At 40.4% G+C, this 72,089-nt stretch overlaps 1 protein-coding gene across 5 annotated transcripts; it reads left to right on the forward strand.

Moving 5' to 3' along the window:
• The first annotated feature begins 3,082 nt into the window (after positions 1-3,082).
• On the forward strand, positions 3,083-29,727 carry SINHCAF (SIN3-HDAC complex associated factor). 5 transcript variants are annotated; one of them, XM_046639715.1, is made up of 7 exons: positions 14,071-14,131; positions 14,780-14,887; positions 16,858-17,005; positions 17,860-17,959; positions 19,567-19,693; positions 24,863-25,013; positions 28,457-29,727. In XM_046639715.1, the coding sequence occupies exons 1-7, from the start codon at positions 14,086-14,088 to the stop codon at positions 28,614-28,616; spliced, it is 840 nt and encodes a 279-aa protein (XP_046495671.1). In that variant the 5' UTR covers positions 14,071-14,085; the 3' UTR covers positions 28,617-29,727. The 5 variants fall into 5 exon arrangements, with proteins under 5 accessions (XP_046495696.1, XP_046495707.1, XP_046495678.1 ...); XM_046639740.1 differs by lacking the exons at positions 14,071-14,131; positions 14,780-14,887 and adding an exon at positions 3,083-3,231; XM_046639751.1 differs by lacking the exons at positions 14,071-14,131; positions 14,780-14,887 and adding an exon at positions 3,415-3,435.
• The last annotated feature ends 42,362 nt before the right edge of the window (positions 29,728-72,089 follow it).

Here is a 72,089-nt window from a genome sequence, read left to right on the forward strand (position 1 = left end):
GATGTGGTTGGTACCAGTGTCTGATGAGGGAATCAGCCTTTATTTAAAAAACAATCATTAGTTTGAGTTGTCATTACAAACACTCCTAAATTACTGATAATATTCCTTATTACCAGGCAAGAATTGTCCTTTTCAATCCTTTATATGTAATTTATCCTCCAATCCAAAAATATTATAATAAATTGTATAGTTGCTGACAATAAAGTCTCAAAAGTAGGAAACAAGTGCTACAGAAGAAAAGGTAGCAAATAAAATACAATTATATAGAAATAAACTAGAAGAGGTGAGGGGACTTGAGCCTCGCCATTTCCGAAATGGTTTTACTCTCTAGCACATAGGTATGATCATTAAATGTTTGCCAAACGAATGAAAACATTCAAGCATTATGGATAATTCTACAGTGAGGACAATACATTATAAGCAAGGCAGTTGGCTTAACCAGAGTATCTGCTAACTTATTGTCAATTTCAATTTTTACTATATTTTCAATTTCAATATTTTTGAGAACTCAGTATGAGTTCAACATACCACTATAGTCATTAAAAAAAACTCCAACATCTTCCTAACATGGTGTAATTCAATCTCCTATAATGCAAATTTATACACTATAAGTTACTTCTTTTCTTTCTTTCTTCCTTCCATGTTTTCCTTCTTTTTTTATGGTGAAAAATTCACCTGGGCTATTTAGGTAATAGTGTTTTACAGTAGCCCATAAATGAGCTATTGGCCCTGGAGAGAGACAGCCATAACAACATGTTCAAGCAATGAAATGAACAAAAGAACCTTTGGAATGCACCCGGTTGTTCACAAATAGCAGGGTTTTTTTTAAAGACGCTAAAGAACTCCAATTTCTCTTTAAGGATTTTGTTGCTACCTTTCCTACAAAAATTACCCGCATTACTTCTGGACCTCTACTTTGAGAGCAGAGGAAGTCTCGCTGTATGGTACTAGCTCAGTAGCTCTAAAGCTTCCAGGTGCTTTCTTATCTGGACAGTATATCCTACCTACTGTAATTCCTGCATTGCTTGCACATTTGAACACATTCCATCCCTGGATTACAATATATATACAACATATATTCTTTACATAAACATTCAAGTGAAAAGGCATTCAAGGTCCACTTTTATATTTTATATAAATATATATTTTTATGTATTAAAAATATAAATATATCCTCTAAGCAATAATTGAAGTTTGAAAAATATCATATTTGCAATTTTCATACTTTCCAAAGCATATACTAATTTAAAATTATTTTTGGAGGATCTGTTAGAGACCAAATAAGTACTTAGGATAACTTTTTAAAATTCTCTTCAAAAAGAAGAAGGTAGGCGTTTTTGCTTAGGGTTTTGTTTGCCACCAATGAAAGCCCAGAAATAGTTACTAAGCCTATTCCGCTTTATTTATTACAATAAGGACAGGGTGATCATATCAATCCAGGTATCATTATAACTTCCAAACTCATTTTAGGTTCAAATCAAAAATTCTAAAGTAAAGCTGTTTTGATTTGAGATAAATCTAATACATTTGAAAATATCCATCGATTTATGTTTTTACAAGCAATTATTCAGAGTCCATTATCTGCTGTGCCCTGTTTTAGGCGCTGGAGTACAAAAATGAATACAATATAAAATTCTTACCTTTAGGAAGCTCACATTTTAGTGAGAGGTGTCAGTTTTTTTCTCCTTTGCAGGTTCTTAGTATATGGTTTTCATATACAGTTACAGAAATAGTATGTTACAGAACCTAAAGAAAAAAAGAAAGCATTCGTTGAAGACTTCAGAAGTGGGTTTGTCTTGTGTGTACTAGAAATTGGCTGTTGAATTAAATTAGCGTTTCAGAAATATCTATTTAAATCCATATTATTGACACTACAGTGAAAGCAGTGAAACTTGTCAGCAGATGATTAAGTTTTATGGCTGATGTTCACACTTTTGTAGCTTGGGACCAATATCAAGTTTCTGGGAAAAACATCCTTCCTCTCTCCCCACCCTCCCTCTATTATTAATTCAGGGTCTCAGCCTAGTGGTGTTAGGTGTGTTGTCGGAATAAAGGCGTATCACAATCATTCTTTTTTTTCATTTTTCATTTACCAATCTGAGAAGAGTTACCTGAGTTTTTCATTTTTTTTCCTCTCCTGGGACATGAAGCGTTTAGATTGTTGGCTTATTACATATTTCATAAGGGAAAGTCTGCACTTCACTGGCTACTTTTTCAGTTCCCAAGACCACCAGTGAGTGATATTATTTCTGGGTGAGTGGAACACCCTTTACAAGCAGCTGGAGGAGGTACGCACGTCCCTAGATTACTGGCTTTCCACTGACTGGTCTTTTAGGAACGCGACACTGTTCCCACGGAAATTAACCACCATTCAACTCGACAGGCTTGTAATCCTAAGGCCGAAGTGGAGGAAAAAGATTGGATTGTTATGGGTTGGGTTACTGCTCCAGGAGGCCAGGCGGGAGTTCGTGAATGGCTAGAGTGTCAAAATGGGACTTTATTAAACGACTCATTAAAGCGGCACGAAAAATAAACCTCTGCTGGCCCCAGAGGATTTAAGAAAAAAAGCTTCAAAAGCAAAATTTAGGAAACGTGGCACACGTATAAATTCAGTCTGGGTGCTTGCAAGACTACCTCGCCTGTCACCTCAGGCCAGAAACTGGGCACAGGTGTGAGAATTTTGCAGAAAACAGCTTTCAAAAGTGTGTTCTCAACGCGAAAGGGTGCGCCCTGAGAACTTCAGGGTGGACAGCACGCCACGCAGCCCAGCGTTCTGGCTCGGCGGCTAACCTTTCCGTCTTTCGCATCCCGCCACTCCCTCTCCGCCGCGGCCTCCAGCCAGGGGGCGTTTGTTTACGTGACGTCAGCCGTAGTAAGCAGTCCCCGCCCCCGTTTCCCTGTGGCCGCCGCGTTTCCCGCGCCGCGGCGCTTCTCCCCTTAAAAGGACAATAGAGGCCCCGGGAGCGCGCGCGGCCGCCGGGCCTTCTCCCCTCCCAGCCCTCGACGCGCGCGCGCCCGTATGCAAATAAGTTCGATTCACGAGAATTTTGTACCGGGAGCCGCGCGTGCGCAGAGGGAAAGCGGAATCTACACCTTCCCGGCCAGCGGTAGCAACTGCAGAACTGCAGGAGACAATCTTTCTAGACAAGGCAGTTGAGGAGGAGGGAGCGATTGGAGGGGGGGGGTTGGCCTCGGGAACGTTCTTGCGCGTGGGACGGCTGCTTTGGGAAGGTGAGTGACTCTAACCATGACTCTGGTGCAAAACTGTCTCCCGAGGCTTTGATTGGAGTGGGGTTTTTTTTTCTCTTTTCACCTCACCCACCTCCCCCAGTGCTTCCACACACATACACACACAGGAAGTTTTGTCTTGGAGGTGGCATTGCCGGGAGCGCTGTTTTCGTGATCCTCAGACCCCGGATTCTTTTGTATACGCAGGTTTAGCGTGTCTTTTTTAATTGGGGAGGGTCGTGGAGGCAAACCGAAAGTCTCGGGTGGGGGAAGTGAGTGGCGCCTGGAAATGAGTGAGGAGTCGCTGGAGTTGAGGGATCCACGTTGAAGGTGACAATGACTTTTCTCAGCCGCAGTGTTCTCTGGCGAAAAGGAGCCCGGTGGCCGAAAGGCCCGGGAGAAAAGGACTTGCTGGCAATTGCGGAGGGGCCCCGGGTCGGTGCATCCGCGTGGGCGCGCGCCCCGGGAGTGGTCGGCGCCGTTGTTGCACCTCGTGGTGGAGTTTCTTGCAGCCCCTGCGCGTTTGGATACGGGTGGACAATAAACGCCATTCGCTCGAAAACTAAGTTGCCGTCTACTTGCGAGCTGGCGGGCGGGCGGGGGTTTAAATCGGCCTCGGGGGTCCGCACCGGGCTTTGCCGGAGTGCACGCGGCGTGGCGTTGTCTGCCCAACTCCGGGGGGGATGCGGATGCGACAATGAGAGCAACACGCGGCCGCTCGGAAACGGCCCCGGCTCGCAGACGCCTCTTCCCCCTGGACCGCGCCCAACAGCGTTGGGGGCCGAGGTGTCTGCGGAGCCTCAAGTTTTGCTCGCAATTTCTTCACCTGTAGCGTAGATGTGGGCGCCGCGGTCGGGGATTTCTAGGGCGAGCGTGTGCGGCTTAAGATGGCCAGTCGGAGCCAAGTTGACTCGGGGATGGAGGCAGCGGCGTTGTCTGCGCGGAAGGAGTGAGACAACTCCGCAGGGCACTGCTTTTTGTGCGGAACATGACAGACCACGTGCTTGGGGCTGCGACCCTGCTGCTCGTCGGAGGGCTGTCTGGGCGTCCGGGTCTGGGGCAGCCGTGCGCTGCGGCCGCTGTCGGGGCGGCCGGCCGGCAGGACAATGTGATTTGCCGATGATGGCGTCTTGCCAGTTTAAAAAGCAGAGTGAAAGTCGCCAACTCTCCGCTGGTGCGGGGCGGGTCATCGGGGCGTTTCTCATCAAGGACATTGCAAAACTTGGATGAATTGGGCCTGCCGCGGAGGGGAGGACGGGAGGACGGGCTCCCGGGGCGCGGGGGCCGAACCCTTCCCCGGGGTGGGGGGGACCGCCCAGGGTCTCGCCCCTGAGAAACGATCCGACATCCCTGATGCTGCACGTAGGCAGCGCCCGGCTGGACAGAAAACAAAGAGCCGCATGTGCCCGTGCGGGCCCCGCCGGCGCTCGGGGCGGAGGGCCGGGCGGCTGGGCCCCCCGAAGTTCGGGCGAGTTTCGGGAGGGGCTTTTGTCCCTCGGCCCCTCGCGGGGAAACTTTGGCGGCGCTCCTGGGTGAGGTGCCATGCTGCGGCGCGGGGCGGCGGCGTGCTTCCGCGCTCCGGGCGGCCGGCCGGGCGGCCGAGGGGGCGGCGGGCTGGGGGCCCCGGCGATGCTGCTCGAGCGCCGGCGGCCGCGATTGCCGAGGGCCCGGGCGAGCGTGGCCCCGAGTTCGCGGCCCGTTAGCCGCGGCCCGGAGCCTGCGTCTGGGAGGTCTGTGGCTTCGCCTTTGAAGTCGAACTGTTGCCATGTTTGAATTACGTCAGGGCAAAGCCATGAGGAGGAACAAGCCCCGGCAGCGCGGCGTGCGGGAGGCGCGGCCTGCGGGAGGCGCCGGGCGGGCGGGCGCGGGGCCCGTTGTTCCGGCGCAGGTGAGGGAGGCGGCGCCGGGGCCGCGGCTCAGCGCCCGCGCCCCGCCAGCGGCCCTCCGCCGCAACTTTCTCCCCGATCCAAGTTATTTTCTTTACCAACACACGCCCCGGGAGCATTCCGAGCTGCTGCCTCCTTGCCTCCCTTCTCGGCCGTCACCGCGTGCCCCGGGGGGAAGCGCAGCTCGGGGGGCCCCGAGGGCCGTGCGAGGCCGGGGGAGGCATTTTGCTGCTTTCGGGGAAACCGGCGAGGACGGCGATCCCCCTTGTCCCCCCGCCGCCGAGCCGTGGCCCGGACGTTCAGGGGACTCAGCCCCGACGACACCCGAGAAACCACGCTGGGGAAGTTTCGGGGCTCCCTGTTGTCCTACAAAGGGAAGCGAGGACTGTGGCCGAATTGTGCGTGCTGCTGTTTTCTTTGTGTTGACGTGTGGGAGGGGGGATCGGGAGGGGCAAGGTTTGTTTTGGTTGGGGGGGGGTGGTTTCTGGGGGTGGTAGGGCGGTGCAGAGTTGGTGCTGGCAACTATGACCCTCGTAGGTTTCTTTGTTTTTATTTTCTCGCTCTAACCTTCGCTGACTGCAGGCACTGTAAGGCTGGGAATTACTGTTTAGCCAAACGTGGACCCTAGGCAAGACAGTTTCACCCCAGCAGTCCTTTCCCCCCGCTCCTCACGTTGTCCTGAGGAAGGTTAAGAAAACTTTACCCCCTCTTTTTCTTTTAGTAATTAAAAAAAATGAATTTGACCTTGTCATTAAAAGTACCCTTAAAGCACCTGTTTTTCAACTGGAGTTTGCCAGGCTTGAAAAGCCTTTTAATAATTTATGTTGCAAAACCGAACACGTTTATTAGTTGCTCCATCTAAATTAAGTTAAAGTCTGGAGTTTGGTTCTGGTGGAGTTGGAGAAAAGCCCGATGGCATTTAAAGTATTTATATAATGATTTGGGGAAGGGGGGGTCTTTCTTGGCCCTAAAGGTACGCCTGGCTCAGTGTTTGGTGATTGTTCGCTACGTTATCTTGGGATGACCTTGAAGAAGCTAGCGCAAAGGGAGTTGGGCCTTTCTTTGAGATTTCTCTGGGGGCTGGGAGGAAGCTGCTGGAAGGGATGACACAGGTAATGGCTAGCTATCCTTGCTAGCTTCTTCTTAGTTCCTGTGAACTGGGCTTGACCTTCTGATTACCCCTCTTAGAGTTTTTCAAGCTAACTTTTTTTTTTTTTTTGGTATGTGGCCCCAGGCATAGCTCAAAAATTATGCTGGTTTGACACATGGATGCTTCTTTGGTATTTGGGGTTTGCCTGCAGTCTAGACATCCGATAAGCGGCACTGTGTCTGTTGCTGCTTTCTCGATTTCTCCTGCGTTTGGATCATGTTTAAGGGTTAGAATCTAAAAGTGGTCATTACAGAAAAATAATATCCCTAGATGCCGAGCCCACACACACGAAAAAATTCATGCAAATTGAAATGTTTTGTGCTTTTCATTGTTTTGTTGTTAAACACATTTCTGTCAAATTTTGGTCGACCAAATTACAAATACCTAAAGGCAACCAATATTAGTAACAGTACATTTCTGAAGTGAATAGAAACAACGTGTCAAGAAAATGGAAAACTTTGGATTTAATAACTTTATGGCTTCCCTTTGGACACTTGTTTCCCTCTCTGGGTCGTGTGTTTAAAATGCATATGAGGTGCTTTGCAAGTATACCGTGAGGTTCTTTGATTTGTTTTTCTTAATTAGCATTTTATAGTCAAGTTATGGCTGGAATTTCAATATCCTGGGAAAATTCAAATTTCATATATAGGGCTTAATGGTTTTTGTTTGAAATATCCGGTGATCTGTGCCACGGAGGTGTGGTTTATCAAGGGGAGTTGAGAGTGGGAGAGAGGCAAACAAGTTCTCTGCTGCCTTCCCTTTTTGCATTGCTTTTGAGGGAGGTTGGAGATGAAAAGTTCAATAGGTAGTATATTCTAGAACCTTGGTGGGCAGCAGCCTTCCAGGCTGCTGCTGCTGTTGCAGTCTATTCTTAATTCTGTAGATCTGGAACGTAGATGGTCCATTTTTTCCCAGAGTTGTAATCAGGCCCTGGGAAAACCTGGCTCGTGGCGCTCAAACTCAGGCAGATTTATGTCAGGAAAGCAATCTGAGAATGATTTTCCATGTAAAATAAGTTTTTCACTGGGGAAAGCTTAGGCTTATTTGAAATCTAAACCAACTTCCCAAGCTGTTATGAGGACAAATTAATTTACCATGCCAGGCACAGAGTAGGTTGCTTTAAAAATAAAACATTTTCTTTTCTCCTTAAAGATGCAAGGAATAGAATTGGCTAAGAAGGAAGGGAACTCATTTGTGGAGGCACGAGGTTAGTTCAGAAATCTCTGGGGTTAAAATGCCTAAGTTCAAAGCTGGGATCATCTTAAGTCACTTTGGGGGCTCGTTTTCTCATTTGCAAAAGAGCAATAATAATACCCAGTTCATAGGGTTGTAAATAATTAAGCAAGTAATGTGCTTGGTAAATATTGGCTGCTGTTGTCCTCACAACCTTGGGAAGTAGACATTTTACAGAAGACAAAACTGAGGCCTGGATCAGTTGCCTTGCTGGAGGAAATATTCAGTGAATGTTGAATGGAAAGAATGAGTGTCTTTGCCCTCCCCCACCTTCAGAAACTGGTTCTGGGAAGACACTGTCTTCAACTCTGGTTACCTATCCAATTCTGATTCAGCAATTTTACACCAAAAAGTCCTGTGGAAATCTAGAAAATGCCATTTTCTTTCTTCCTGATTTCTTTGTCCACAAGAGCATCCAGGATTTTCCACATTTAGTTTTGACTCTGGGCGTTATAAATTGAAAATACTTTGTTGTCTTTCGGTTCTCCAATTTCTGTTTTAATTGCATCTGCAACGAAGGTTTCCTGTATTATGGAGATGATCTGGAAATGCATCTAGTTCATAAGAAGGGGGTTTGTTTCCAGCAAGGGAGTTTTTCTTTTTGCAACAGAAATATAGAAGTCACAGGCACATTTGCTATTACATATTCAAATACAAAAGTTGCAATTGAACTAAAATAGTTTGTTTCTAGCTTTATATTTAGTTGTTTCTACCTATTATAAAGTTTGATTTAGCTTACTGTTATTTTAATTTGGTGATGTTAATGTATGCTGAGTTTAAATAGCTCTCATTTGAGATTCATTTCTCCCCACACTGCTCTCCTAATCTCCCCTTCCTCCCCACAGGCCTGCTTGAAATAAGCAAGAAATATTTTTCCTAGCAATTGTTATGAAAGCATTGAATTGTTCACTATTAATCTTCTCTAATTAAAACCACTCATTTGGTTTACATTTCCTGGAAATCTTTAAACCTCACAATTTTTTTCCTACAGAAGTCTATAGACTAAATTTTAAAGGAAATGACTCCATTCAAAACATCAGTTTTTTAATACACATCTTTATTGTCGAGACCGTTTCCCATTCCATGCCCTTAAATACACTCTTCAGATCTGTTTTGGCTACCCCACTCTTTGGGTAGTTAGCAAATTCCACCTGTTGCTCTGCCCCATGTACAGTCAGCACCTGGTTGTAGTATAAGATTTAGTTCCTGCCCTGCAGCAGTTTACCACTGAGTAGAAGAGATAGGACAGTGAACAAGTATGTGAAATCCTGTATGTTAGGGGTTCTAATAAAGGTATGGAACGGTTTTGTAAAAAGAAATAATACTTAAAGAATTTCCCAGGTTCAGGAAATGGAGGAGAAACCATCTCAGAAATGGCAGCCTGAGTAGAGATGTGGCTAGTTATTAAAGTTAGTTTGACACTCCTGGAATATCAGAATTCCAAGTTGGGAGCAGCTGGTAGGCAGGACCAGATCTTGAAAAGCTTTGAATTTCTTGCCAAGGAGTTTAGATATTATCCTGAAGCCAGTATTGGTACCTTGGAAGAGATAATTAATATTTGAACTGTAGGAAGATAGTACCTGTTGAAGGATGCAGGGACGCCAGTTATGAGGCCCCAACAGGGGTTCCAGAACCATGATGAGGGACCACCAGACAGCAGGGGTGGAAGGGCCGTGAACCAGAGAAGTGAAGGAAGAAGCAGAATCTCTAAGGACTTCATCATGGACGTGGTGGGGACCATGTGGAGGATGAGAAAGGAGAGCCCAGTTGACTTCCAGACTCTTTATGTGATTGTATGGATGATAACCAAAGATAGGTGAATACAGGAAAAGCATGTTTGGAAGAGAAGATTATATAATCATTTTAGGGCATTTAAATGTTAGGACTGCCAGTCCTTGTGTTGGCGCTTTACTGATATTCAGGAGAGTTGAGATTTATCCTTATTTTATAGATGAGAACATGGAAGGGTCAGAGATCTTAAGGAACTTTGCTGAGGTTTGGCTTAGACCAGGTGTCTGCTCCCATACTCCCTTTTGGAACATTGTTGTCAAGCTTGAAAATGGGAGAACATTTCCACAGAAAGGAATGTGGCCCAGTTTCATGACCTTAAAGTCTCCCTGAAAAGGTTAAGTTCCCTCTTTCACACAGACCCAAGCTTAAAAGAAAACTTTCCGAAATCAGGATTCTACCCTCATTTTCATTTGTTGGACATGCCCTGAGACAGATGGAGTTTATGTTTCTATATTGTGCAAGTCTTATAAATTCAAGGAAATAAATGGTGTACATACACTGATATTTTCATACTCTTGCTTCACAGCATCCCTGGAAAGTAGAAGTGAGATTTTACCCTAATGTTACAGAGGGGCAAATAAAATTAGAAGTGACTTCCCTATTCAGTTGTAAAGACAGAAGCAGAAATAGACTCCAATTTGACTCATTACAGTGTCTTTTTCACCAGACTCTCAGTAGTTACATTTCCTAACTGCTAATAATCCCTTAAAAGCAAATAAATACTATCTCCCCAACCTTTACGACTTTGTTATCCACTGGAATCTGGAATTGGCATACCCAGTATTTTTTTTCACTATGTAAAACTCAGAGACCTGGGTTTGTGATAGTTATTTTTAACCTGTGCTATTTCAGCTGAAGACTTATTACGTTTTTTATATGAAATCATGTTTATTACCTCACATTACCTTCAGAAATAGGAAACTGAGGCTCAGCTTACATTTTTAAGAATTGCGTAACAAAGTAAATTCTTGTGTTCTTAAATTATATACAAATGGAAACATGCAATATGTACTCTTAATTTTTGTATAGTTCCTTGAGTTCATCAAATTGTATACTTTATGTAGTTCTATGTAATTATATCCCAATAATTAAATGGGAAATGAAAACTTATTTCTGAGTTTGATCCCTTTCCTGTAGGATGAGTTCCAGCCTCTTCTGCTAAGTGTGGACTCATTCCATAGGCAGCCGCAGTTATAAATACTTTACCATATAATTTCTCAGCATATTTGGAGAAGCTATTGGCAAACAAGTAGGATCCACCACCCCTTTCTCAGTTTTCCTCCAGGCAAGTTTAAATTTGTCCCTTAAAAAGAGACTAAGTAGAGTCAATTCAGAACCTTATGTGCTGGGATGTGGGCTGGTATCTAGAAGCAGGTAAGAGGAAATAATACTGTCTAACTGCTCCATGGCTTTCCTTAAGCGCTGATAAAACACGTTTCATTGTTGGGGAATACTGCAACCAAGTGGCCTAGCAGCGGGAGAACACAAAACACTGCTGTCCTATTTGACCCTTTGTGAAGAGCGTTGCTCCAGTTACGCCGTTACTGTGTGCTGGATCCTGTACTTATATGTGATTAAAGATAGCATACCGTGGACTGAAATGGTGTCAAGGGTGGCATTACCAATTACAGCAACTCAGGGTTGCTCACTGCTCTTGATCACAAGTGTTTTTTCATGTTTATTTCTCTTCCTTTCCTATCATCCTGTCATTTAAAGTTCAGCTCTAAAGAAATGCATCTCCTTCATTTCAGAGTTGTCTCTGGTTGCCTGGTTCCTTTTGTCATTGTTCACCGATGCTTCCTTCCCACTTTAGAAATCTTTTGCTTCTCTCCTCTGCAGTTTCCTTCCCATTCTGCTCTCTGTCTGTTCTGATCTTGCTAGTGTGTTCCGTACTCTCTCCTGTGAGTATATTTCCTACTGTATATCTCTCCATCTGTATGTCTTTGAGGCAGTTTGTTTAAACTCTCTGGGTTTTTTCAGATTCTCTTTAGGTAAGTCAAGGTGTGTGATGGTAAGTAAGGTTTTGGGGCGTGGTGCTCTTGGTTAAAAAAAAAAGATATAAAAGGGAGGAAAGTGAAAGTTAAGCTTCCTTCATTCTTGCACCCCTCTAGTTACTAGCGGCAACCATAAGTTACTAGTTTTTAAAAATCTTTTAAAAGCCAGTTTCTGTATTTAAGTTCTCATTTTAAAAACATACTATGGGATTATACTGTATAACTATTATTCAGCTTGCTTATTTCACAAAACAAGGTAGATATCTTGAATAGTTCCCTCTCTGCACATGTTGCAGATCTACTGCATTCTTTTTAAGGGCTGAGACGGTAATTCTGTAGTGTAAAGGCACTGCAGTTTAACCAGCCTGAGAATCCATGGGCATGCAGGTTACTTCCAATATCTTGTGTACTTTTTTTAAAGGTCTAGGTCAGTTGATTTTTAGAGAGAAAAAGTGATGATTAGAAGCTGTAGGGTTTTCATCTGTTGAAAACTAAGAACACTTTAATTTAGGAATGCTTTAATTTGGGAGGTTATACCCCTAATTTGTGCATATCCGAATTTTCGCTCCCAGGATGGTGTGGACAAGTCATGAAGTTAACTATAAAGTTGATTTATCACCCTTGGCATACTTACTTCTCTCCCAGTTGTCCTCTATCTAGTCCATCCAGTGGCATTTTGAGTTTTGAAACTTACTTTTGAATATACCCAGAAGGAATCTAGAAAGTGGAATTGGGGAACTTATTATACTGGAGGAACTCTTGGTGTGCTTCAAAGCACACCAGCTAAGGTGAGCCTCAGAGCTGTTGCATTTATCATAATAGGAACCCTCTCCATTTTCCCCAAATGGTAAATTAACACCCTTATGAGATTTAAAAGGCAAGAAAAAACTCAGCAGAATTAAGTTCTTCACCTCTCTCTCTCCTAATTCCTATTAAAAGGGTACTAAAACCTCTAAAATTTGCATTTCACTATTTTTCATACTGTTTCCTGGTTGGAGCTTAAAAAGCAAGTATTTGGTATTGTTAAAACTTATGAGAGATCTTCTGTAAGCTTAGAATTATTTATCAGAACACTTTTCTTAAAGAGCGTCCCTTCAGTATCGGCTGTTGCTGTGAAGATTCCTTTTCTTTCCCATTTGTATTGTATTGCAGCCGGTAAACTTACCTTATGTGTGTTGAATTAAGTGTAAAATAAGACGTCAGTCTCTGGTCTTTGGCTTCATAATCTCATTAGGGTAGATTAGAATTGGCCCTTAGTATCTTTGGGATACAATGGTTTCCTCTCCCTTTTCTTGTCTCAACACTAAGGTTGCATTCTCCGTCCTTTCATTAAGTTGATCATTAGATTTATATGAAATTTACAGCTTTAAAGTAGAAGAAACCCAACAAATCAATCAAAACAAATATGTAGAATTAATTGTTAAACATTCACTTTTTATTGTCTGTGTTATGACATTTTGTTCATATAATTATTTCTCATGGCTTTTGCTGATTTAGGTATTAACTTTAATGTTTTTAACTTCAGAAGATTGAATTAAATTGAATAGAAAAGTAATTTTAGCATGATGGATTGTCTTTAACTGTTAATAGTATTTTAAAAATTTGTGGCTATCTGGCTGACAGTAGCCAAAGAAATAATGTTAAAGTGCTTTATAAAACGTGAAGTGCTATACAAATGACAGCTTTTTAAAAAAGTTTAATCAACACATTTATTGGGTACCTACTATTCTATTCTAGATGCTTAGGATACAATGATGAATAAAGACAGTAGAACTCCTAACAGCCTATTTTTATTTTTAAAAACAAGCTTACTGAGATATAATTCACATACCATAAAATTCACTCTTTTGGGGCCAGCTCAGTCGTGCAGCAGTTAAGTTTACACGCTCTGCTTCTGCAGCCCAGGCTTCGCTAGTTTGAATCTGGGTGTGGGTCTATGCATCGCTTGTCAAGCCATGCTGTGGCAGGCGTCCCACATATAAAATAAAGGAAGATGGGCATGGATGTTAGCTCAGGGCCAATCTTCCTCAGCAAAAAGAGGAGGATTGGCAGAGGATGTTAGCTCAGAGCTAATCTTCCTCAAGAAAAAAAAATTCACTCTTTTAAAGTGTACTATATGATGGCTTTTAGTGTATTTACAGAGTTTTGCAACCATCACCACTATCTAATTTTAGAAGACAAATGAGCTTTTAATCAGCATTTTAGGTCTTTCCTGGTTTTTGGCTTTATCTCAAGGCTTACTTTTCTTCTGGTTTCCCCAAACATATGCTTAACGGTGAGATAGTATGGGATCCGCTCTCATCTGTAACTATTCATCGATTGGGAAGCAGCTGGTATTTGCTTCCTTCTATTAAAACATAGTGCTGAGTGAGGTGATACCTATGAGAGTAGATGCAAAAGTCCCAAATAGTTTAATAGCTGGCAGTGTCATTTGAACAAACAAAATAGATCGTTCTGGAGGAATCATTTAATATTGCACGAATGCGGGACTACGCAAGAAGTATTCTAAAGAATCATCAGGTTTGTTGACATAACAGAAATTCCAAGTTTAAAATTAAGTTGTGCCACGCCCACCCACCACCTTCTCAAATATATAAAGTAACTTGGTTTCAGAGATGTTTTATCCTTAGTTTCCCTCCGGAGATTAAGTAGGCTTTTTGCTGCCTTTTTTTTTTTTTTTTTTTAACATGAATGGGTCTACATATTTTGTGAAAATACTTCACGTTAATCTGTGGGCTCCCCAGAGCGCCACATGGTTAAACACCAGCCATGCTTAACTGAGATGCTGTAAACAAAGCCCCAAATGAAGCCCCCGTGTATTCGCTGCAGATTCCCGGGTGCCTCTCAAGGTGAGAATAAGCTCAGAAAAGGTATAATAGGTTATTAAGTAATCATCCCTTAAAACGTCCATGCACTACTTGTGTGCTGCGTCAGGACAAGTGTCTGCCACCTTACTGCCTTTAGCCCTGCCTTGGAAGAGAGCGAACCCTGGGAGGTCGATCCCTCGCAGATGTTTAGGCAGAAGAATTTTGTCAGGACAAACACAAGGACACAGAGCTATGTAAAGGATTATCAATCAGACGACATCAGGCTATTTTATTTTCCCTGATGTCTAAGAATATTCCTCAGACCGCAGAAAGGAACATCTTGTGGGGACTGCTGGGTAGGTTTTGCCGAGATCCCCAGCAATAGAAAAGGATCGTACACAATAGCTGCTGATGAAAAGGAAAGCCTCTAGCCCAAGCCTTCCTTAACAGCTTGCCAGCCTGATAGTTGGCACAAACTGGCTTCTTCGTCAAATCCAGCCTCAGTGAGTGTAGTTCATATCTTGGAGATGATCTGAATGCCATATAGTTTGATGGCATGTCTGTTTGGGGGAAGAGAAGGGGATTGTGAGGGTAGAGATAGGAATCTATCTGTTGTAATAGGATTTGGGCTGTGTATTAATGGAACGAACTGGCCTTTCTTGCTTTACTTCCTTTGTCCTTGCTGAGAAGGGAGGCTGGAGTTTCCTAGGGCTATTGGTGAAGCCGGCGGCTGTAAGAGGAACTGTGGACTTTTGACCTTCTTCTTGGTCCTGGAGACTGTTAGGGGAGAGCCCACAGGTTGGTGCAAGGACTGGAAAGGGTTATATTACATTTTTGCCTCCAAACAGGAATATACAAATTAAAGCAATAACTTCCACTTTCTTAGCACTTTTTTCTTTAAAGTTCCTATGCTCCTGTGTCATTTCACATTGTTTTTTCCACAGCAACACATGACCATTTGCTTTAGGAGGCCATTTTCTTTTCTGTTGTCATTAGATTGAAAAAGTCTGCCTCATTTCACGGGCCTCACTGTACCTTTTCCTGCTATATATAGAGTAACTTCCTCTTCTTCTTCTCAAAAAAATCAAATTCCCAGGTATTTCATTTAACGAAAATAATTAATTTAATCAATTAAGAATATTTTGTTTTCCTGTTTTAACAATTCTTAAATTGGAGTAACTGTTAGTTTAGACTAAATGATCGAAATGCATCAGTGGCTTTCCGCCCCACCCCATCTCCCTGTGCTCGCCTCCCTCACCAACAAAACATTAAAGAAAAACACTTGATGAACAATAGCCCCTGTTTAAAAGGAAAGCTTCACTATTGAGCTAATTATTTGCTAATAAAATCTTTTTAAAAACAAATTGTAATGTAAATCCTCTGTCTATATTTCAGAATATCTCAATCTCAAACACACACAAAGCCTGGCTATTTGGTTATTTCTCTGAGTAACTTTCATAAATACTTGCTCTGGCAGCCTAGCCAGAACTGGAATGGAATGGGGTCAGGCAAGAGAGCATCCCAAGACAAATACTGAAGTTTTTGTTTTACTCATAGATTTGAGTGTGTTTCTGAAAGAACTTTAAACGGATGGTTATCTATGATTTTAACTTCTAAAACTAGGGGCACAAATCTAACTGGTATTAATAATTTTCTCTTATTGATGCTTTATATAATGCCTTTGTGATAATTTGTAGTTAGACCCTTACACACACACACACACACCCCTCCCTCTGGATTTGGCCATTGGGGTTTAGTTTCTATAATAATTGCCTTTTCATCACCTCTCTTGGTCCAGATGTTCTGGTGAAGCTGACCCTTGGTTTCGATATTCTAAATTACTCTTAAGGTGCAGACTTCCTACTGCCTGCTACATTTTTGCTACATCTAGCCCTTGAGCTTCCTTGCTTGATGTCGAGATTTTTTTTTTTTTTTTTGATCACGAGCATCACAGTTTATCTCACTCTACATTTCTTAGACATCTACCTCCCAGTGTTCCTGCTCTCAGGCACAGAAGCCTCATGGAAGAGCTCCAGAAACCTCTAACGACTGAGGGGCAGACCAGTGGGCAGGCAACATGAGCTCGTTCTTAATTTGTCTTAAAGATTTATGAAATTATAATTCTTAAATTCTAACCCTGGATTTTTGTGAATTTTACATCCTCCTTTCTGTAGTTTCAGTTCAGGGCCGACTTGCCTGCTTTAGAACTTCCCATTTATCACAGAAGAAATCCCCTCCAATCTCCCATAGGGCAAAGTAGGTCCATATTGAGCTACTTGTGTGCTTAGTATCAAATAGTGGTCATGGTAAATGCTCGTAACTTCCCCAGAGGGGAATCACATTAATGCAAAGGTGCAAAATAAAAGGGAGTGCTTTAGATTACATTTTAGGGTGTGTCCTTCACTGTGCATGATTCTCATCATTTTGTAGCATTGTGAGGAGAGTTTGTTATATTTTCTGCTTAAGAACTTGATTTTTAAAAAGTGCCTCCCTCCACCCCGGTTTTAGAAGGAGTGTTTGCCAGGAGGGTAGGGGGAGGTGGGGAGAAGAGGCCTTGTTAAATAGTTGAGGTGTTCTGTGTCTCCTCTACACTTGGCGTGCTCGTGCCAGCAATGGAGGTGCGTCCAGGAGGCCTTCTTCAGAGCTCTCCTGTCTGGCTTGGTCCTGTAATACCGCATTGCCGGGGGCGGGGTGGAGCAGAGAGCTCTCTCTAATGGTTTCTTGTTATAGCTCTCAACAAAGCCGTGTCAATTCCCTTGGCTTTACAGACCATTGCCCAGAAGAAAAGATGTTTGGTTTTCACAAGCCAAAGATGTACCGAAGTATAGAGGGCTGCTGTATTTGCAGAGCGAAGTCCTCCAGTTCTCGATTCACTGATAGTAAACGCTATGAAAAGGACTTCCAGAGCTGCTTTGGGTAAGATCATCTGATGTTTGTACCGTGCTTAGAGTGAAAAAGATCACAGCATAGGGAAATATTTCCAAGCAAGGTGCCAACAAATAGTTGGATAAAACAAAATACTTAACGTTGAACCATTTCCCATGTTAGAAATTAATTTCACCACTTTATCAAAACATTTGTTGATCATATATTTTTAATCCTGGGCTCCGTAGTTACTTTGAAGGTTGTCAAAAAGGGTCTCAACCAACCTTGCCTTTTTAAATTACATTTTTCTCGTAATGTCTTCATTTCCAATTGTATACATAATAAATATTATCAGTGTTTTATCTGTATGTATTTATAATACAGAAAAAATGTAGTAAGTGAAAGTTCCTTAGAGATACAATTAAAAAACGGCTTGGCAACTAGTTCTATAGATTTTTTCCCCTCTTATGCAGATATAATCATTTTTTTAAAATTAGTGTCTCTGTTTGTTGTGCAGCTAGAATATCATGGCACATTATTTTACTTAAAGGGTGGCACTTTGTTCCTTGTGAAGTATCTACACATTTCAAGAAAGATTAATTGCACAGCGTTGTTTAAAACATGGTGAACGAGATCTCCTCTAGGTTGTAAATTTTACTATTCAATTTTAAAAACATTCTTTATTTTAAAATGACCAAATTGAAGTACCTAAAACTGATTCATTAGCTCTAGAAGTTAATTTATTTCTGAAATATACTACAGAAATAGTGAAACGGGATCATCCAGGATGATTAAAAATAGCATCTATAAACTATAAATGGAGAATTTTTTTCTGAGAGAAATGTACTTGCATCAATTCTTTAATGTAGAGGAGGCTAATAAAGGTTTGATTGTTTTCTTATCAGGTTGCATGAGACTCGCTCAGGAGACATCTGCAATGCCTGTGTGCTGCTCGTGAAAAGATGGAAGAAATTGCCAGCAGGATCGAAAAAAAACTGGAATCATGTTAGTTTATCTTTCGTCTTTCTCGATTATATTTAGAGTAACATTAGTTTCCCCCCTAATTTAGGAAGTAATATGTCCCTAGGGTGGAAAAGTCTGAAAAGAGTAAGGAAAAACACTAGTTGTGCTCAGAGAATCACTTAACATTTTAGCATGTTTGGAAAGCAAAATAGCTTGGTGTGGCATTTTCCCAAGGCGGTATCCAACATACCCATTTTGGAGATTCACAGTGTACATTTCACATACTTTTAGGTTTAACCCAGAAATTGCTAGAGTCAGTTAGATGTGGATCGTTTTTCCATCCTTTTTAGGATGACATTTATCCTAACTTATGTTGGTACTAATGAGCACATAGTCTTAGAATCAGAACTGGGTTTGAATCCTGCCTTCACCACTTACTGGTTGTGAACCTTGGGCAAGTTAGATTTATTCATAAAGTGCAAAGATAACAGCTATCTCATAGAGCTGTCGTGAAAACGGAGCAAGATGGTACATATAAAATGTAACACATGGTAATTGGTCAATTAGATGGAAGCTACTGTTATTCTCTATATGTAAATCTAGTTGAGATCAAACTGGTACGTGAATGTGCGTTCTGTGTGCCCTTTCATTTTAAAATGTCACTAGAATTCTTCATAAAATATTCCAAGACCAGAACAACACTGTTAAGTTTTATTTAATTCTTCTGTATGCTAGCTGTTAGAAGATTTATGACATTTATACCAAGTATTTGTTTTTAAACAGGCAGGTGTTTATTCTTTACTTTTTTTCCTACAGTAGCCTTACACTGTCCTTTGGTGACAAGGTTACATTATTATGATAGGTATTGTGGGTCTGTTAACTTACAAAAAAGTGAGTTTTTCTTTTTATTAGTAGCTTATCTGGAGAAGATTCAAATTGTGATTTTGAAGGTGATAACAACCTTTTTGTAGAAGGGTAGAAGTCTGCAAATAGTACATGTGAATGAATGCTTAACAACTGGCACCATACTGGGCTAGACCAATGGCCATGCTGGACTGTGGGAGAACATGCCATTGTCATCAATAACTGACCTCAGGGATTAAGCGTGTGTAGTGAAAAGAACATAAAGCATAGGTCTGAAAACCTTGATCTGAGTCTTGTCCCCTTCCGCACCTTGACCCTTGCCCATTTTCTAGCTTAGTGAATGAGGCAAAATAGATAATTTCTCTTGTTTTCCTTCACCCTAAAATTGGAGTAGCAAAAATAGTTCCCTTAATGCTTTGTGGTGAAGGTAAAAGTATGTAAAAGCTTTTTGTAAACTGCCAGATGTCATGCTGTAGAAATGTTAGTAGTTAGGCTTGATTTTTCTTTACCTACTTGAGTCGTTCTCACCATGTATAAATCTCTTTAAATTTTTTGTCCAGCAGACTCCCGCTATTACCTACTTCAAAGGGAAAAAAACCCCACTAGATAACTACTTATTCTTTAATACTGTGTGGTGATGAAAAGTGCTCATGAGCTCTCCAACACTGAGTAGACAACTGTGGTTCTCAGATTTGACTCCTTCCAATAGGCATTCATCTGAACCAAAGGGGAATACAGAGGTGTCATTTTTTAAAAGGTATTAAATATTCAGTATTTTCTTCCAGGTGGTAGATGCAAGAGCAGGACCCAGTCTAAAGACTACATTGAAACCAAAGAAAGTGAAAACTCTGTCTGGAAACAGGATAAAAAGCAACCAGATCAGTAAACTACAGAAGGAATTTAAACGTCACAGTAAGTTTGATATTGAAACATGAGTACTTGAGGAGAGTTGTTTTGTTTTTATTTTTGTCTGGGGCTGCCATATGGTGTGGATGGATCTTTTCTTTTCTTTTTTTTTTTTTTAAGGCGTGTTAGAAGGCAGTGTTGGCTTGGTAGAGATATTTTATTTCTATGAAATCTTGGAACTGTCTCTTTGATTTTAATGTCATAAAAGTACCTTCCCTAGCTAGCTACTTCTTCAAGTTATGCTGAGACCACTCTGCTCTCTTTATTGACATCTTAATTTTCTAGAAGCTGGATTTTTTTCGGTCTTGTTCACTTGATTTTTATGCATAAGAAATTGAGGCCTGAGATATGCAGAAAGGTAAATAATTAGTGGACCACCTGAGACCAAAGCCCAGGTTTTCTGGAATGTAACTTGAGGAATCGTAAGTCACATAGTGCAGTAAAGCTAGCATCAGGACTTCCGGGGTTGGGGGTGGTGGGTGTTGGGTGATGGAACAGGAAAGTAACGACAAATTAATGTCAGGTTCATATACTCTTATAGGAAGTCATTGTTGGGGAGGAGGACGTCTGTAGTGGTCCTTCTGTATCTGTATTTGGGACTTTAGAGTCCAGATTTTGAAAAGGAAATGCAGTGCCTCTAATGTTATGTTACATTTGCATCACCCCTGGGGGGCTCTGAGGCAGCACTGTTGAATCAAACACATTACTATTTCTGCAGCAAAAATGTAGGAAAATTCACATAGGTGGAATAAATAAACTCTTAATAGGCTGTCAGGGTTGGCTACCTAATTGTAGTTCAGGTTAGGCCAGATTTTGTGGCCAAATCTGGTCGTTTTTTCAGAATTGTAGATATGGGTTGTGGACCTGTTTTGGAGTTTTCAGGATTAAAAAAAGAAAAAAAAAAGTTGTAGGATCCCGTTAGAATATTATCAGTGCCTTTTTTAGAATAATGGAAAAAGACAGTTAAATTTACTGATCAGGTGGAGTGAGGAAGGAAGGAGAACGATCATCTCTTCTTGAGCATTTTGGTCTATGTACCAAGCACTTTACATACATAATTATCTCAATGATTTCTATTTTTGAGATTAGGATAGGAAGTACGGCATGGTGATTTAACCGTGACCCAGGTCACTTAGCAAGTGGTAGAGATGAATTTGACCTCTGGTTTGTCTAACTTCAAAGCCCGGTGCTCTTTCTACAATACCACCCTGTTCTCTGGGGTGGGATAACCAATTCCCCAGGACTCTGAAGTCCTTCCAGATCTGCTACTGACTTTGTGCTGTTGAGTAAATAGGTGTTACCAGAGTCCATAGTTAGTTAATCTTTGGCTAAAATATTTGAATACATTTACAGTAAAATATTTAGGTAACATCAAATATGTGTGTATTTTAATTATACATGTTCCTTTCTTAATCAGCTATCACTAAGGGGGAAAAAAAGACTAACGTTAACTCTACCCTCCATTCTCACTAGGTATTTTAATGAATATTTGGGAAATAGTAATTTTGTTCTACCACTTGAAGGTTAGAGGAATTGATTATTCATATGTTTATTCTTAGCTCCTCCCTTTAATTATAGGGAAAGTGATAGCTGACTAACTTTTGCCTTACCTAAGGGAATATATCCAGTGTAATTTTAGATTTTTATGATAAAGCTGTGCTGTAGAGGGGTTGGAGACTGAAAATAAGTCCCTTTGAAAAGGAGTGTGGGTTTTGGAGGCTCAGAGTGAAACAAGGGTTTTCCCAGGTGCGTTGTGAATAGCTAGCACCTGTGTGTAACTTCACAGTTTTGAGAGATTTGAACTTTTATCCATCACCCGCTTGATGGTTTCCCTGCTCCCTCTTGCTGAGATGTGCTTTCCTTTGTGCTCTAGGAAGGCAGTGCACCTAGGGCTGGAAGATCTGGATTGGAGTTACAGTCCTTGACACTTAGAAACATGTGACCTTGTGTCACTTAATATTTAACCACCATTTCCTAATCAGAGAAATGGGGATAATCAAGTCAAAAGGGGTTTTGTAAAACAAAACAAAGCATTCCTATATAAATGTTAGCTATTTTTGTCATCCTTCTTCCTAAGATCTGCAATGATTTCTGGTTGCTCTAGAATAAAGTTGAAAATCCCTAGCAAGTCTTTGGAGGTCCTATTTTAGGCAAAGAATATTCAGGCTGAGTCAGTTCCCTTCATGTACATAGTGCATTCTGCTTCCACGACTCTGCTCATTGTCCCTACCTGCCCCATGCTATCTAATTATCCTTTGTGCCTGTCCAAATCCTACCTAATTTTTAAGATTTTAAGAATTACAGTTCTTGAAAGGATTTTCCAGACCTACATTCTACAGGAGTTTTTCTTCCTAACTGCATTTGTATATAGATAGTTGTACCCCAAGTATCAGGTTAAACCATATGGAATTGTCATTTTTATAGGCAGAAAATGGTCAAATAACTGCAATTTCAAATGGCTCATAGATTTTATTAAGCACTTTCTAGGTTCGTGAGTTTTCTTCAGCAGCATAGAGCTGACTGCTCCTGCCGTTAATTATTTGGGCAGTCTTTTAAACATTTAAAGCCTGCTGCTCGTGAGGATTTTGTTTGTTTTTTATGAAGTTAAGCTATTCATATATTAGAAGTAAATGAACATATTAAAAACACTAATGGTGCTCTCTTTGTTTTAGATAACTAATTTTATGCGATTTTAACTTTTTTTTTTTAAAGATTTTATTTTTTTCCCTTTTCTCCCCAAAGCCCCCCGGTACATAGTTGTGTATTCTTCGTTGTGGGTTCTTCTAGTTGTGGCATGTGGGACGCTGCCTCAGCGTGGTCTGATGAGCAGTGCCATGTCCGCGCCCAGGATTCGAACTAACGAAACACTGGGCTGCCTGAAGCGGAGCGCGCGGATTTAACCACTCGGCCACGGGGCCAGCCCCTTAACTTTTTTTTTTTTAAAGATTTTATTTTTCCTTTTTCTCCCCAAAGCCCTGGTACATAGTTGTATATTTTAGTTGTGGGTTCTTCTAGTTGTGGCATGTGGGATGCCGCCTCAGCCTGGCTTGACGAGCGGTGCCATATCCGCGCCCAGGATCTGAACCGGCAAAACCCCGGGCCCTGGAAGCAGAGCGCGAGAACTTAACCACTCAGCCACAGGCTAGCACCCGATTTTAACTTTTGTTAATACAAAACACTTGTGAGCTCTATGCAAAAACATTTTCTTTAGTCTGTTCCCTCTCATGCAGGATATGACAGAGGATTTGATGTCTGGTAGATAGTAAATATTTGATTGGTTTTTTGAATTGGAGGATTGCTCTCTCCACCTATCCTGGGGTGGGGGACAGTCTTTAGCTAAAAGCAAGATGTATATTAGGCTCAACTCCTATTTGTGATGTTGCTGTCTCTGTGGAATAGCAATATAATAGCCTTACAGCGCAGTGACTATCCACCAAAAGATTTCTTTTCTGGCTTGTAAATTTATATGAAGTCCTCTGAGGGCAAAAGTGCTAAATCATGTTTAGCTTGTATTTGACGAAATTGCTTTTATTCCTTATTAAATCAGAATCTGCTGTTTTCTCTTTATGGGTAAGATGTCATTTTTCTTTGGTTGCTTTCAAGATTTTTTTCTTTGTCTTTAGTTTACAGAAGTTTAATTATGATGTGTCTTGGCATTGATTTCTTTGAGTAAGTCCTGTTTGGGGTTTGCTTAGCTTGTTGAATCTACAGGTTTATGTCTCCTGCCAAATTTGGCAAGTTTTCAGCCATTATGTTTCTTTGAGTACATTTTCACCTCCGCCCTCTCTCCTCTCCTTCCAGGACTGCAATGACACGAATGTAGGTTTTTGTTTGGTCCCCCAGGTCTCTAAGGCTCTGTTCGTTTGTTTTCTCTCTGTTGTTCAGGTTGGGTAATTTCTGTTGTTCTTTCTTCCAGTTCACTGACTGTTTCCTCTGTCCCCTCTATTCTGCTGTTGAGCCCGTCCACTGCACTGAGCTTTTGATTTCATTTATTGTATTTTTTCAGTTCGAATTTCAGTTCCACTTGGTTCTTCTGGATACTTTTTATTATTTTTTTACCCGACCTTTTTGCTGAGACTGTGTTTTCATTTGTTTCAAGCGTGTTCAAAATGGCTTGTTGAAGCATTTTTATCATGGCTTACTTTAAAATCTTGGTCAGATAATTCTAACATCTCTGTCATCTTGGTGTTAATCCTTTGCATACAGTTTGGGATCTTCCTGGTTCTGGATATGATGAGATTTTTGGTTGAAACCTAGACATTTTTAAATTATATTATGAGACTCAGGATCTTATTTAAACCTTCTGTTCTAACTGGCTTTTTTGACACCCCTCCAGCAGAGGAAGTGGGGGAGGGGCACTACCTTGTTACTACCGGGTGGTGTTGAAAATCAGGTTCCGCACCCACCCTCCATTGACATGTTGCTGCTGGGTAGGAGTTAAGGCTCCCATATGGTGGGGGTGCTCTCGTTCCTGGTGGGCCATGGTGAAATTCCTGACTCTTCAGTAGGCTTACTCTGACACCACCGTGGCGGAAGTGCTGGGGCAGCCTCATAGAATGGCAGTCTAGGCTCCCCACTTGGCCTTTGCTGGGGTGAGGGCCTGTTTTTTTCCTGGTGTTTGGCTGGACTAGAGTGGTTATTGTCTAATAAAAGTTTCCTGTCTTGCTAGGCTGCTCCTTTCCTGGTCCTTTGGTTAGAGAGAACAGCCTTTTGTTGGCTTTTTTTTTTTAATTTTTTTTTTTTGTCATCTGCACCCATTGGCATTTCTCAGTTGCTGGCTTCTTGAGCTCCAAGACTGGGATTTATGAGGCAAAAAGAAAACCCATAAAAACTGAGGGACTCACCACCACGTCCTTCCTTGGGTTTTGAGCTCCCTAGCTGTTGCCAACTTTCAGAGTCTTTAGGTTTGTTTTATATGTAATGTCCAGGGTTTTTAGTTGTGCTTCTCGAAGCAGGAAGAGTGGGGACAATATGTCTGCTCTTGTCTTCCTGGAAGCCTAAGTCCTCATTTTCTTTTAGAAGCACTTTAGTACAGATGTCTTCAGATAACAATAGTGAATAGGAAATAAATTCTTTTCTTCTTTTTCCTAACTCATTCACAGTGTTTTATGCTGAGGCTTGGTTGCAGTTGCATATAATGAAAATATACATTTCTTTCTCTTGTCTTTCTTGCAGATTCTGATGCTCACAGTACCACCTCAAGTGCCTCCCCCGCTCAGTCTCCTTGTTACAGTAACCAGTCAGATGATGGCTCTGATACAGAGATGGCTTCTGGCTCTAACAGAACACCAGTTTTTTCCTTTTTAGATCTCACATACTGGAAAAGGTAAAAGCAACAGAAAAATGTCTCTCTAACCAGCAAACCTTCTTAATTACAGGCAATGGGTTCCCACTTCCTTAGCAATTAAATGGCATTTGGCAAACAGCTGGTAGCACACATGGTTGGAGGTGGATTAAGCAAAAATTGAGCTGAGAGTTGAGATCTTGTCTGCTTTTCCTATTAAAATTGATTCAAAATAAAAATCATGTTAGAGAACCTAAATTTCCTATAATGGAGTAGACTAGGTATTCATTCAGACCAACTCTCTCACTGAAAAAAGTAAGAGGGCTAGACTTTAAAATGGCATTAATAAGTGGTTAATAAGGAATAATCAGAGGTTAAATTCTAAGTAAATGTGGGACCCTCGGAGTCAAAAAAGAGGTAGGAGAAAAAAGAAAAATTTCAAAGGGAAAGTGGTTAAGGATTTTCTAGTTCACAGATTCAGGAAGAATAACAAATTAAAAAGCAAGATAATAAGCAGTTATCTCATGGGTGAAGAAAATTCACCCATAGACACTTCATACTGAAACTACAAACATGAAAGACAAAATAGATCTTTAAGCAGTGAGAAAATAAAGATTATTTTCAGAGGAACAACAAACACCCAAAGCTGAGTTCTCAGCGTGAACAAAGGAAGCCAGAAAACAATAGATTAATATCTTCTGTGGGCCAAGAGATAATAACTCTCGACCTAGCATTATATATATGTAGCAAAAATATCTTTTGTGAACGAGGGCTTAAGACTAGAAAAAAAAATTGAGAGTTTGCTGCCAAGCTGACTCTCAATAAATGAAAATTCTACAGGCAGAAAAAAGAGATCCCAGATTAAAATTCTGGGAATGATAAATAAAGTAGCAAATATTTAGGCAAATTTAAACAAACACTAACTGCTTAAAATGACAATACTTGTGGGAGTTAAAAAAAAAAGAAAGAATTACATGACAACAATAACATAAGTCAAGGAAATAGAAGTGGTAGGTGAAGTGTCCTGGCATCCTTTGCATTGTGAGAATAAATATATTGAATAACGGTAGAATTTTGTTAATTAACAATGTAACCACTAAAAGAATAAAAAAGTGTAAAACCTCCAGAGAGAAGGGAAGAGTAGAGAATTTAAAAATAAACCTAGCAAAACAACATGATAATAGAAAACCTCCATATGTTTGTAAATTAAGAAACCACGGGTCCAAGAAGAAAGTATAATATAAATTAGAGAATCTTTGTAGCTGAAAAATACCGCAAATCGAAACATGTGGTATGAAGTTAAAGAGGTAGATAGAGGAAAAGTTAATTGCCTTCAATGCTTCTTAGAAAAGAAAGACTAAAAATAAACGAAGTGATATGTAGCCAGTTTAAAAATTAATGAAGCCCAATATAAAGAAAAGCAGACACAAGGAAATCCAAAAGATACGACTGGAAGTAAGTGGAATAGAAAACCAGTAGGCAGTGGATAGGATCGGTAAAGCTGAGTGGTTCTTGAAGAAGACCTGACCAAAAAAATGTCTAGAGATAAAGTGGATCAAGAAAAAGATGCTACACGTAAGCATCTTAGGAAAGAAAAGGGACACTTAGCCATAGAGAAAGCAGATATTTAAAAGACAATAGGTACTATAAACAACCATATGCTAGTAAATTTGAACATAGAGGTGAAGTGGACACCGTAGTAGAAAAAGACGGTTTACCAAAACTGTCTCAAGAAATAGAAAACATGAATGGTCTCATAAAGAAATTGAGTCAGTAATCAAAAGGGGCGGGCCCCATGGCCTAATGGTTAAGTTCTGTGCGCTCCACTTTGGCGGCCCAGGTTTGGTTCCTGGGTGTGAACCTATACCACTCATTGGCTGCCATGCTGTGGTGGCGCTCACGTACAAAACAGAGGAGTATTGGCACAGATGTTAGCTCAGGGCAAATCTTCCTCAGGAAAAAAAAAATTGATTCAGTCATCAAAAGTTTTCCTTCAAAAAATTCCAGGCCCAGATAGGCAAGTTCTACCAAAGATTCCAGAAACAGATGGTTCTAATCTTGCACTGGCTTTTCCAGATTATGGATAAAATAGGGCAGAGACCTCAAGAATTTTATGAGGCTAACATAACTTTGACACCAAAACAGTATATCATGACCAGATTACATTTATTGTAGGGATGTAAGATTGGTTTAAACATTAGAAAATCAGCTAATGGAATTTGCCACATCGATAGTTTCTCAAGGAGGGGAGAAAAATTACGTAACATCTTAGTGGTACACTGAAGATGTTTGATAAATTTGAACACTCCTTGAAGGTTTAAAATAAAACCTTTAGCAAAATAGGAATAGAAGGGAACCACATTGCTAAATAATTGACATTTTCAAGTAAAGTTGACTGTGTTCCCATTCCTACACCCCAGCAACATAGCCTGGAAAAAACCTTTAGACATAGGAACTGATGTGTACAGCATGTTGTTAATAGCAAAAATTGTCCCATCAAAAGGAGAGTGGATAAATAAATTATGATATAATCACATGGTAGAATACTAAGTTAAAATGAAATCTCTATCTAACAGTATGTATGAATCTAAATTAATGTTGAGCAAAAAAGTTGCAGCATTACAATATGATTTTATATATGTTTCTATATATATCTGATTTTGTGTGTATATATATGAGATAACTAAGCAATATGTGTAGGGATGCAAACATGGTAAAATTAGAGAGGGCCATACGGGGGTAGTTCGTAAGACATGATAATTTTTTTCCTTAGAATATGTGATCTGTAGGTGTTTTTTGTCATTTTTTATGCCTTTATGCATATTTGACAATATATGTATATATATATTTTATCTACTCAGTATTTAATTAAAACAAAACCAGCAGCTGTATCAGCCTGTTTTTCTTCAGAGTTGGTGATTTTGGGAAGAAACAGTTTATTATTTATTTAGGAAGATTAGCACTGAGCTAACTGCTGCCAATCGTCCTCTTTTTACTGAGGAAGACTGGCCCTGAGCTAACATCCATGCCCATCCTCCTCTACTTTATATGTGGGATGCCTACCACTGCATGGCTTGCCAAGTGGTGCCATGTCCGCATCCAGGATCCGAACCGGCGAAGCCCGGACCACCGAGAAGCAGACCGTGCGAACTTAACTGCTGCGCCACTGGGCTGCCCTGGGAAGAAACAGTTTATAGCTTTAGGGGCAGCCTCTGAAACTGACTGCTGTCTCTTCAGGATGTCTTCGTCCCCCTTAGCGTTTGAGAAGACTCCAGTGTGGGCTTTAGGGACCTGGGCCCTCCCCATGGCCTGGCTGATTGGGCCCACTCCGGGAGCCCTGTTATTTGTGATGTGCTGAGGTGGTGGAAGTAGAACCTTTTGATTATGTTGTACTAGTTACCTATAATGACGAGTCGATTTTCTTCGTTTTTTTGTATTCCTATTTTTCTGCCTTATTAATATATTTCTCCATTTTTTTCTTTTAGACAGAAAATATGTTGTGGGATTATCTATAAAGGCCGTTTTGGGGAAGTCCTCATTGACACACATCTCTTCAAGCCTTGCTGCAGCAACAAGAAAGCAGCCGCCGAGAAGCCGGAGGAGCAGCGCCCCGAGCCCCTGCCCCTGCCCCCTCAGGAGTGGTGACTGAGGTGTATGTACAAGGGGGTCAACGCGAGATGGAAATGTTGGAAAGGAAACAAAGCAACAAAACGACCCTCCTATTTGTAACTCGGATACCCGCTCTTCTGCCAAAAGACAATTTCTAGAATAGTTTCGAATGGGTTATTTTTCCTCCGGTTCCATAAACTCTGATGCCAGTGTCTAGCTTACTAAAAGAAAAAAGTGTACATAATATTTAAGATGCTGAGTATTTCATAGGAAAGCTGAATGCTGCTGTAAAGTGCTCTTTAAGTCTTTTTTTTTGTTTGTTTAATCCCCTTCTAATGAATGAAACTAGGGGAATTTCAGGGGACAGAGATGGGATTTGTTGTATGATAAACGTATGTAGTTCTAGTCTTTCTATATTGAGAAGCAGTGGTTGGGGCATTTTTTAAGATGGCTGGTTATACTTATTTTCCTTCATGATAATAAATTTGTCATAACTCAGTAACATGGACTTGCCCCTAGAGGGAGTTGTTAATAATTTTGAAAGATTAAGGTCTTGCCAAGGTTCTGATGATTGAAACCTGTACTACTGAATATTAAGCAGGCCAGACTAAGCTCTCTGGTACAAATACTTTGAAGGAGTACCTTCTAAATAGACAGAAGTAACTTGACTGTATATGTTGTCACCTTCCTCCATATTGATATTTGATAAAGATTTTAATTTATATGAAACTTCTAAGGCAGAATGAAAGCTCCTCTTGGGGAAATGTCAAGTCTTTTGGATAAGCGATCCTGTATGAATAGTACCAAAGCATTACCATATGGTAGAGAACACACTCTATTAAAAATTAAATTATCTGAAGAGTAGAATGTGCAAGTCTTCAGGATGGCACACACACAAAAGGTTAGTGCTTCTTGGGGCACATTTCTTAGAGGGCTTGCTGAGTGTGTAAATAATTGACTTTTGTTTGTGTTACATGACTGGTGACTTCACTGAAAATCTGCACAATTCAGTTTTAGCTCTGGATTACTTCAGTTGACCTTTGTGAAGGTTTTATCTCTGTAGAGTGGGTGTTTGAGTTGTTTTAACCTGTTGGGTTTGGGGGTTTTTTTTCACTCTATATTAAAGTAAAATTCTGCTCAAAGGAAAGAGGTGTGTGTTAATGCTGAGTGGGTTGGTTTTGGTTTGGCTTCTTGTAGTCAGGCTTTCTGAACGTTGAGATGTGTTAGAAGATACATCCTGAATGTGGAGCTCTTCAGTTCTAAAATCTTTATTAAAAAGCCTCTTACTTGAACCCAAACCAAAGTACTCTCCTTGCCTCTTTTCTAAAAGTTCAGGAAGAGTAGATCACCAGTTCAGAGTTTTCATAGTGAGGGAGGATTGTTTGCCTGCCTTATAGTAACATGACTCAGTGCTTATTTTTAAAACTGGATTTTAAAGATTGGATAGTATAAATAACAATAAGGAGTGAGCCACTTTTTATGGGCACCCTATAGTTTTATAGTTCTTAATCTAAACTTAAAATTTTATATTTCTTCCTTTTGGAGAAAACTACAAGCCACCGTATGCACAGACTACGCAGTGAGTTGGGTCGGCTCTCCCAATGCCTTTGAGGTGTATGACAAGAGTCCCAGCCATTATCATCTTCCTCCTGAGTTCTTTCGAAATGGTTTTTTTTTTTTGTACATTTTGGCTGCAGTATTGGTGGTAGAATATACTATAATATGGATCATCTCTACTTCTGTATTTATTTATTTATTACTAGAACTCAACCACAGTCTTCTTTTTCCCCTTCCACCTCTTTGCCTGTAGGATGTACTGTATGTAGTCATGCACTTTGTATTAATATATTAGAAATCTACAGATCTGTTTTGTACTTTTTATACTGTTGGATACATATAATCAAAACTTTTACTAGGGTATTGAATAAATTTAGTCTTATTAGAAAATAAAAGATGCTTTCCGTGGCTTTGTTTGTAAGGTGTACTTAGGTAAGAATAACTAATGTTTTTAGCCTTCACAGATATTCAATTTAAGCCCTTAGTATTCTAGCAAGCCATGAAAGGAAAAAGTCCTCTTTACTGAGAAATAAAGACTTTAAAATAAAAGACATTTTAACTGACGTGCACAATAATTAACCTAGTGGATAAGATGATTTTAACAGTGAAGGTCAAAATGTCCCCAGCGTTTTTAACGTCTATAATGTGGTTTTATTACTCCTGTCTGTGGGCATAGTGGGAACCATCATTGAGACTCTAGAGAAACTATAAAAGGTGATTATAGGGAAAGATGGGGTCATTGGGGTCAAACCTGGGCTCTCTCAGTGCTGGCTCTGCCCCTGATTAGCCATTTGAGCCACTTGGCTTTTGTGAGCCTGCAAACTTCTGTACAATAGTTTACTTGACAGAATTATGAGGAATCCAGAGAGGTGTGATCCAAATCAAGGTTTTAAAACCAGATCGTTTATTACCTGGGAAAGGTGGATCCTGTGGGCCAAACTTCTTATACTGCTGTGAGGGTTTACATTTGTGTGGGGATAGTCCAGGTGATTTTGCCAATACCTAGTCTAGTTATTGTGAAGTTACCAGGTTAACCTAGGATAGTATGAAATGACAGCAGCTACATTATCTATTGCTGTGTTAGAAATTACCACGAATTTAGTGGCTCCAAAGAAATGATCTCAGTTTCTGTCTAGGCACAGCTTAGCTGGGTCCTTTGCTCAGGGTCTCTCAAGGTTGCAACAAGCTGTCAGTTGGGGTGCATTTTCCTCAGGAGACTTGGGGATCATCTACTTCCAAACTCAATCAGGTTGTTGGCCGAATTCATCTCCTGAGGCTTTAGGATGGAGAACCCAGACTTCTTTCTGGCTGGAGGGCCCCTCAGTTCATTGCCACCTGGCGTCTCCCAACATGGCCGCTTCCTGCGTCATGCAGGTCTCCCAAGCTGGTCTGCTAGAGAGGCGTCTTCTCAGGTTCTGCCCACATTCAAGTGAGAGGATTACACAGTGAACACCAAGAAGTGGGGTGTGGGGATCACGAGGGGCGCCTTAGAGTTTTGTCTGCAACTGCACCACATTTTTTTCCTAACGGAATCGCTTGAAATTGGGCCTCTTTGCCCTACAGTACAAGTGCTCTGTAGCAAATAAAAAGAAAAATGGTTCCCCCATTAGGAAACACCTATTGTGGGCCAGGCACTTTTAGACATGGTTCAAACAACCTTGCAAAGTTAAAAAAATAAAAAAACTTGTTCACAGATGAGTAAGTGGACATGGAAGGAGATCATGTAACTTCAATACAATCAGCTTTCCTGATTCCACAGCCTTTGTTCTCTACCCGGCCCTGTCTCTGTGGTAGCAGTGGAGCTCTTAACCTGCATTTGGGGGTGGATTTACCTGGATCTCTTCTGAAGGCTGGAAATTTTATCCCTGCAGAGAGGTTAGACTCTGTCTGAATCAGTTAATCAAGTTTTGTTTCTTAATTTTGATGTTGAAAGTACATATTGTATACTGTCTTTTGTGGAGAAGATAGTCTCCAGTAGGTTTAGTGAAACGACTGGATATTCTAAAAATAAATGAAAGTAGCCAGAACTAACTGCTTGCTCTGCAGTGAAGAATGGGAGGCACCCAGGGAGCCTCTCGATTCAGAGTCCCTAGAACGGTTTCCTAATGCCCCAGATTCAGCATTGTGATGCCTGGGCCATCATTTTTGTGTGATGTTCAGTGAACTGGGAAGGGAGGAGAAAGCCAAGTTGGATCAAAGATAGATAATTTCATAGGCTCATGTTCTCAGAGAAAGGGATCTGAGGTTCTGTGGAGTTCAGTTACTCATTGTGGTGGTGAGAATGCTTTAGGTTTCAAATGTCTTGCACCCTGGTTAGAAACTGCTGGTTATTGTATGTCGAGTAGGGGTCTTGGACATCCTTAGCTGCAGGCTTCAGTGTAAAAGACCATAAGCTTTCAGTTTAGAGAGACTTTGAAAAGATTTTGTCAAAGCCTGCCCTTTGTCTCAGTGTCTGAAAGGGGGACAATAATTTACTCTTTTGGAACTTCAATTCTCTACACTTCTATAGCTTACATTAGCTTTAACATTGTCCAGGGACTGGTTTTTGTATCTGCAAGGAAGAGTGGTTCTCAAAAATAAAGACTCAAAAATCTCAAGCTTCTTCATCAAGGCACCAGTAGAGTTAAAATAGGAACCTAAACAATTATGTCCTTTTTTTTCTTTTTTTATTTTAAGGTAACAGGTGTATTCTTGTCCTCCAATCACCTTTACAGTCCACTCCAGCGTTGATTCTGCCCCCACCAGTGCAGGGATCACTCAGGAATGGTTTTCTCTCGGGGATTCGCAAGCCCTCATTTTGCTTGTCCAGCCCCTCAACAGCACTCGATGCAATTCTTTCTTTCTTGAAACACTCTTGACTGATAACACTGCAGTTCCCAGATTTTCCTACTTCAGATGCTCATTGGCCCAGGGTTCGTCTTCAGTCCTACTCCCCAGACCATCCACATTCCCACTGTCCCAAATACCATCCAAAATATGCAGGCATCTCCCAAGTCTCTCTCTAGAACTTTTTGTCGATCAGGGTGCTGGCAATACATGGCTTATTGAAATTGGATAATTCAAGGAAAGCGTGATAAAGGGACTTTTCACAAAGGTGTACACAAGGTGTAGGGAAACCCCAAGGGAGAGTGCAGGACTGGAAACATTGGGGCTGGTGACATCAGGGTGCTGTTACTACCCCCGGGTCTGACGGGTTGAGGAGAGGGGGTGGTTAATGGAACTAGGAGACAGGCTATGTAAATTGTGGGAGACTGGGGGCAACAGCAGGAATAAATATTGCTGTCCCTGCAGACTGACCAACTCCATCATTAGTGCCTTCACACATACCGTTTGTTCCCTCTGACCCATTTCCCCACCATCCTACAGCTAGGCAACACCTGCTTACCCTTCCGGTTTCAGTTTAGGCACCACTTGGGGAAGCCTTCCAGAGCAGCCACTGCCTTCCTCAGCACACACACAGCTATATGTGTATGTGCTAGCTAGGTTCCATGAAAGCAGGAACCGTGTCTTTTTTCATCACAATAGCTCCCGGAGTCTAGCACAGTGGTTATTAGTATATAAGTGGAGCTCAGTAAATATTTATTAATTGATTGATTACAATTTTGTATTTTCAGAAGTCATGTCCATAGAAGAGTTGAATTTATGCTGTCTTGAGGAATTTCAAGAATTTAAAAAATTTTAAATATACAGAAAAGTTGAAAGATTAGTACAATAGTGTACCCTTTCCCAGATCCACCAACTGGTAACATTTTACTGCATGTACTTTGTCTAATTTGTTTTACTGAATCATTCGAAAGTAAGTTGTGACAGTATGACGCTTCATCCCTGAATACTTAAGCATTCATCTCCTGGGAATAAGGATATTCTACATTAAACCGCAGTGCCGTTGCCACACCTGAGATGATCAACAATAACTCAGTAGTATCTAAGATGATCTCTATGGAATAAATTGACCCAAAACGTCTTAAGATTTTTTTCCCTCACCCAGGATCTAGTCAAGGTTCATGCATACATTTGGTTATGTGTCTCGTCTTTTAATAGGGAATAGTCAGTCTTCCTGCCTTTTTTTTTTTTTTCATGACATTGAACTTTTTGAAGTATCCAAGTCAGTTGTATACTGTCCCATATCCTGGATTTTTTCTGGTTGTTTCCTTAGTAGATTTGGGTTGCCCTTTTTGGCAGGAATATAACACAGGCTGTGTCATGCGTCTCTTAGTGCATCACAGCAAGAAGCACGTAATGTCAAGTTGCCCCACTGTCTACGGTGGGTCACTTGGTTAAGATCGTGACTGCCAGATCTTTCCACTTGAAAGCACATTTTTTTCCCATTGTAAATGAATACCTGTGGGGTGATAAGGTGAGACCTTTAAAATGTCTTTCATGTATTCACTGACCACCTATATCCAAGACCCTACCAAGTGTTCTGAATAGTCCCTTTACACTTGAGAAATCATGTAATCCTTAAGTCCTTTGAGAATCCTAGCTCACTAAGGTGGTTGTGCTTATTTTTGCCATTTAAATACATTTGATTTTTATTTTCTTGATTTCTCTGTGGTTCTCATTCAGAAGTAAAGACGTAGTGGATAGAGGGTAGGGGGTTATGTTTGGCACATGAGCTTATTAACATCACTAGAGCATAGGTAAACAGTTGAATTAGAAGATCTGAATTCAAATCTTGGTTTGGGTACTTAATGACTTTATGATTTCTGATAAATTTTCTGAGCTGATTTCCACCTCTGCAGACTGGAGGAAATGATAGCAAACAGTTGTAGTAAGAATAAAATGAGAGAAAGTATCACAAAGGGCCCGGCCTGTGATGGGTGCCAGTGACAGGTTTGTGCCATCATTTGCTCTTCCGATCTTTAGCACAGAGGTCTAATTGGATAGGGTAGAAATGAGAACTTTTTTATTCTCTACAGGTATGGTGAACATAGGAAAGGTCTTAAACAGGACACATCAAGGCATCTTCCCCCTAAAAAAAAATCCCTAAAGCTTTCTTAAGTTTCAGTGCTGAAAGGAGAAAATGTACTCACTGCGAGATTATTATGCTTTGGCAGCACACGAATCCCAGGGTTGGGAAATCGTACAGAGGGCATGAAGCGATGCCAGATATAATTAAGCTGCACAAAAGTGTGCTGGAGTCCAGGGAGAGGCCGAGATAGGCTCTCAGGATGGTTTTTGAAGGGTAAAATTTGGCCGTGCGATAACAGTACTATGGAACCAATTCACAAAACGAGCTGAAATAGTACAACATACCTCTTAGCCTCAAGGCCCCAATCTCCAAACAGTTTCAGCCGGGCCTCTTGCCTGCTTTGGCCAGCCTGGCCTCCTGGAGCAGCTCGAAGGGAGCGCCGTTTGCATCTTGCGTCGTAGCAGAAATGCCGCCCCCTCCCCCGGTTACCCTACCGCTAAAGCAATGCCGGTGGATTGCACAATTTCAGGGATGCTTTTGTCTCTAGCCGCGTGAGACTGCTTCTCAAACTCTCCATTACAGAGATTTCACGTCTTTTCGTAATGCTTTTTTTCTTTTCCAAATAAGCCAGTGATGAGGGATGAAGTGGGGCTATCTGGCTGTGTCTGCAGCATCCTGGGCATGTCAGTCTGTCAATTGTTAAAAAGAAATGTGTCATAGTTAAAAATTATAGTTTTCATTTTCTTCTGAAGAACTAGAACCATTTTGTGTATTCCCAGGAAACTGAATTATTGAGGAGGCTGCCGTGTAGAACTGCCAAGAAGAACTAAGCCCTTTGCTAGTATTTTAATCAGCAGCTTTTCTATCCTGGCAGCGAGCTTCCCTTATCGTCTGTTACTGTGTGAATGTCCACGAGGTGGTGCTAGTCACACACAATACTCAGAATGTTTTCGGATCATCCGGTTTAGCACTCTCATTTTACAGATGAAGAGTTTGCCTAACCGTCACCTTGCTAGTTAGCTGTAGAGCTAAAACTGGAGCTAATCCATTTCTTCACCAGCTGTCAGCTAAATAGATATGTTAGCTTAAAGGGAAGCCTTAGAAACATTTAAAATGTTTGGAGAATCTATTTCTATTTCCTTTTGACCAAGGTAATTTTAATCTTTAATAAGAACTAAAAGCCAACCCTTACCGTTTTCTGCACTTAGTTTTAAATTATCACAAAGAAGAAAGGAAACCTAGCGGTATTCTCTTTCTCCAAAAGCCCTTATCCCAGAAGACTGCCGCTGTAGATAAACACATGCTGTTGTGGGACTCAATTCTTAGATATTGCAATTCTTGGATACTGTGGCCGAAGTCCTAAAGGCTTAAGACAGCCCAGATGTCTGTCCAGTGTATTTGTGGAGATTAAGTCGAGGCAGACAATTGAGGCCGGAAGTTACCAAGCCCTCCTTCCAGCCCCTGATTGAACTGGCTGTGAATGCAGGCCGTCTCACTGTCTGTACAGCTGTGGCTTCCAAAGTAGTATGTGAGGCTGGTCCATTGAGGTATACAAAGGAAAAATTAGAACTCCTGTTTCTGTTTACTTTTTCTCTTTCTAGAAAATTGAGGTATAATTGATATACAACATATTAGTTTCAGGTTTACAGCATAATGATTGGCTATTTGTATGTAGTGCAAAATGATCACTACAATAAGTCTAGTTAACATCTGTCACCATACATAGTTACAAAAAATTTTTTGTTGGGATAACTTTTTTTTAACTTTGTTTTTTGTTTTTGGTGAGGAAGATTGGCCCTGAGCTAACACCTGTTGCCAATCTTCCTCTTTTTTTTTTCTTCTCTCCCCAAAGCCCCAGTACCTAGTTGTATATCCTAGCTGTAGGCCATTCTAGTTCTTCTATGTGGGACACCACCACAGCATGGTTTGATGAGCGATGTGTAGGTCTGCGACCAGGATCCGAACTAGTGAACTCCAGGCTGCCAAAGCAGAGTGCAAGAACTTAACCACTCAGCCACAGGACTGGCCCCTGATGAGAACTTTTAAGATCTTTTTTTCTTTTTTTTTTAAGATTGGCACCTGAGCTAACAACTGTTGCCAATCTTTTTTTTTTTTTTTTTCTTCTTCTTCTTCTCCCTAAAGCCCCCCAGTACATAGTTGTATATTCTAATTGTGAGTGCCTCTGGTTGTGCTATGTGGGACAGCACCTCAGCATGGCCTGACAAGTGGTGCCATGTCCATGCCTGGGATCTGAACCAGAGAAACCCTGGGCCACCAAATCAGAGTGCACAAGCTTAACTGCTCGGCCACAGGCCCGACCCCAAGATCTATTTTTTTGTGTTTTGTAATGTTCATAATATTAGCACAGTGCTACATGTGCATAATATAAATATTTAAAAAAACATATCAGGAGTATGTACCCCTCTTTTTACTAACTGGAGAGAGTTGTAGACACCTTTGTGCGTGTATTACATGTCAATAAGAGGTTTACTTTGAAAATGTATGAAGATCACTGTCCTGGAGACCAGGCAATGATGGAGGGTTGGGAGTGGGAGCTGTTTATTTCCAGGTCCAAGAGGTCCTTTTGGTAAACTAGTAGAGAAAGTGGGTTTACTGACCTTCCCTAGATTTGAAGGAGAAGGAGGAGCGACAGTTGCCAGCACTGTTTTATGTTACACACTTATCAAACGTCGTTTCCTCTCCCACAGTGTCATGTTTCCTCTCTCTGTCTTTATCACAGAGTGGTGTGTTTCACGGACTGGGACGTCCTCTCACGGGAGTCACGTGATTAAACATGCATTGTCATTCGTGGAAAGGAAAAAAAACCTGGCTTTACCTGCAGACTTCTAGTTTGTTCTTTTGCCTCCCATTCAATAGGATACCCACAACTCTTAGCCTCAAATTATTTTTTCCTAATCTTGTTGAAACTCAGTAGAAAATAGTAGGAATGACCAAACTTGTTTATTCATCAAGTGTAGGTCTCCATGTTTGCCAAACTCCTGAGGGCACTGAAATGGACCAGGACGGAAGAAATTACTTGCAAGGCTTTTTAAGGAAGGTGGAGAGTAAAGGGTGGAAAACCAGCTATTTAGATTGAGCAGTTGTAACAAGGAAGCTCCACAGCCGCCCTGACATGACAGGGCAGAAAGAATATGAGGAAATAGTGCAAAGAGGTTCTCTCAGAGCAGAATCAAGTCAGAACATTTTGCGAGACATTATTAATGGATAGTAGAAAACCAAGAAAACTCATTTCAGGGAAAACGAAAGTGACTCCATAATTTAGCAATAAAATAATAGATGTTGCAAAGTGTCAGAAATTTATTTATTTATTCAACCATCTGTCTAATAACTATTGAGTTCTTCTTCCACACCAGATGCTGAACTAGGCACTGGGAATATTATGATGGACTACACACTGTTCCTGCTCTCAAGTGCCTTCTGGTCTTGGAAAATAGTAAGAAATGCTAAGACAGGGGTAGATAGAGGGGGCTGTGTTAGCACATGGAAAGGATTTCTAAACCAGTCCCACTCGTTTAGAATAAGGTATTAAGTTACCATTTATTAAGCATTTTGTGCCAGGCACTGTGTAAGCACTTTAAACATCACATTGGCTTTTAAAAACTTGCTCTACTTTAGAGTTTTTCCTAAACTCTACTGTTGACCTCATTTTACAGATGAGAAAACAGAGGCTCAGAAAGGCCAACTAGTAAGAAACAAATTTTTTTTTTTTTTTTGAGGAAGATTAGCCCTGAGCTAACATCTGCCACCAATCCTTCTCTTTTTTTTTTTTTTTGCTGAGGAAGACTGGCCATGAGCTAAAGTCCATGCCCGTCTTCCTCTACTTTATATGTGGGACACCTGCCACAGCATGGCTTTGCAAGCGGTGCATAGGTCCGCACCCAGGATCTGAACCGGCAAACCCCAGGCCACCAAAGTGAGAACTTAACCACTGTGCCACCAGGCGGGCCCCAAGAAACAATTTTGATGCCAATACCAAAAATTCTGTAAGTTAAGTAGAAATCTGAGAAACTAAAAAATAATTTGAAAAGTATTTATCAATAAAAGAAACAATTTAGCCGCTAAAAATTTAAACTTCCCTGGGTATATTTAGTTTCAAACTTTTCATCAAAGTATAATACATAGAGAAGGCCACTGTCATAAGTGTACAGCTTGATGAATTTTAGTAACTGAGCACACCTATGTAACTTGCATCCAGTTCAAGAAATGCAATATTATCAATCTTCCAGAAGCCCCCATGCTCCTTCCCAGTCATTACCTTCCTCTGACTTCTAACGATATAGATTAATTTGGCCTGTTTTTGTACTTCATGTAAATGGATTGTATAGTATGTGCTCTTTTCTGTCTGGATTTTTTTGCTGAAGCTTGTCTGTGAGATTCCTCTATATTATTGATAAAGTTTTAGATCATTTTCTCCTTGCATAATATTTTATCATGTGACGGCACCATAATTTTTCCACAGATATTTGAGTAGGTTCGATGAACATTCCAGTACATGTCTTCCTGTGAATATATGGATGTATTTCTGTTGGATATATACTAGGAGTGGAACTATTGTATCATAAGATAAGCGTATGTTCAGATTTAGGAGACATTGGCAAATAGTTTTCCGAAGTGTTTCTACCATTTTGTACTCCACCAGCAGTGTATGAGAGTCCCAGTTGTTCCATATCCTGGTATTTTGCATCTTTTCATTTTAACCATTCTGGTCACATTTTAGTTTTAATCCACATATCCCTGATGACTGATCAGTTGAGTACCTTTTTATATGTTTATTGGCCGTTTGGATGTCCTCTTATGAAATATCTGCAGTGTTTTTGTCTTTTTCTATTGGATTGTCTTTTTTTCTTTTTGATTTGTAAGAGTTTTATACGTATTCTGGATATGAGTCCTTTGAGGGGTGTGTGTGTGCGTGTGTGTGTGTGTGTGTATTGCAAATATCTTCTCCCACTCTGTAGGTTGCCTTTTAGATCTCTTACTGGTATCTTTCGAACTCATGTTCTTGACCTGATTTCTGGGTAGTGCGTAAGGAGATGCGTCTGGCTTGGTCAACTCTAGGTTTTGAGGAACTGAGGCCTGAGAACTGTTGAGTTTTCATAGTAGTTCCAAACACTTCCAAATACATAACAGGGGTGGGAATTGTTGGGGTTTTTTCAGCTTTTTTGAGGTATAATTGACAAAATTGTAAGAGATTCAAAGTGTACAATGAAGATTTGATATACATATGCATATGTATTGTGAAAGGCTTTCCCACTGGGGTTAATTAACACAGATGTTCTTAATTTTAATACAGACTAACTTGTCACCTTTTTCCTTTATGGTTAATGTTTTTTGTCCTCTTTAAGAAATCTTTCCTACAAGGTATTCTTTTAAATGGACTTCATATGTAATGGAAGAGGAAGCTTGTCATTGACAGGCAGGAGAGGAAACAGTAATGGCATGTGGAGTGGTCTCTTTCCAATGGAAGGAGCTCAGAGAAGCAGCATTGCTTGGGATTTCTAGAGTACAAAGTGGACTGCAGAGTGTGCTCTCTATAGAAAATACTGCCCGCTTGACCCTGATTGTAGTGCATGTTCCCAGCATCTGCCGTGCCAGACGGCTCAGAGAACCAAGCTGCCTGATTTTTTACTTATCCAAAGGAGAGAGCTTTTAGACCTCAACTGTGTTTAAAGCCCACATTTTAGTTAGTTATTTTTTCACATTGCGAGAGAACTCAGTTACTACTTGGTTAGAGATAGGTTTCTTCTTTGATTGATTTAAATATATATATTAGATGAATAAGTTCACACCTTCTTTCTTGACAGTGGATATTATCGTCACATTATGTAGGATGCAATGGGGTGTATTAAATATGAACCTCTTTACACCAGAACAAATAACCATAGCTAAGAAGCCAACCTATCTGGCTTTAAAAATATATATTCTCATTGTAAAGATAATGGAACAACTTTGTTTTTAACAAACTAAAAAAAATCACTTGTAAATCCAACTCTCCACTCCCAGCCCCCAATGCAATAATAGCTTTGGTCTTTTGTCTTCTACTCCAGAGCTCAGCATCCGGGTCCTGCTCTGTCCCAGTAGTGGTTTATGTTCCACTGCTGCATAAGCACTTCTCCAAGTCAGTAGATGGCAGAAGAGTCAAGGAGGTATTTTCCCAACAGCTTTATCAGCGCTGATGAAACATTGGCAGGGAGAAGAGATGGGGACGTCAGTAGTTTCTATTTTGTAGTTGCAAGGAAAGAAAGTTTAGGGAAAGAGGAAGTAATCCATGTTTGGAAAATTAGAGGATAAAGGAAAGTTTATTTTCTTAGGTGAACAAGGATTGATAGCCATAGATGGTTTCCACAGGTTCTCGTGTTTGTGAAGAGCCTGTGTGCTCACTCATTCCTCCATGCCATCCCTTCATGTAGAATCTTTAAGAAGAGATGAAACTTGGCCACAGTGATTTGACAGGTAAGGTCTCAAATGGACTCTCACAGTGAAGGTTCTGAAAAGCACCAGACAGAAGGAATTAAGATGGTAGAGGGAACAGACAGAACTAGCAATGGCAAATAAGCTAGGCAGCAGTCCAGTAATTTCTCTTTGTCGATTTGGTCCTTTGCTTACAAAGAAAATTAACATAACGTTTTGTTAAAGAGTAAGCGTACTCTTACCCCTTTTGTCTTCATTGATGGTGGAACTGTGGCTGGAACTGGAAATCTAACTTCTATGTTTAAAACTGAAGGCTTGTTATGTCCTCTTTCTAGGAATCTATCCAAAGTAGATACTTAAGATTGTATATAAGATTTAGCTACACAAAAGAGTGAATTAGGACCCTTACTTCACCTCATGTACAAAATTTAAACCAAAATGAATCAAAGACCTAAATGTAAGAACTAAAACTATAAAACTCTTAGAAGGAAACATAGGTATAAATTTTCATGGCCTTAGATTAGGCAACAGTTTCTTAAATATGACACCAAAAGCACAAGAAACATAAATAAAAATAGGTAAATTGGACTTTATCAAAATTAAAAACATTTGTGCATTAAAGGACAGTATCAAGAAAGTAAAACGACAACCTATAGAATGGGAGAAAACATTTGCAGATAATATATCTGATAAGGGCACAGTATCCAGAATACACAAAGAATCCTTACAACCAACAATAAAAATACAAACAACCCAATTAAAAAATGGGCAAAGGATCTGAATAGATGTTTCTTCAAAGGAGATGTACAAATGGACAGTAAGCACATGAAAATACGTTCAGCTTCATTACTTATTAGGGCAATGTAAATCAGAAGCACAGTGAGATACCACTTCACACCTGCTAGGATACCTAGCACAACAGCTTAAAACAGGAAAATAGCAAGTGTTGGTGAGGATGTGGCGAAGTCAGAACCTTCGTACATTGCTGGTAGGAATGGAAAATGGCACGGCCACTGTGGAAAACAGTTTGGTGGTTCCTCAAAAAGTTAAACATAGAATTATCACATAAGCCAGCAATTCCACTTCTAGGTAAATACCCAAGGGAATTGAAAACATATGCCCTCACAAAAACTTGTACAAAAATGTTCATAGCATCTCTATTCACAATAGTCAAAAGGTAGAAACAGCCCAAATGTCCATCAACTGATGAATGGATAAACAAAATGTGGTATATCCGTACAATTGAACATTATTCAGACATGAAAAGGAATGAAGTACTGATACATGCCACATATGCATAGATCTTGAAAACAGTTTGCTAAGTGAAAGAAGCCAGACACAAAAGGTCACATACAGTATAATTCCATCTATATAAAACGTCCAGGACAGGTAACTCTATAGAAACAGGAAGTAGATGAGTAGTTGACAGAGGCTAGGAGATGAGAGGATTGCTAATAGTGTGGGATCTCTTTTGGGGGTGACAGAAATATTCTGGAATTAGATAGTGGTGATGGGCGCCAGCCCCATGGCCGAATGGTTAAGTTCACATGCTCCTCTTCGGCGGCCCAGGGTTTCGCCGGTTCAGATCCTGGGCATGGACCTGGCACCACTCACCAAGCCATGTTGAGGCAGCATCTCATCTAGCACAACCAGAAGGACCTACAACTAGAATATACAACTATGTACTGGGGGGCTTTGGGGAGAAGAAGAAGAAAAAGAAAAAAGAAAAAAAAAGAAGATTGGCAATAGATGTTAGCTCAGGTAGACAAGCTTTAAAAAAAAAAAAGAAAAGATAGTGGTGATGGTTGCTCAATCTTGTGAATATACGAAAAACCTCGGAAATGTACACTTCAACACAGCTAAAACGGTAAATTTGTTTTGTGAATTTTATCTCAAAAAATTACAAAGGAGATTTGGCTACAAGGATGTTCACTAAATTGCTATTTTTAATATAAAAAAGAAGGAAAAGAAAAAAATTAAAATGTTCAACAATGGGGTTAAATGTTGACAATTTATTCTTTGAGTTAAGAAAAACAAGTTCCAAAATAATAATTTAGAAGTGATCCTATGTTTTGAAAAAATAACAACAGCAAACCAAAATACACTAGAGAGCGAGAGACTGGAAAGGCATACACTAAAATGTTAGATAGCCCTGGGTGGCGGTTTTCTTTTTCTTTCTGCCTCCCAGTGTTCTCTGATTTTTCCACAATAAACTTATGTTGTGTTTTTTTGAAAGTTATGCTAAAAACAAAACTAAAGAGCCAGAAGGATTGTTTTTCATGGCAAAGGCGATTCCAACTCTAGCTTTAAAATTTGCCTCCCTAGGTTTCCTCTACCCTTTTCCTCTCCCATAACAGATTATGGTGAAAGAATTGGCCAAAATGGAGGAGTCCAGAAATTCTGAGGGCCTGTGCCACCTTGACTCTGGCTCGCCCAAAGCTGTGTTTTCCTCGGAGACAGGAAAACATGAACATTGAAAGGGCAGGAGAAGGGTCTCTAGTAGTATAGAAATGGATGTAGAAATGTCATTATGCAAATGGTACCTATCGTTGCTAGGCTGCCTGCCCTGTGACGGTTTCCTCTGGCCCTTCCCCCCCTAGCGAAGGAGGTGAAATAGACCAGCATGTTGGCAATAAAATTGTCACGGCAGCAGATGGGAGTGCTACTGTAATTATGGCTCTCTGAGCACTTTCCTGCAATTCCAGTTTTCAGATGTTTAAAACAACGCCGTCAACTCTTCATCCACATGGACGCTTCGCACCTTTGACTGCAGCCCCGAGATTTAACTGTTAAAAGCAACAACGCCTTTTGATGGGGGAGAAAAGAAAAATAAGGTTAAACATCTCTGGAACTTGGAATATATTCTTTCACATCATTTTGCTTTTTAAAATGAAAACTTTTACGTGATAGTCTTTTTGTGCACTTTAGCAGGTTTAAAAACAATATCAAACACTTAATATTAAAAACAATTTTTAATGACTTATTCATGAGAGTTGAACATTTCTAAAAACTCCAATAAATTATAAAATAATGTTTACTATCAGCCACAAGGAAGATAGGTGACATTTATTAGCTCTTTGCTAGTTGTGTGACTTTGAGAAATTTACATAGCCTCTTGCTTCGTTTTCTTTCTGAAAAACGGGGATCATAATAAAATCTACCTCGTTGTGGCATCATGAGGTACACCGTTCAGATCGCCCTTCCAGAAAGGACTTGCTGTTCAGCTCTCAGGAGTGCTTTAGCTGTTAGCACCTTCAGTATCCACCTCAGCATTTGAGGTGCGATTGTGATCCTGTGAGGAGTCCCCAGCCGGGGGCTGAGCTCAGTGGGGTACGGGGCAAAGTCATTTCAGCCCAAGACGAGACCCCTCTAATGGGCAAATGCTGCTGCCAAGTTCCTGATGGTCAAGACTCTGTCAAACCGCAGCATGGTCTGAAGCTCTTCCTGCCGCACCTGCTTCTTCTCCCTTCCCTTTCATAGGTGTCTGATCAGCAGTGGCCTGAAGGCTTCCTGCCCAATCCTGCTTTGCTTGCCTTTTATCTTTCACAGGCGTTGTCCCTCAATAAACCTTTTGCATTCCTAACTCCACCTGCTTCCCAGAAGACCCAACTGACGGTCTCAGATTTGTTATAAGTCTTAAGTGTGTGATACTACAAGATAAATGCTAGACGATGCCTGGCACATAGTAAGTCCCCAATAGATGTTTGATTTAAAAAAATGAGTTTTTATTTTTGGTCACCATATTCTTTCATTCCTGATTTGGTTTCCGCCATCCTTTCTACTGGCATATGAATATAAGATTGCATATACACTGATTACAATTTTTTAAAATAAAAGTTTTGTTGTTGGTGTCCTACGATGAAAAAAATTTAAACAAATATTGACTAGCATTTGGCAAAGAAGTTAAAGACAATGAAACAAAGAGAAGAGAATAAAGTGTGCATGAAATGGAGATAATAGATTCTGTGAGGACAGAAAATCTTATTTAATATTTATATAATGTTATATGTCATACTCTCTTAACTACTCAGCTGCTCGCCCCCCACTCTGTGCTTCATAAGAATTCTTCTTTGTTAGCATTTAAAAGTTCTGTTTTTAAGAAGATTCTTGGGTCTGTAGCTTAAATGCGTCACCATCTCTTGCTAGACTAGGCACTGTTTTTATTCCCTAGAAGATTTTTCAGAACTCTGCCTTCATTAGTTTGTTCAATTCGAATTTGGGCTTCTTCAGCTTTTATACTTTTCTAAGAGATTAGGTTAGTTAGATTTTTCTGTGTCATTCCCAAGCATATTGACTGTTTATTTGAAGTCATTTTTTAAATATCTTCTGTGACATGATTCTCATAATTTTCCAAATTGGAGGGCCCTACTGGATACCGATGAATGGAGCTGGCCATCAGAGATTTTAGAAATCTGTGCTTTTTCGTAAACCCAGTGCAAAATAAGCAACGCAAATTTCTGCTGCTTGTTTGCCCTGTGTCCATCAGAGTCCTTCCATTCCTCATGGTGGAACACACTTTATGAGTAAGATCCACCAGAGAAGGTGGTCACGCAGATTTTTGCCCTGAACATCCTTGGTAATTAGTTGGAATGTAAGAAATGCAGCTTTGTCAGAAATATTCTCTCCAAAAAATATAACCCTAAAGACCATCAGATCCAGTTTTGGCCCCTTGAGTCTTTGTGACTAACGTTAAACACGGCTGGCATTTTCACATCATTTCAATAGAAACATATCAACTGTTCTATTCTTGGCTCTTTTTTGTTTGTCCTTTCTGTAAGATGCTAGACCTTCTTGCTGTGGTGGCTACTGGTCGGAAAAGCAAAGTCGGTTTACTTTTTAGTCAACGAGTCATGGCCAGAGTAAAAGTCACCATGAGTCTACAGCAGAGGCATAGCATCCTTAGCTTCATTAAGGCAGTTCTTGTGTATCTAATTGTATTTCCCACAATCCTTAGCACTAGTGATGTGTACATTATAGTTTCTGAAAACAAATTTAGGGAGTGTGTTAAAATATGTGTGTGTGTGTAAATTGGGGAGTGAGCCATAGTAGTTTATTAAGTTTTATGTGCTTAGTAAGTTAAACAGAATGTGTACACCCACAAAATGTGGATTTGATTATCTTAAATATGGTAAACTCCTGGCTCTTTTGGTATTATCTGTTTTGTAATTTTTATGAAATCTCCAGCTTTGTTAACCAAATCTTTTTCAAGGTATTACAATATTGCTGAAATGTTGCCTTTAGCAACTAGCATGGTCAAAGACAACACGGTTTGCTTTGCAGAGAGAAGTGAGGATCCTAAGAGGCTGGTCAGGTCTATGACAGTGGGAAGAGATGACCTCTCAATAAACTCCATTCTAAGGAACCCATTCCCTATCCCTTGCAGCATTCAAGCCCAAATTAATTGACCATTTATTCGAATCTCGAAGAGGTGATTTGTATATGAGAATAAGACAGGAGCAGAAGACTGCTAAGATTCCTCCTGTATTAAAAAGAACTGTCCTCGAGAATTAGATTCATAAAACTAGTAATGTTTAATGCTTCATCAAGGGCATTCTTAAGTGAGCCTGACTTTTTTTTGTGAGGGCCTGGCAGTGAAGAGCACAATGGCTGTTAGCACAGTTTGGTGTCACTGCCTTGACTTGGGCTAAGGTGCCAGTAGTTTTCGCCACCATTGCTTTTTCTACCATCGGTGCAAATGTCAACAGAGTGAAAAAAGCAAATAATGTCTTACTTTTATTATGAAAACAGAATCTTTTTTTTTTTTTTTTGAGGAAGATTAGCCCTGAGCTAACATCTGCCAATCCTCCTCTTTTTGCTGAGGAAGACTGGCCCTGAGCTAACATCTGTGCCCATCTCCCTCTACTTTTTATGTGGGATGCCTACCACTGCATGGCTTGCCAAGCAGTGCCACATCTGCACCCGGGATCCAAACCAGTGAAACCTGGGCCACCAAAGCAGAATGTGCGCTCTTAACCACTGCACCACCAGGCTGCCCCCAGAATAATTTTTTAATCCAGTCTGACAAGCATTCTCTTTTAGTCTGTTTACAATTAATGTAATTACTAATATATTCAGATTTAAAATTATCATCTTACTATTTGTTTTCTGTTTAATCCCATGAGTTTTATGTTCTTTTCCCCCTCACTTTCCTTGTTTTCTTTTGGAGTAATTATTTTTTATTATTCCATTGCTGCAACCTCCCCCATCCCCCGAGTTAACTTGCTGGTCATTCTTTCTTTTTTCTTTTTTTTTGGTGAGGAAGATTGTTGTTAACATCTGTGCCAATCTTCCTCTATTTCATATGTGGGATGCCACCACAGCGTGGCTTGATGAGCAGTGTGTAGGTCCATGCCCAGGATCCAAACCCATGAACTCTGGGTCGCCGAAGCGGAACACCCAAACTTAACCACTATGTCACTGGGCTGGCCCCTGGTCATTCTTTTTACTATTCTTTTAGTGGTTACCCGAGAGCTTATAACATGAATCTGGGTGGGTCTCACCCAATCATTTGAAAGCTCTTAAGAGCAAAACTAAGAGAGAGAGAGAGAGAGAAATGTCAACACTTGGTGACTCTATGTGAAGGGCATACAGAGGTTCATTGCAACTTTTTAAAGGTGTAAAATTTTTACTTAAAGTCAACTAATTGTAAATGTTAACCATATCTAAAAAATCCCTTCACTTAGATTAGTGTTTAATTGAATAATTGGATACTATTGCCTAACCAATTTGACACATGAAACTAACCATCACAGGGCCAGCCCGGTGGTGCAGCCGTTAAGTGCACACATTCCGCTTCGGTGGCCTGGGGTCCGCTGGTTCAGATTGTGGGTGTGGACATGGCACTGCTCATCAAGCCACGCTGTGGTAGGTGTCCCACATGTAAAGTAGAGGAAGATTGGCATGGATATTAGCTCAGGGCCAGTCTTCCTCAGCAAAAAGAGAGGGTTGGCAGCAGATGTTAGCTCAGAGCTAATCTCCCTCAAAAAAAGAGGAGGATTGGCAGCAGATGTTAGCTCAGGGCTGATCTACTTCTTCTTCAAAAAAAAACTAACCATCACAAAGCACATCAAGTTTCTTTTTTGCTGTAGGTCAGGGAATATAACAGCCATTTATACTTTCCATTTGTTCATTCATTCATTTATTCAGGAACTATTTCTTGAGCCCTAGCCATGTACCAGACATTGTGATAGAGGTGTGGATACATATGCTAAGATCCTGACAACTGACATAAATAAGTTTTACAATACAACCTATTTATTAGTTCAGACCCTATTGTATATGTTTAAGGCTATTGCCTTATTTTTGACTTACTTTATTTCCTCTAGGACATAGATAGGAATGTATTTATTATCATGACTTTCATAAATCTCCTTGCATAGTTCCTTGTCAAGTAAATATAAATATCTTCTATCAAAAACATTTTAACTAAGCCAATTATTTTACCAGAAAAGTTGAGCTCAATGGTTATCCAAATGGAAGAGAAATCTCAGCCCAATTTAGCAGCTTATTTCCAAAAGCAGCAAGAGAGGACCAGCCCAACTACATAAACGTTTTGAAGCTTCTGCTTGCACCACGTTTGCTAATGTCGCATTGTTGAAGCAAGTCACAAGGCTAGGCCACGTTCAAGAGATGGGGAAATAGACTCCACATCTGTTTTTTTTTTTTTCCTAAGATTTTCTTTTTTCTTTTTTCTCCCCAAAGCCCCCGGTGCATAGTTGTGTATTTTTAGTCGTGGGTTCCTCTAGTTGTGGCATGTGGGACGCTGCCTCAGCGTGGTTTGACGAGCGGTGCCATGTCCACGCCCAGGATTCGAACTGGCGAAACACTGGGCCGCCGCAGCGGAGCGCACGAACTTAACCACTCGGCCATGGGGCCGGCCCCTAGACTCCACATCCTGATGGAAGTTGCTGTAAAGCGTTTGTGGCCGTTTTTGTTTTTTTCCACATACTATAATGGTTTGAACGTGAAGTACGTGACAGTTTGTTAGCAGCTAGTCAGAGGATCACACCAAGGGAGCACAACCGGACACGTTTGGGGATACTTGGGGCTTTCCCTGCCGCGCTGCGATACCTGGTCACTTCTTAACGTAAAGAGGAAGGCTGGTGATTCTGTAGTTAAATCAGACAAACCAGATCACTCAAGCAGAAAAAAGAAAATCTCCTTTGAAACCTGAATCATTGGTTTTCCCATTACACCACCCAGACAATTCGTCAACTGTACCCTTTGTTTTGAGGACATTAGATCTGCAATTTAAGTTGCTGCCTCTTTCCTTTATGCCTATGCACACAACCAGTCCTTCAGCTCTGAAAAACAACTAAATTTCCTTCTTGTTCTTGATTATACACCCTGTAAAACACTGTTTTGTCATTTTGATTCAGAATAAACATTCTACTCACCTGGCAATCCCTCTTTCTGTTTTCTTAAACAAGTACAGAGGAAAATATACAATAGGCGCCGTAGCAGTTCCCCTCTCCATGGGAGAATTACTTAGTTTTCACAATACAACATGCTATGCTTTAAAATTTGGCAAGAGGTAATGAAAATATACCCTTCAACAAAGTTCTGCTAAGGATTACCGAGTAGCTAAGATACTTGGCTAGGCAAATTCATCCCTAAATTTTCTAATTCAACCATGAACTAACGTTCGGAATCTTGCAATGTGACCCTGCTGACCTGGAAGAATGAATGCACTTTTAAAGAAGGATCATATTGCTTGCTCCGCATCAGCAGGCTTAAGCTCCATATTTTTATGGCTGTGTAGTTAAGCTCTGAAAAGAGCACAGTTAAAATGATAACGACCAGCCAGAGAAGGAAAAGATTCAACTCCAACATATTTCAATTCTCTTAAACAAATTCTGCCTGGGGTGTACACACACACAATTGCTTGCTTTCCTTAGTGAGTGCTGTACAACCACAGGCCCTGGAAGAATTTGTCTGTGTTCAGTTCCAGTTAACAAAGGGTATTTTTCAAACATCTCGAGAATGATACACATAGCTGGCAAGGATGTTGACTGCAGAAATATGATGGTTCCTCAAATGAATAACTATGTGAATGAGCTTTGCAAACTCTACAAAATGCTTTAAAAATATTTGTTGTCATTCTTTTTATACTTGTGTACATAAAACATGCACACAGACTAATACATTCCATATCTTCCACAAAATGATTTTGTAGTGATTTGGACTGAAAAGGAAATGATTTTGGTAATGTTCTTCCAAGATTAATAAGTTTTTTGGTTTTGCTTTCTTGCCACTGGAATCCAGGCACGGTGTCCCACTAGTATTTGCAGTTCCGTGAAAGGATTATTTCTGATGATCTACAGCATATACACCCATTTTAGAAAATTTTGAAAATGGAGAAAAGTATAAAAAATAAACTAAATAAGGGGCCGGTCCCATGGCTGAGTGGTTAAGTTCACGCAAGCCACTTCAGTGGCCCAGGGTTTTGCCGGTTCGGATCCTGGGTGTGGACATGGCACCACTCCTCAGGCCATGCTGAGGCGGCATCTCACATGCCACAACTAGAAGGACCCACAGCTGAAAATATACAACTATGTACTGGGGGGCTTTGGGGAGAAGAAGGAGGAGGAAGAGGAGGAGGAGGAGAAAAGAAGATTGGCAACAGATGTTAGCTCAGGTGCCAATCTTTAAAAAAATATAAATAAAAATAAATAATCACTCAATGCCATCTCTCAGAGGTAGTAGTCATTAACATTTTAGTGTGTTTTCTTCTTTTCCTTTTTCTATACGTATAAATATATACAGAAATGTGAAAATTATGTTTATTTCATAACTATATACAACAGGCAATATAGCGTAGTGGTTAACATTGTCAGATAATTTATGTTTGAATCCCGGCTCCTCCACTTTCTAATTACAGTAATCTGGGCAATTTACTTATCTCTGTAACTCAGTTTCCTTAGCTGTAATAAAGAATAATATTAGTGATCTACTTTGTAGGGTTACTGTGAGGATTAAGTTAATTAATGCATGTAAAGCACTTAGAACAGTTCCTAGCACATTATCAATACTCAACATTATAATTATAAACAATTTTTACTTATCACATAACACCAGTGCGTAAGCATTTTCCAAAATAATTTAAAACACTTAATGAATATATGATTGAGTATCATATTCCATTGGATAGATATGCCATAATTTACTTAACCTATTCCATTGTTGAATACTGTGTTTCCAAACTGTTATCTTGATGAATATCTTAATGCATACAGTTTTGTCTGCATTTCAGATTATTTGATTAAATTAGACTCCTACCGGTAGACTCTGGTGACCAGCCTCCAATATGGCTCCCAACGATCCGTCTCTTCCAGTATTGCCCTTATCTAAGTTCTCCCCACTCCCAACCTCACACTCAATAGAGCTTTTTTGTCTAACCAATAGGATATTGCAAACATGATGAAGTGTGACTTCTGAGGCTAGGTCACAAAAGTAATCATGGCTCCTTCCTTGCTCTCCCTCGGTTGGAGCACTCACTCTGGCAGCAGACAGCTGACGTGTTGTGAAGACACTTTAGCGTCTCTAGGGAGAGGTCCATGTGGTAAGGAACTAAGGCCTCCTACCAACTGCTGTGTGAACGAGCTGTCCTGGGAGCAGATCGCCCAGCCCCAGTCAAGCCTTCAGTTAAGGAAGCCCTGGCCAAGAACTTAATAAACCCTGAGCCAGAACCATCTAGCCTAAGCTGCTCCCAGATTCCCAACCTGCAGAAACTATGTGAGATAATAAATGTTATTGTTTGCAGTAAGTGTAGACAACCATATTGTATTATAATCATCGAACTCGCTGAGACTACGACTTAATTATTCCAACCACTAAAAAAAGATATGATAATTATGTAATGTGATAGAGGTGCTAATTATTGCTACAGTGGCAATCATATTGCAAATATAAATGCTCAAAATCAACACGTTGTACACCTTAAATTTACACAATATTATATGTCAAATACATTTCAATAGAAATGTTGTTATCCTATAAGTTGTTAAATTTGGGGGTACTTTGTTATGAAACAATAGATTAGTAATATATAGACAAACTAGATTAAAAGGTAGAATATTTAAACGCGGTTGATAGTGTTCAATGATTTTCCAGAAATGCTATACTGATTAACTCCCGTTAAAAGTATGTGAGAGTGCTTATATTATTATACCTTCATCACCACTGAGTATTTATTGTTGTAATCTTCGTAATCTCACAGAAAATGTGGGCATTATGCCATTTAAAAATTTTGCGTTTATTTGATCTCTAGTGAGGTTAATTTTCTTTTCCTTATAGTCCTTTTTTTAAAGAATTTGTATTTTTAGGTTCACGGCAAAATTGAGGAGAAGACACAGAGATTTCCCATATGTCCCCTGCTCCACACATGCATAGCCTCCCCCATTATCAACATCTCCCACCAGAGTGGTACACATGTTACAATCGATGAAGCTACACTGACATATCATCACCCAAAGTCCACAGTTTCCATCAGGGTTCACTCTCGGTGTTGTGCGAGGTTCATTTTTTCATGTTTATTTTCCATTAGCAGTTCCTCTTCTGGGAAACCTCTTTATATAGAATTTGCTCAATCCCCTATTGGGGTCTTAGTGTTTTCTTAGCAATTTGTATGAACTCTTTATATAGAAAGGATATTAACCATTTGTTATGTTTTTCACACAGGCCGGCCCCTATCTTTTTTTTTTTGTATCACCAAATAGCTAGCTAATTTTACAACACTGTTTATGCAATAAGTGGAACATTTTCCCTCTTTCCTGTTGATTAGCAGTTATTGTAAATTAAGTTCTTTTAAAACCTAGTGCCTATTTCTAGGCTCTCTATTCTCTTTCACCAAAAAGCTATTCTTGTGTCAGTATCACTTCATTTTAATTATTGTGTTTTTATAATGTTTTAATGACTGGAAGGATTAGTTAGTAGATTGACCTTAAGAAGTATGACTCATGGTCTCTCAAAGCCACAGAGCTTTCCAGAATGCAATCAGATGCCATTTAAAAATGTTCAAGAGTTGGGTGGTCTTTCACATAAGAATATGAAAGAGGGCAAAATTTCATCAAGATCAGGGGCCTACAGAGCTGGCCAGAAAAAACATTTTCACATTCTAAAAGCCAAAGAAATGACAAGTCCAGTCAGGTGGTTTAGCAGCCTGGGTGAAAGTTGCCGACTCCATGAGTATATGGAAGAAAGAGGTCATGATATGATTCAAACTCAAGGATGTGAGTGAGTTCTGCTGAATAAACGAAGTTCAGTCAATAAATTAGTTTTCATATTTTTGTGTATCTTTGTCAAGCTGTGGAAAGTTTGAAATCATTTACCTGCAAAACTATCTGAGCTTGGAAAGCTTCTGTAGACATTCCTCTGAGAATTTAAATTTTCCTTTGGTTATAAGTTTCAAGTTTTCAACTTTCTGAGTCAATTCCGGCCATTATAATTTTTCTATTGATCATCAAGTTTATTGAGCTTTCTGCTTATTTGCATACATTGATGTTTGCTATTTTATAATAAAAAATTACCAGCATGTTTCTCACTTCTTATTTTATTTATGTTTTTCTCTCCTGTGTGTGTGCATGTATGTATATTGAATTTGACAGGAAGAAGTTTATTTTGTTGTGCTTTTCTCCCTAAACACCTGCTATTGGATTTATCAGTTTTACTGTTTTTATTTTCTTTGTTTATTTCTCTTTTCTCTTCTGTCAGATTTACTTTAGCTATTCTAATTTTATGAGTTGAATAGTTCAATTTTGTTTTTTAAGAAGGAAAGCATTTAAAGTTTATTTACCACTGAGTGTAGCTTGATTACAGCTCTAAAGTAAGTTTTCCATGTATTATTCTCATCTTCATTATTTTGTAAATAGTTTGATATTATATTTGTTTTTCTCTTTGGCTCAATAGTGTTTTATTTAAACAAAAAATGAAACCCTGACCAAGCAAATCACTAGTCACTCTCTCTTTTTTCAATTTTTTAGAAGTGGAACGACTCTTTGTTCTCTTCCTCCCTAAAAATAGTTTCTCCAAATTATGCCTTAGAAGAATTTTAGGACAAGCAATAGAAGTCATTGCATTTGGATCATTTAGCTCACTTATATATACTATTTCCACACATCCCAGATTAAGTCAACTGGTTTCGAGAACGTAAGTTTTATGCCATTTAACATGAAATGAAGAGTGTAAACTGAATGACTTTAGGAAAAGAGATATTTTTTGAGATTTATGCTACAGCTAATATCTTGGATCTGTGATTTAAAGGCAGAAACATAACTGAAACAGCTGTTTCATTTGCCTAGAGTGCAAAATAAGCAGCACACACAATGTCGGTGGAAATGGACGGCTGAGGGTTACAGCACACAAAATCTGTGAGAAGGACGAGGCGGGATGATCATCATCCTTTGGGAGAAAAGCAACCATGCGGGGGTGGGAGCTCAGTTGTTGAGCCCTCAGGCCCCCACAGCGGTCACTGAGGTGATGAACATCCCTTGTTGCTGGCTAGAGCATTTGCACCAGATCCACTGTAGCCAGTTACTGCAGTGACCGGTGCTGGCCTCCGGTGGATCACAGGACTCTAGGCCCCGTTAGACTGAGGCACGGCTAGAGCATTAATCTGTGCTCTGCTTCCTTTCCTCCATGGCTGCACCGTGGTTTTAGGATTGGGAAAGATAACTGCCCTGCTAAGGCAGAAGCCAGCAAAGTTGACAAAATACCCCCACCCTGAAGTACTTAGCTCCTGTATCCTTGCTTCTGAGCCCTATCCTGATCCCACTGAGTCTCTAATCGGTTCCTACTGTACGAACCCTAAGGGGAGGATAAGGAGATGAGCCCCAGAGAAATCACCATGGAAAAAACAGTGATGGGCTAGCCTCATGCACAGGCTAGAGAGAGCAGCTAACTTCTTTACAGTCCCCAAGGAAAGACTCCTCTCCTCTGGCGCTCTGTGTACTCCTGAACCTTAGCCCAGGGCCCTCCCCCTGGGAAGAGGTTTGGGTCACGGACTGTAGCTCCTGATAGAGCAACGGACCCAGGAGTGAGGAGACCTCGGATCTATCACTATGGCTCCCTTATTGTGGACAGATTACTGCATGAATATTTGAAAGCCACATACCATCTCTAGTCCCACTTTTCATCATTTCAAAAAAGAAAGAGGATTGGGGTTGATGATCTCTCAGGCCCCTTCCTGATCCAAAATCCTCTGTTTGAATTTCAGGAGTTTGGTCCAAGAGCACCACCCGCCTGGGATCCTGCCGTTCCCACCCCTCTGGTAATGTCTCACTTATCATCACAAGGGCCAATGTGTACCAAAGGCCTTTGACTTGTGAGGCACTGTCTTGAGTGCTTTACACACTTCCAAGCATTGAAGGAAAAATCTTATGCAAAAATCTTATGCTGGCTCCATTTTACCAATGAGGACGGGGAAGTTTCCAGAGGTTATGGAATTTATCCAGATCACACAGCTAATAACTTGTGTAGCTGAGTTCAGACCCTGGTTGACCCAACTTCAGTGCCAAAGGCTTCTACTTTGCACCACCTTGCAACTGACTCTTCTTATTTCCTGCTTGCTTCTGCATTGTTTTGTCCCAGTCCTTACCAAGTCAAGAAATAAAAGTGAGAGAGTAGAAAACTTTCAGATTTTAGAAGTCATTGAAGAGGAGAAGGAGGAGGAGGGGGTTGGGGAGAGAAGGGGCAACAGATGTAATTCTGTTTGGCATAGTTCAGAAAAACAGCCATAATACAAAGTTCCTCATGGCAACATTTGGAAACTAGTCTCCACCCCCTACCACCTCCCAGTTCCTTTTTGAAAACAAGGGCTTTCTGTAGCTAAAGACACCATAGAGGGCACTAAATCAATAGGGTAAATCATCTTTAAACATGGTGTTGATAGCACGTCTTCTATTCTCACGTTGTTGGCTTGTTTTAATACATGAAATCAAGTCAAGATATGCTAAATTCCTTACAGTTCACCGTGTTGTAGCTCCATTCGTTACAAACACATTTCAAAGTAACTCTCAACTAGTGTATTTGTAATTATTGCCTGTAGAAATTCTGCTGTTACATTTCATATGCCAAACTTGATCATTTCATAGGTCACAGAGGGTTAAAGTTGGAGGGGAATACACAGACTATAGAGTTGATTTTCTCTTTCTAAATACGAAAGGTGACGTCATATCTGCGAATGCACTGGAATTACTGTACCAATATTTCAAATGTCCCAAATGTTTGGAAAGAGGTAAGAAAAAAGTTCTTAAGTTCATTTTATAATTTTGCTTAAGGTCTAAACTTCTATCTTCAATTGAAAGTATCTCTGAGTTTTAAAAATACCATCATATTGACCAGACAGATTTAGAAACACAACTAGCATACATGTCTGAAATAGATTTAAGCTCAGAAATTGAGGCTATGTGTAAAAGTATTTATTTGTAACTATCTCCCTCTAGTGAGAATTATTTAAAATTGCATGATTCATTTCTGTATCTTCTTTGAACCGTTAAAAATTTTTGAGAGCATTTTTCAATTTTTAAGACCTACAAATTCTTGAATTTTATTCTTTATAGGGTCCAAAATTATAGACTAATGAATTTATTGCTTATTATAGGGCATATGTTAGAAATTAGTTTATGATGAAAAACAACCCAAAGACACATAATAAACACCATGATCGCAACTTTTTGGAGAAACAATAAAATCAGCTTTAAAGTGTCAACCTGCAAAAACAGAAACCAGTTTAAGAGGCAAAGCATTTATTTGGGATCAAAGAATTGCAATTCAGGAAGCACAGATTCAGGTAAAAACTCAGAGTGTCCTGCTAGGGAGTAAAAGTCGGGTGTTTTTAAAGACAAAGAAGGAAAGTTGTATTGCAAAGAATTTTAATTGGAGTTGGAGGCAGAGAGCTAGTCTTGGCTAAACATTGACTATTGATTCTATCTTCAGAAAATCCACAATCCTCAGTCTTGGTGATCAAGATGCCCGCTCTCCTGCTGATTTCTCAAACAGTTGCTTGTAAAACAATTGCCATTTTAGCCCATTTCAAAGGTTCAAGATAGCAAGGCAGTTTCTCTGGAAAGGCAGCTCTGACACCATTTTAAAATGGCTCCACTAAAGTCAATTTTGACAAAAGATAAATCTTGGTAGAAAAATAAAATAACGCCTGTTCTTGAGATGAGAAGTGGATGTGGGGCATAATAGAAAGATGGTGATGAGATGGCTCCAGAATTCAGGCTAGAAAGAACAACCTTGTTAACAGTTTACAAATGGCTTGCACTTGTCTTCTCATTTGCTCTTTTGGGTATCAGGTGAGGTAGGTATTATTTCCTTATTTTGCAGGTCAGGAAACAGTCTCAGCAAGTTTAGTGATGTGCCTAGTGTCACAGAGCATCGTGGGTGCTGTGGGGTTTCATCCAGACTCTCCTTCTGTTAACACCTACAAACATAGGTTCCCCTCCCACCACACAAGAGGGGCCAAATAAAACTGGAATGCCAGGCTTATGGCAAGGGAAGTGTTTTTATTTTGGATGATGTCAGTGGGGAGACAAGAGTGAACCCTCAAATTTGTCTCATTTCGTCTTGTCTCCCCGAAAGCTGGGAGGCTGGGGTTTTAAAGGTTTGTGAGGAATGTGGCTGCTTGTAGACAGGGGGAGTCAGTGGCCTTGCTAGTCGGAGCTTTCCTACCAGCCTGCATTCAGCCTCGGGACACTGCTTGTGGAGAGGAGGGGGAGAGGATAAGGAATCCAGGTGGCTGTCCTTGGATGTTTGTCTCCATGGCTGATGGCAGATTCAGGGAGCCAGGGAGCCAGGGAGTAAGCAGGGAAAGAGTGCTTTGGTTTTAACCCCACATATGCTGGGGTTAATGTAAGGAAACTGTTATCAGGGCCGGCATCATTTCAGGACTGAGGTACTATTTATTCCTCTAGTTGTCCGGAAGTTGTTGGCTGATCCCTCTCGGCTAGGCTGCTCTCCAGAATTGTCCTCGGCCAAAGAAAGACACTTCACCCAAGGTTATGCTCCCCCCAAGGGACAGTCCATATCCAATGGCTCCTTCATGTGGGGGGACACCCTGTGTCCACCCTGCCTCAATCTGGGATTGCATGGAAGGCCCAGCCCAGCTCCAGAGCTCCTTCTGGGATCCACTGGGATCTCTGCCAGAAATGCACTGCAGTGCAACTTTTTTCTCTCCCCAGTCTTTCTTCCTTCACCACTCACAGGTGCTGTTTCTGCAAGGACTCTCCAATAACCTGTCAACACAAATAACCAGTAATCAATCTATAAATCAAAATTGGGGTATGTTTGTTATGAGCCAGATCTAAGGACTAGCCTGGGGCCTTTCTTCCCCAAGGAAGGAAGGACACCTTAGAAGTGGGGTGTACAGAGTGGTTATAACCAACTTGGAACAAAGAGCATACATCACATATGATAGGAATGTCCCTTTTACAAGAGTCACGAGATTGCTTTGCTGGCACAGCAGAATGGTGAACACAGCAGGTTGGTGGTCACAAGGTGAGCACAGCAGGTCAGTAATTCATCCTTAGTTTACGGAGAGATGCTAATCCTAAAGGAAATGCTGATATGGAGGAGGTTTCCTCCCTATCTTTAAGGGCATCATTCTTGTCTTTGGGACATAGTAAATATCTAAAGCAGATGTACAATGCGTGCTCAACAGGCCATGTCAGGCCCTTTTGGAAAAACAAGGTCTGGCTGAATTCGTTTTAAACCAAATGACTTCCTCATTTCATTTATTTACCAAACCTCTGCACAGAAACTTCAGTGTCTTGGAGTCTGTTTCCCTGTGAATGCACTGATGACAGTTGGTCCTGGGTGTGGTCCTAGGAACCATTTCTCAAATGGGATTTTGTTGCTGGGCCTGGGTGGCTGTAATAAAGTCCCCTTTGCTGGTAGTTAGGGGAGCACAAATAGCCCAGGCATGCAGTTCCAGTGCAATTGTTAAAAGTTTTACAGGTGGTAAACTGGGATGGGATACTGATGGAAGGTAATGGATGCATTGGCAGGTGCAATATCTCAGGGGTTTAAAAGTTTCAGGGGAAATCAAGTAAATGAAAGAATTTTGGAATTAGATGGGTGTGGCTTGGGGCCATTGATGCTTTGGAGAGAGACACTGAAAGGCTGAAGCTGATTACTCACCAATATAATGGGAAATGTGAAGCCAGAGTGCTTCCTTGGCTCTTTGTAAATCTCATCTCCTATAGCCTGGGAGCAGTAAAACTGAAGACGTAGAAATGGTGAGAGTAGCAGAGTTCCAGAGAATGTTAAATTCTCCGCTCTAGCTGGTCTGCTGTATTCAGGTCAGGGCCCTAATTTGGAAGGAGTGTGACTCTGAGACTTTGCATGGGGACATCTGGGTTGATGCAGTACAAAATTTTGAATCCTCAGATTCCCTTGGACCCTCTGGGCCTGCAGAAGTGTCCCGCTCCTCCCTGTGAAAGGTTAGTGCCTCTTGTTTATTTGCAGATGATGCAGAGGATCCTCCCTTGCAAGAAAACCCGAGCCCTGCTTAGGATGCATCGCTACCTCTCCTCTTGGCCATCGGACCCATAACTAGGGCCAAGTCACGACAGAACCTGGCCAGAGAGGCGCTGGGCCTGCTAAGGGAGAAAGGGACTGTACCTGAAGTAGTCATAGGACCTGGTCAGAGAGTACCATCAGGAAATGGGAGTGGATCCTGAGGCTGCTGAATCAAGGGACACAGAACGTAACACTGGAAAAGGGGGAGTTTGTTTATGTGAGAGCATTCTCTCACAGTACAGGATTTACACCTTGGCAAGGACCCCAGGAGATGGCGCTATACACTGCAAGGTGGCCTCTTAGAAGCTTGAAAAAAGTGTGAGCCCACGTTAAGTAAGGTAGAACTGGAAAAACTGCCATGGGAAATGGTGAAAGAAAGAATCAAAACGCCTAGAGAAGTGGGCAAGCTAGACTGAATATACTATGTGGGCCAGAAAACCTACCAGCGATTGTGTTCCATGGGAGAGCCCAGAGGGCACTCCATTTACCCTGGTGATAAAGCATGGCCCTGGTGACAACGTAGCAGCATCACTGAGATGCTCTTGCAGCTGCTGTCCAGAGCTCTGAAGGCCACCGTTGCTGGTAGGAGATGCTGTTACAGACTGGGCTCACTGATAGTAACGGGGACAATAGGGTCCTGAAACAATAGGGGCCAGGTGGCCAAGCTCAAATGTCATAAGCAAGGTGGGTGCAATTATCGTAATGAGCAGCTGAGAGCACATTGGCTGTAAGCACAGAATGACAGGCTGCCAGAGTCAGCAATGGCTTTCCTCGCCACTCCAGGATCACACCACATTGGCAGGGAGGCCTGAAATTCCACTGGGTGAGATCTCCATTTTTGTTTTAAACCTTAGGCTCCAATTCTTGTGTTCTGTTATTGTTTGTATTTTTTTTTCAAACACATCTTTGCTAGAGGCCTTTCTCAACTGAGATTCCAAGAGCAACTGAGCCCTGGTGCCCTCTGCCATCCATTGCACAGAACTCATTAACTTCTCCCCCATGCATTTAGAAGGGTGCCACCCACTCTAGATTCTAGACTCACCATTCTTATGAGAATTTAGAAATAGTCACTCAAATCACGTTATGTGTTCTCAGGTTCAGGTGAGGAACTCCAGTTGAGAAAGCTACAGTCTACCTATATCCTTAACTTTTTTTTTTTTTACAGGGAAAGATTGGCCCTGAGCTAAGATCTGTTGCCAATCTTCCTCTTTTTTTCCCTCCCCAAAGTCCCAGTACATAATTGTATATCTTAGTTGTAAGTCTTCCTAGTTCTTCTATGTGAGCCGCTGCCACAGCACAGCAACTGACAGGTGAGTGGCCTGGTTCTGCGACTGAGAAATGAACCCAGGCTGCTGAGGCAGTGGGAGCCCCAAACTTTAACAACTAGGCCATCGGGGCCGGCTCTATCCTTAACTTTTTTTTTTTTTTTTAAAGATTTTATTTTTTCCTTTTTCTCCCCAAAGCCCCCCGGTACATAGTTGTGTATTCTTCGTTGTGGGTTCTTCTATTTGTGGCATGTGGGATGCTGCCTCAGCGTGGTCTGATGTGCAGTGCCATGTCCGCGCCCAGGATTCGAACTAACAAAACACTGGGCTGCCTGCAGCAGAGCGCGCGAACTTAACCACTTGGCCACGGGGCCAGCCCCTCCTTAACTTTTTTTTAACCTTAATTAATTCACCTTCTTTCCTCTGAAGACTCCATTTTCCCCCAAACCTTCTCAGGCGATTTTGGTCATTCTTACATGCCTTCAGTTTCTCAAGCTTTGAATTGGACTGTTATCCTTTCAACAGCTTTCACCTCTCTGTTCTCTCACCTTTTAGCAAACAATTCTTCCTCCTTTTAGGGTCACTAGAACTCACTCTTCTGGATCGTCTTCTCTTTGTAAAGGCGTCTCAGAGAGGCCTCTCCTGAAGGCTACCTCTCAGGTGAGTCTCCTTCTCATTCTCTTTCCTACTCTTTTCTCTGCCTTCAGGGCACTCACTGTTTTGTAATATTTATATAAAAACATATAAATAACCCAGTTAATTATGTATATGTAAAATTGTAAGTAATGATTTTATTGTTAGTGAATATGGATCTCACTCCCCTAACTCAGGTATGCAAGAAGTATAACGTTAAAAAATTTCTGTAACAGGAAAATTTCTTTTTTTATTGCAGTAACATAGGTTTATTAACATTACATAAATTTCAGGTGTACATCATTATATTTCAATTTCTGTGCAGATTACATCGTGTTCACCACTCGAATACTAACTACCATCCATCACCACACACATGCGCCTAATCACCCCTTTCGCCCTCCTCCCTCCCCCTTTCCCTTCTGGTAACCACCAATCCAATCTCTGTTTCTATGTGTTTGTTTGTTGTTGTTGTTATCTTCTATTTATGAATGAGATCATATGGTATTTGACTTTCTCCTTCTGACTTATTTCACTTAACATAATACCCTCAAGGTCCATCCATGTTGTCACAAATGGCAAGATTTTATCCTTTTTGGCTGAGTAGTATTCCACTGTATATATAGATATCACATCTTCTTTATCCATTTGCCCCTTGATGGGCACCTAGGTTGCTTCCAAGTCTTGGATATTGTGAATAATGCTGCAATGAACATACCAGTGCATATATCTTTATGCATTCATGTTTTCATGTTCTTTGGGTAAATAACAGGCAGTGGAATAGCTGGATCATCTGGTAGTTTTATTCTTAATTTTTTGAGGAATATCCATACTGTTTTCCATAGTGGCTATACCACATTACATTCCCACCAGCAGTGTATGAGAGTTCCATTTTCTCCACATCCTCTCCAATACTTGTTATTTCTTATCTTGTTAATTATAGCCATTCTGATGGGCGTGAGGTGCTATCTTATTGTAGTTTTGATTTGCATTTCCCTGATAATTAGTGATGTTGAACATCTTTTCATGTGCCTGTTGGCCATCTGTATATCTTCTTTGGAAAAATGTCTCTTCTCCATTTTTTAATTGGGGTATTAGTTTTTTGTTGTTGAGATATATGAGTCCTTTATATATTTTGGATATTAAGCCCTTATCAGATATACGGTTTGCAAACATCTTCTCCCAATTGTTAGGTTGTCTTTTCATTTGTTGATGGTTTCCTTTGCTGTGCAGAAGCTTTTTAGTTTGATATAGTCTCATTTGTTTATTTTTTCTATTGTTTCCCTTGCCCAGTCAGGCATGGTACTTGAAAATATGCTGCTAAGATTCATGTCGAAGAGCATGCTGCCTATGTTTTCTTATAGAAGTTTCACTGTTTCAGGTCTTACATTCAAGTCTTTAATCCTTTTTAGTTAATTTTTGTGTATGGTGCAAGATAATGGTCTCCTTTCATTCTTTTGCTTGTGGCTGTCGAGTTTTCCCAACTCCATTTATTGAAGAGACTTTCCTTTCTCCATTGTATGTTCTTGGCTTCCTTGTCAAAAATTACCTGTTCATAGATGTGTGGGTTTATTTCTGGGCTCTTGATTCTGTTCCATTGAGCTGTGTGTCAGTACCATGCTGTTTTGGTTACTATGGCTTTGTAGTATATTTTGAAATCAAGGAGTGTGATACCTCCAGCTTTGTTCTTTTTTCTCAGGATTCCTTTGGCTATTCGGGGTCTTTTGTTGTTCCATATAAATTTTAGGATTCTTTGTTCTATTTCTGTGAAAAATGTCCTTGGAATTTTGATAGGGATTGCATTGAATCTGTAGATTGCTTTAGGAAGTATGGACATTTTAACTATCTTAATTCTTCCAATGCATGAGCATGGAATATCTTTCCATTTCTTTGTGTCTTCTTCAATTTGATTCAACAATGTTTTATAGTTTTCAATGTATAGGCCTTTCACCAATTTGGTTAAATTCATTCCTGAGTATTTTATTTTATTTTTTTGTTGCAATTGTAAATTGAATTGTATTCTTAATTTCTCCTTCTGCTACTTCATTGTTAGGGTTTAGAAACACAACTGATTTTTGTATGTTGATTTTGTATCCTGCAACTTTACCATATTTATTTTTTATTTCTAAAAGTTTTTTGGTGAATTCTTAAACGTTTTCTCTATATAAAATCATGTCATCTGTAACAGGGAAATTTATGACTTTAAACCCTCATTCAGCCCAGGTATGAAGCTGAATCTCAGTCATCTCTAAGGTTTTCTACTGCCCCCGTCCTCCGGGGGTTTGTTCAAGTTGAGAGAGTTTTGCATGAGTGGGAGTCACTCATCTGGTTTCTCCAGCACTGCTTCTCAGCTCCCTTTGCTGGCCCCTCCTCTTCTGCTAGACCCCTACATTTTGAGGTAGCCCAGGGTTCAGAGATGGGGCCTCTTCCCCATGTACACTCTCTCCCTAGATACTCTCCTGCAGTTCTTGGACACTGAAGGGAACCAGAATATGTTACCCCGAAATATGCCTCTTTGACATAAGAATTATTTTGAGCTGAAGGCAATCGAGAAGCAGCAAATTCAGGAAAAGCTCTCTCTACCCTCCCCCTATCTGCCTAAAGGCAGGGTATAAATTTTCCTTTACTGGAGATGTTCTAGACTTACCAGCCCAGAGGCAGCATCAGAGGAATGTGCAAACAAACTGTGTTCATTTCCTCCCATATATTTACCTTTCCACAGTTTGATGCTCTTGGAAGCCTAAAACTACTTTCTTTTGTCTTGTCATTTCTCTACAAATTTAATGTTCTTTGTTGAAGTTGTGATATAAGCCAGAGTTCTAAGCCACCTCTTTGAGTTACTCTTTCCTTGCATCTCTCCCATGTGTTAATAAACTTCTGTTTGGTTTTCTCTTATTAATCTGTCTTTTGTTACAGGGGCCCCAGCCAAGAACTTAGAAGGGAAGAAGGAAAAGGACTTTTTCCTCCCCTACCATGCTAAGTGTCACCTTTATGTTGATTTTCCCCAAACTTCCAGGGCAAACTTTAACCCAGAACTCCAGATGGATATATCCATCAGCTCACTTGATATTTCCACCTGGATGTCTAATTTTTATCTCAGACTCACATGTTCAAAAGAAAAATCTTGATTTCTACCTTTAGACATTTCCTCTCCCATCTTCCCCTTTGGGTCAAGCTAAACACCTACAAGCCATCCTTGATACCTCTGTTTTCGTTATCTATTTATTCAGTAAATTCTATTGGCCTTACCTCCAAAACATATCCCTGGTCCATCTACTTCTCTTCACTATTAGTGCTTTCAACCTAGTCTAAAGTATTATCATCCTTCACCTAGAATACGAGAATACTGGAGTATTCTTATAATCATTATTTTACACAGCAGCCAAAGGGTTTTACTAGAACTAAGACTAGGACTAAAATGGTGAGACTATGTCACAGCTCTGCTTAATACCCTCTATTTGCTTCCCATTACACTTGAAATAAAAACCCAAGCTCCTTACCATGGCCTTCAAAGCTCTCAGTGATCTGGCCCCTTGCTTTCCTCTCTAATTCTATTTTACGTCCTTCTTGCCCTTGCTGGTAGCTCTAACGACACAGGTTTTCTCATCTCCTTGCTCCCTCATTTAAAAATAATCCAAGCTTATTTTTGCCTTAAGACCCTTTGAACTTTCTATTCCTGAAATACTCTTACTCAGATATTCATGAAGCTAGTTTATTTAGGCAAGGAGGAGTTGAGAAAAAGAGAAGAATTAAGAATGATTTTTTTGGTAGACTGATTTGTTCACCTTGGATGGATGGTAATCCCGTTTACTGAGATGAGAGTACTAAGGGAGGAGATACGAAATTTGAGATGTCTATTATCAGCTTCCACTTATAGAATGCTTGAATATTGTATTAGTTGTCTATTGCTGCATAACAAATTACCCCCAGACTTTAGTGGCTTAGACAATATTTATTTTCTCACAGGGTCTGTGGGTCAGGTATCTGGCTGTGGCTAGTGGGTCCTCTAGCTCTGGACTCTCACAAAGCTACAGGTGTCTCAGGACTCATCTGGGAAGGAGCCTCTTCCCTGATCACTCAGGTGGTTGCCGGTGGAATTTATTTTCTTGCAGGTTGTCAGAAAGAGGCTTTATTTCCTCACAAAATCTTAGCCAGAGGCCCCCCTCCGTTCCCTGCTACATGAGCCTCTCCATAAGGCATCTCACAACTTGGGAATTGACTTCATCAGAGAGAGCACCATAAGGAAGAGAGTACTAGCAAGATAGAAGTCAAATCTTTTGCAACCTAATCATAGAAGAGATATTCCACCACTTTGGCCATATTCTATTTGGTTCTAGAAGCAAGTCATTAGGTCCAACCCACACTCAAGGGGAAGGAATTACACAAGAGCTGAATACCAAGAGTTGGAGATCATTGGGAGCTATGTCAGAAGCTACCTACCACAGGCATGTAGGCACTATTCTGAATGCTTTACACATCTTAATTCATTTAGTTTTTACAACACACCTTAAGATAGATGTGCTCTTATTGTTTCCATTTCACAGATGAAGTGCCAAGAAGTAAATTAACTTGCCTGAGGTCACACAGCTAAAGTCAGTTGAGTACAGAGATTTGAACCTAGGCTATCTGGCTTCAGCATCTGTATTCTTAACTAGTCAGCTGCGCTGCTGCTCGAAGTAGAGGTATTAAGTAAGAGCTGGAGTCTGGACTTCTTGGGAGAGGATTGGGCTGGCAAAAGAGACTTGGAAGATGAAATTAACTAATTCTAGGATAAGGATGGCAGCTGATTCCCAGTTTGTTTCTCTCTAGCAGCCAGACTCCTCCAATGCTAAGGAGATAAGAGAAAACAGATTTAAAGCTTTTCTCCTAGTATTCATTTCTTCCTTCCTTCCTCCCTCCCTCCCTCCTTCCTTTCCTCCCTTCCTTCCTTCCTTCTTTCAGCAAATACTGACTGCCAACCACGTGCTGGGGAAGCTACTAGATCCTGGAGAATGTATTTTTAGCTTTCTCGATACAAAAGATGCATCCTTTTGAGAATTTTTTAAACAACTGTAGTCTTCTCTGAAATCATCTACTTAACTGTCATCTATTTCAACTTGAACTGTCTTCCTATTAAATGTACCACTGTTAAGTGTTGTGACAGTACTAGAAAATAAGCAATTTTAAAGCATTTGCACAAATTCTAATTGGGCTTCTACTTTGGCTTTCTCTATTATCTACTTAGCAATCAAAGCAACTCCTTAATTTAACATATGATGTTGAAAATAATTTTACAATATTTCCAATTAAGTTAATCTTCACATTGCTTTTGTGTTCTTTGTGATCACATGTAGAATGATAAAATTCTGTTTTACATATTATTAATGAATATGGGGTGTATTTTTCCATCTGAGATCCTAATAGCTCACTATTATCTAATTTCAGAAATGAGTTCAATACTCAATCTACAAATTATACAGTAACCAACTTCTCCAAATGAAGCACAATTCAGAGTTAAGCTCATAAGTCACGTTTTCTAGATTTGTGCCAAGCTGTAACAAGCCAAATCTTGATCATCTACTTCAGCTAAATAGGTTAGACAGAATTTAGATGTTCATTAGCAAGAATTTTGACCTAGAAGCAAGATAGGCCATCACAGAAATGAAGAAAAGATGAAATTACACAATTCAGACCAACATTATCCGATTTCTGATCTATGGTTGGAGAAGATCATTGAAGTGGCAACCCTGCTTCTTACTTAACAAAACACTTAAAAACAATGGGAACAATGATTGTACTGCTTTCAAGTTCTGAATATTTAGACTATTACCAAGAAAAATATGTTGTAAAAACCAGCCTACGGCGAATGTCAGGAAAGAAAATAGGCCTGCCTGGGAATCTCTAACCAACTACAATTTTGATTAGCCTATGAGCTACAAGTTTGGTTATACTGCTAGGATATTCGGATAAAAAACAACTATTTCTAAGGGATAATAGAGTATCTCACAATAGCTCCATCTGGGCATTAAAAAAAAAGTCATGTTCATTTGCCATGGAAATATTCTGATGATTTATGTGGCTGTGCCAGAGCTTTTTTTATTGTCTATATTACAATTGTGAGAACTTCCTTTACAAAAGTGCTCATTTTTATGTGGCTAAGAAGCCAGGACAGATATTCTCCAAAGAATATCGTCATCATCAATCAAATGAAACTAGCATAGGAAAGGAGTCACATTTAACTGCTGAAAGCCCTCTGTGGGTCTGAATCAGTCCATCAGTCAAGGCTTTATTAAACACTGACTAAGTGCTTACCATACTTTTAGGTACTGCAGGGCTGTGGAATGCCACACTTGCGGAACACCAAGATCTAATGGGGAGCTGTATCAAGTAAAGATTCCTGCCGTCCCTCTTCGGAAGAGTCTCATCGGTAGGTTCTGGCGCGTGGCACCCAGGGACCTGTTTTGTTTTTTGAAACTTCCCAGGTGATTCTGACGATGAGTCAGGATTGGGAACTGTGCCTGCAGTGGTTGTCAAATCTGCTCCCTGGACCCGCATCATCAGCATCGCCTGGGAACTTGATAGAAATGCAGATTCTCAGGCCCCGCCCAGACCTACTAAATCATAGGTTCTGGAGATGACAATCTGTGTTTTAACAAGCTCTCCAGGTCATTTTGATGCCTGATAAAGTTAGAGAATCGTGGCCTTTTCTCCAGACTGAGATGGATGCCCAAGTTCTTTCTTTGCTATAGAGCTAAGGGAATAGAGTTGCTTTTTCTCCTTAGGTAGGTAGCCAGCCACTCCGCCCTTCTCTTCACCCTTGGCCTGCCTGAAGAATTGTGCAGGGGAAATAGACTTCCTCCACTTCCCACTGCCTTGCTGCCTGGGGAGATGATCTATAGGGAGAGGCCCTTTTGCCTTCAAGGAAAACAGGAAGGGGATAACAAATAATAACCAATATGGGAAAGTGTCAGAAGTTCTGAGACTTAAAAAAGGCTTTCTGTCCTTGTCCCTAATCCTTTATCCTCCATTTTTATTCCTGAATATAGAGCTCACCCCCTCCCCGTTTTCTCACTCCACCTTCAGCAAAGCCATATGACACTTCACAGCAACTCAAGGCCTAAAAATAAAATAAAGGCAAGCAATAGATGTCCTCTTTCAACATAAAAGTTTTCTATTTTACTTTTTAATGGAAATCATTTGAAAAGAAATTTTGTTCAGTACCATCTGGATTTTTCCTGATTATTGAGTGTTATTATAATGAACATTAACTGTTATATCCTATTAGCAAGCAATGATATCATGTGCTATTGAAGATTGAAGACATGCTTGTCCATTAAATAATCCTGGATGTCTAGGAATTTTTTTCTTATATTTCTTTATTTTTGTCTTTCCTCTCATCCTCAAGATATCAGCAATGTCCATGTATCTTTTTCGATATTCTTCGCCTTGCATCTACTTTTTTGCTTTTTTTTTGAGGAACATTAGCCCTGAGCTAACATCCACTGCCAATCCTCTTCCTTTTGCTGAGGAAGACCGGTCCTGAGCCAACATCCGTGCCCGTTTTCCTCCACCTCACACGTGGGATGCCCAACACAGCATGGCTTGCCAAGCGATGCCACATCCACACCCGGAATCTGAACAGGTGAACCCAGAACCTCCAAAGTGGAACATGGACACAACCGCTGCACCACCATGCTGGCCCCTACTTTTTTGCTTTTAATTTGGGAGGGCTGGGAAACCAGAAAACATATTTCTTAGAACTATATTTAAAATGAGTACAACAAATTGGCAAATTTTATTTTTTACTGATAATATTCAATGCTAGTGAGGTTGTATTAAAGTTATTGCTCATGAAAGTGTTAATTAATATAATCCTTTGGGAAAGCAATTTGGCAATATATGCCAAGATCCTTAAAATACTCATACTCTTTAATATGACATTTTTGCTTCTAGAACTAATATAAGGAAATAATTTATTATAAAAAATATGTATCCACAATGAAGTTTGTTGTTTTATCATTTGTATTAGGAAAAAACGGAAAATGAACTAAATATTTAATAATGGAAGAATTTTTAGGTCAATTATAGAATATTTAGTCAATGAAATTATATATAGCCATTAAAACTGATAGATACAAAGATTTTGAAATAATTTTATCATACATGCATATAATATAAAAGTAAATGAAAAAGGCATCCTTCCATCCATTGCAGAGCTTAGAAATAATATAATAATAACAGCTAAGTATTTTATGTAAGTTAACTCATTTAAACCTCACAAAACCCCTGAAAAGAAAGTACTATAATCTCCATTTAATAGATGAGGAAACTTACTAAGAGTTTAAGTAACTGGCAAGTAATTGTCAGAGTTTGTATATCCAAACCCAAGTAATGTGGGTCTAAGAGCCTGAGGTTCTAACCACTGAGGTTTAAATAGGGACATCTCAGTTTATGCTTGCTGCACTGGCATAATTATTCATAGTGCCCCATTTCATTCTCAAAAGCCACAATTAAGACGATAAATCATATGGTTACACTAACTCTAAGTGAACACATCCATGCTCAGAAATAAGAAAGGAGTTTCTCAGTGGATCAGAAACTGAGGGTTTTCTGAGACTGAATGAATGTGGACTCAGATGGAAGAGGGAACTAGTAACCCAGAACATGACTGATATAAGGAAGGCTCAGTAACCAAGTGGGACTCATGCCTGAAGGCTGTTAAAGCCAGGAGGGGGTCTAGGGACAACAGTATGGGGAGTCGTGGGTTACTATGGCAAGAATAATGACTTCAGCTGTAAGAGATTGCAAAAATGGTCACAATACATCTCCCACCAAGAGGCTGTATCTATTTCCCCACCTCTCTAATCTCGGCTGGCCTTACGACTTTCTTTGACCAAAAGGATGTGATGGAAGTGATGCTGTGTGAGTTCTGAACACTGCCACCCTGTGAATAAGCCTGGGCTAGCCTGTTGGAAGATGAGAGACCATGTGGAGAAGGATCAAGTTGCCCCAGCCAACAGCTAGTCACCTTTCAGACATGCAAGGGAGGCCACTTAGGATGAGCCAAACCCCGGTAGACCAGCCAGCTGACTGCATATTCTGCAGCTGACTACAAATGCATGAACAGGACCACAGAACTGCCCACTGAGCCCAGCCCAAATTGCTGACCCAAGGAATTGTAGGCTGAATAACTGGGGTTGTTTTAAGCCATTGAGTTTTGACGTAGTTTGAGATGTAGCGAAAGCTAACTCATACACCAGGAAATCCTTGCAAACATCTCCAGTTTCCACCCCTCAAAGGTCTAGGCAGTGTTTCTTTGGGGGCGTCTGTGCCAGACAGCAGTAATGCTTGGGGTAGAAAGGCAGTGACTGTGTGTCTAAAGTCACCTGGGAAAAAAACGAAGATCACTGAGCCCAGAAAAGTCAGCTGTGAAATATCTTACCCAAAAAGATCTGTGTGGTCCCTTCTTCCAGGAGATAAATCACATATATTGCAAGATGAGGTAAGAACAGGGTAAATTTTGCCAAATATTTAAGAGAAGTCTTTATCCAGAAATTAGTTTTCTTTTATTATTGAATGTTGCTGCTAAAGGAGAGCCTGCCCATGCAGCTTGTTCCTCAGTGTAACTCAAGTACTGGAATTACAACTGAATGTGACCACAGCCCACAGTTTTTGCCCCAAGAGAGGTTATAAAAAGAGAACACTTTCCCCCTTTGAAGCAGACACTTGGTCATGCCCACAAGTTTGGCTGTAAATTGCAGACAAACTTCCCGTTTCATTGAGAAGTAAATGAGATCAGAATTGCTTACAAGTTTGCAAAAACTAATCCATCTCGCTAGCAGAAGGTGATATCTAGCATTGTTTTACTTGTTTTCTGTTGAGGTGAAATTCACATACCACACAATTAACTGTTACAAAGAACACAAGTCAGTGGCATTTAGTATATTCACAATGTTGTGTAACTACTTCTCTCTAGTTTCAATACTTTTTCATCACTCCATGGAAACATCCATATGTTACTTGGTCACTGCCTGCGGCTCTCATTCCGGGGAGCCACTAATGTGGTTCTGTCTCTGTGGATTTGCCTATTCTGATATATCATATAAAAGAAATCATTCACTACGTGATCTTTTGTGTCTGGCTTTTTTCACTTAGCATGTTTTCAAGGTTCATCCAAGTTGTTGCATATATCAATACTTCCTTACTTTTTATGAC

This window comes from Equus quagga, chromosome 1, assembly GCF_021613505.1.
Source record: "Equus quagga isolate Etosha38 chromosome 1, UCLA_HA_Equagga_1.0, whole genome shotgun sequence".
Classification (NCBI taxonomy): Eukaryota; Metazoa; Chordata; class Mammalia; order Perissodactyla; family Equidae; genus Equus; species Equus quagga.

Excerpts from the sequence above, each read along its gene's own strand:
- SINHCAF (XM_046639715.1), top strand. The coding sequence starts at position 14,086 with ATGAAGCCCCCGTGTATTCGCTGCAGATTCCCGGGTGCCTCTCAAG. Across the intron at positions 17,006-17,859 it reads GACTTCCAGAGCTGCTTTGG|GTTGCATGAGACTCGCTCAG; the intron begins GTAAGATCATCT and ends TTTTCTTATCAG. Across the intron at positions 25,014-28,456 it reads GATCTCACATACTGGAAAAG|ACAGAAAATATGTTGTGGGA; the intron begins GTAAAAGCAACA and ends TTTTTCTTTTAG.